The sequence below is a fragment of the Gastrolobium bilobum genome, unplaced genomic scaffold, assembly GCF_033153095.1.
Source record: "Gastrolobium bilobum isolate Gb01-03AN ecotype WA unplaced genomic scaffold, APGP_CSIRO_Gbil_v1 utg4377, whole genome shotgun sequence".
In the NCBI taxonomy this organism is placed as follows: Eukaryota; Viridiplantae; Streptophyta; class Magnoliopsida; order Fabales; family Fabaceae; genus Gastrolobium; species Gastrolobium bilobum.
The window spans coordinates 1,235,497-1,307,585 of NW_026895684.1; the positions used below are offsets into that span (position 1 = coordinate 1,235,497).

Sequence of the window (72,089 nt, forward strand, 5' to 3'; positions counted from 1 at the left end):
GCTACAGCCTAGAGGGGGATTGCCTAACATAACTGTATAACAATCTTGGAATAGAGACGAATTAGCTAATCAATCTACGACAACATTGCCTTCCCTATGAACATGGGAGGTCCTAATAATCCAAGACAAGAGCGTCTGGCAATAGATTGGATTCTATTCACCAGATTGAAACAGAGTTTTGGAGTTCACACTTGTTTAGTAGCAGGTTAACCAACGTGGAAGAGTTAGCTTTAGGTCACAATTCTATATCTCTGCTTCCAGGCCATATCAAGGCTGATAACTGCTCCCCAGAGCTCAGCCACCAGGGAATTTCCTTTGCCTAGATACTTGGAGAACCACAACAGCCATCTCCCATTACAATCTCTTAGCACGCCCCTCTTTTGATTCACTAGCCTAAGGCTTAGCCAAGACTGAATCCTTCTATGCAAAGAGATATCCCCGAGCAGAACCGGTCTTTGCAAGTAAATAATGTCCAATAGGGGTAGGGTCTTTGAAAGAAGTCGTCCTTCTTACAGACATGATTGTCACGTCGATCGACAGTTGAGAAATCCTATCTCCGGGCCTTGACTTTAGGGCTATCTTTCACCCTTGACAGACATGGTTCAAGGTGACAGGTAGGCTTCCTCAATCAATATCGTTGGTCTCAAGAGACTGAGTCTCTCTTACGCAATATCTTTATTTAAGTCGAATACTTACTATGGATTTCTGCTTGTAGCACCCAGATCTTTCTCTTCCTAACCTTTTAAAAAGTCAGGAGACCTAGAACTTTCAGAGACTGCTGTAAAGAGTTAAAAGTAAAGGCTTGAAACTGATTTACTTACTTTAATTAAAAAGTGAAAGACTAGACCTCGCCTTTTGCTCTAATAGTAAGCACAGGAAGAAGCTGGCAGAGTCCAAAGACGAAGGAAGTAGTTCAAGCTGGGTAACGAACAAGGGGGGGCCTAGGCCGTGAAGGTAAAGTAGGGCAAGGCTTTCATCCTTCCCTTAGCCGGGATGCTACATTTAGAGAATAAACTAATTGCCTTTCAATTAGAAAGATTCATAAAGAGGAGTAAAGTAAGCAATCGGCTACAGGTCATTAGATGTGGAAGTTCCAGTCTTTTCGCTTCACAGAGGAAGTTGCGAAATAAATGACTGAGGAGTGAAAGAAAAAGCCAGATCGATCTTCTCATTGGCAACTACAGTGATGGAAAGATTGTTGCTTCTTTGTTAGCAATGGGGGTTACACAGTGCACCATCGCTCATGCTCTTGATAAAACAAAGTACCAAGATTCTGACATCTACTGGAAAAGGTTGGAGGAGTTTTCCTGCCAATTAACTGCTGATCTCATTGCCATGAATCATACAGATTTCATCATCGCCAGCACCTTTCAGGAAATAGCTGGAAGCACGGACAAGACGAGAGTCACAATGCTTTCACTCTTACTGGGCTCTACCGAGTTGTTCATGGGATTGATGTTTTTGATCCCAAGTGAAACATTTTTTCACCTGGTGCTGATACGAGTCTTGACTTCCCCTACACAGAGGAGAACAGGAGGTTGACTTACTTCCATCCTTAGATTAAGGAGCTCCTTTACAGCCATGTTGAGAACAAAGAACACTGATGTGTGCTAAAGGACCGGAGCAAGCCGATCTTCTTCACAATGGCAAGGTTGGACCGTGTGAAGAACTTGACTGGACTCGTTGAATGGTATGGCAAGAATGCTCGTCTCCGGGAGCTGGTTCACCTTGTTGTGGTTGGTGGTGATCGGAGGAAGGAGTAGAAAGACTTGGAAGAGCAAGCAGAGATGAATAAGATGTAAGGCCTTATTGATAAAGACAACTTTCATGGTCAGTTCAGGTATCTTTCTTCTTTCAACTGCTATTGACTTCCCTTGCCCTTGGATGGTAGGCCAGGGAAGAAATGCCATCGGTCAGTCCGAGTGGGAGTCTTTTCCGATGTCAAAAATTCTCTGGAAACTTTGATTGGTAGGCGGGCCTTCCTTTCTGAACTTGCTGCTTGTTTCATTGATGAGCTTTGTTTCAGACTGACTGCTTCAGTAAATAAATAAGATTCATAATAAGACCTTAAGATATAGTAGGATATAAAGGAGATACCTTCCGATCAGGCCTCATCCCATGAGTCCTTCTCTAAGGACATAGAAGAAAGGAAGAAGGAATAAGGAAAAGACATAGCTAGACCTATTATTGCTTTCAGAGAGTTAAGGGATTCTGTTCGGGTACCTTCCCAAGGTTCCCTCACTCAAGATACTTAAGCTAACATCTTTTTCTTTGTTACTGACTTACTAGACCTACTTACTGACCTAGTATAATACCCTCCCTCCGGGTATATCACACTTCGGTTACATATCCCTTCTGAGGCTATAGAGGGAGTACGCTACGTTCAGGCCTCATCCCATGAGTCCTTCTCTCCACTCACTAACTAAGAAAGTGAAGTAAGCAAGTAAGAAAGATCTTTCCCAGTCTGCATCATGTGCCCACCAACACTGCTCCATCTTGCTGCTCTAATGGCTTTCAAAATAGAAACCATAGAATAAGTGGTAGCTAGCCTACAGGGAAAAAGAAGGAATTCAGGCTGGGTAGCTCCTAAATGAAAGGAAGTTCGCTTCTAGTAAGTTGAATATGTCTCGGTCCCTCAAATAGAAATATAAATACCTCGCCGGAAACTACTTCAAAGCAAGCCCTCAATGTCAAAATGACAAAACAGTAAAGGGCCGTCACGCACGATCATGACAAAGGGTCACTGACTATCATGCGATATCAATCAATACGGCCAAAAAAGAAGCTATGATGGAAGGAAGAAGTTGACCTTGACTATATGATAATCTGAATGAATCTCAAGTGTGACAGTAACTACTATCGAACCTCGAAGGGAGACATCGTAGACAAGAAGGAAAAGGATTCTATATAGCTATCGCCCCTCTAGGCTAGCGTGGTTACGCCTCACCACTTGGCGTTTTCTTTGCCAACATGTCCTGTAGGTTCACATGGGTAACCAAAGACTAAGAAGGATATACTAGAACTTTCCTAGCATCCCGATGTTTTGCTGATAACTCAGTCTCTGAAATAAGCACGCCCCTGAATACCTCATGAAACCGTGCACCAAGCTCAAACCAAGCCATCAACTAATCCGAACTCGAAAAACTGCTCTGTAGCTGCTGAACGTAGCCAACAAGTAGGACAAGTCTCAACTAGCCCACAAGAAGGTAGCCAACAACATAGATTTGGCACGGCCAAACCACCAAATGAGAATGAATCGGCAGCTTCCGATGTTAGAATCTCTATTGGTAGAAGGTAGGATCCACCTGGGGCAATAGACTAGAAATGCTCTTTACCTTTATTCGATATCTGTGGATAGCTAGTGCTTGGTAACCGCACTCTTTTTCCAAGAGTAGAGGCGGGGATGGAAAGACAGAACGACTCCAACCGCTCTGACCACCCGTCGGGGGTTGGCACTGAAACTTGGATTAGGGTTTAGGTTTGTCTTGCCATCTCTCTCGATTGGTTTATCGAGGAATCCATTACGCTACGTAATAAGGGAATCGGCCTCCCTAGAATATAGGTTTGCCAGAAAGACCGATTAGCCAAGAGTGCACCCCCTTGTCTTTTCTTTTCGGCGGATCAGCTACGAAACCATATTTGTTCCGGATAGGTCTTTCTTAGGCTGATTTCTGGTGAATGAGCCGGGTGATTCCCTTGCCCTTGACAAAAGCACAAGTTGTAACGAGTCTTTCAACTCATGATATGCTTTCTAATAGACGCTATTTTGAGTTGAGTGAAGGGCTTTGGTTGGGTCTAGAGAGAGTGAGTGTGATTTTCACACTGAATCATTCAATTCGAAAGGGGTTTACAGAGTTCCAACAAAAGAAATAGCGAAATAGAAGTTCCATTCCGCTCGTTGTGGCCTTGACACAGCGTTAAAGGGAAATACATGGGGTATAGAACCAGAATAAAGGACTGGAAGAAAGGCGTAATCCAATCCTCCTTAAATAGGAATTCGATGAACATCCCACACTCTTTCAGATGAATAAGATGCCAATGAAGCATCTGTAGAAGTATAAGGATAGTTTTGAAATCGATATACGAGTGGTTTTTTTACATAAGAAAATGAACATGATGATCAGTCCGTCCAACCTATTTACTTGGAAGTAGAACGAGATGATCCATTGAGGGGAGGGCGGTGGGAAGGAGGGAACAGTAGAGGCGCTACTTTGACAACGCTGTTTTCTTGCAGCATTTTCAATCGATGCCTACCTCTGGGCAGGAGGTGTCCTAATTTCCTTCGCTAGCTACTTGCTTTGCTACCGGGGAATCACTCACAAAGAATGTAAGCGTCCTACCGCTCCTCTGCTATTAGGCGTCGTTCGGTGGCCAACCTAAGGCCTGAAACAGAGGATTTTCAATGGCAAAGACCAGGGATTAAACCAGCAGCAGCTTCTCCACTGTCGGGAATGCCAACTATGCCTGATCGGATCACAAGAGTCATCCATCGTATATAATGTCGATGCCCCTACCTCCTCATCATCAGATTCACCCATCCGTAAAAGGAAGGAGGATTATTAGAGTCGTTCTGGCATTTCTCTTATCTATGTGAGATAATACTACAAAGTTCTTTTTGAAAGCCCTTTCTCTTTTACGTACCAATGGTTTCTTGGGGATCAAATGGAAGTCCCAGTCAAATTCTGTACAATTGTTGTATATTCCCCAGCCCCTCCAGCTTTACTCCTAGCTTGCCTGGGGAGGTCTAACTCTTCCCCATCTGGCCTAAGGCCTGACCTGACTAGCAGGGAGTTTCATAGGGCTAGGAATCCACTGAATAGCTAGTAACATAGATTGTGTCTAACAAGCTAAGAATCTCCAGGTCGTAAGCCTTTATACCCAGCTCTAGCTTTTTCTAATTCTATATTTCTTTACTTCATTATATCATTCTCAGTTTCATTTCCTTCGAAAGATATGGCTTCTGGTTGTTGTGTCCGATAATATTAATAGTATCCGCGAATATTAATGATTCTACAGTGGCATAGCTCCAGACATGGGCTTCTTCCCTTCAAACTATGGGTAGCCGGATGTTTAGCAATAGGATACCCTTACTTAAGTATCTCCGCACTTGGGCATAGTATAGGTTTGCCACTTAATCCACTATCAATGTATCAATGGTGGTGGTCCTTCTGTGTAAAGTTAGCTAGTGTGGATTCGCGTAAAGCTGCCAAACAACCTATTGACAAGAGCCTATTCATTTCATTCTTGCTATTTCCGCACCCCTGTCCGGTTTTTTGAGAAAGAAAGTCGAGACATTCAGAAAGAGAGTTATGGCATTTCTAGGATTAGAATACGGTCCTATTGATTCAATCTTTATGCTTGGCACGGAACTCTTGTTTCGAGTGAAAGGGAGAGCAGTGGCCCGCACCGCATTCACAGGTAAATTTCCCTCTACGGGGCGGGGTGTGGAAAGCACTATAAGTTAGTTGACTTCTCGACTTCTTACCTGTATTCCTTCTCTGACTAGCCTAGCTTGAATATTTCTTTATAAAAGACTAACGGCAAAGATTTTCTACCTCCTGTAAGCTCGTTACGCTTAACGCCCACTTACTTAAAGACTCGTTGGTTCACGACTCTATAAATGAAAATATGAATTTGAGTCGTTACCTACAGAAGCAGTTGCCCTTCTCCGGATTTACCCGGTGAGGGTGGCGCTTGTGAGTCAAAGTTGACACTTTCCATGTATGGATCATACCTTTGTTTGGCATCCTGGGACAGTAGCCCCAGGTACTGATGAAGTGACTCCCGGGTAGAGAAAGAAAGTGCTGGCAGAAAGGAACTCTCAAAGCATGGGGTTTCGCCGGGCGAAGCTCCTATCCCCAAACAAAGGCTGTTGTCGGCATTTCCGTTCTTTGCATTTTAGCACTTTTACCTGACCCTTCGTCACTACTTTCTGATCATGTGGATGCCGCTCTTAGAGAATCCGCGAAAGGAAAGGACACTGTGAGGGAGATGGGTCCTAGCTACTTCTTTCATACCAATAAAGAGAAGAAGGGATGCTTGCTATCATTCCAGTGCCACTGTCCAATCCGTGAGTCCTCTTTATTGAATCTAATTCCCAAGCAAAGGATTAGAAGGTAAGGTGCCAAGTTCAAGGCAAAGCTTAGTCGGATTCTTCCCCTAGGTTAACTACCTTTAGCTTTCGATAAGACAGTTCAAGCAGAAGACTAACTTGAGGATGTCACGTGGAAGCTTTCCTAAATCCATTTGACCGGAGCCGGGATCAAAACTACTTATATATGTAAGGATATACCACCAAACAAACCTGTGAGCCTTCCCAAATTCAACAGATTCCACTATAGCAACTAAACTCTTCAGATCAGGAATCGCCTTTCTTATCTATTTTCTTTCACGCCCTGAGCCTGAGCTAACTCATTTATCTTTCGGTCTAGTCCAGTTCGGCGTAGCTCCAAGCGAAAACATCAAAGAATTATCTGAGTAGATCCATGTACTGTCAAATCTCTTTCATTTGAGAAGCTTGCACTTAGGAATACAGGGCGAGGATTGTCAACAGTCCCGAGATCCATTTAAGTTAGCAAAAAGAGGAGCAACAACAGGTTTTATTAAAGGACAGCTCATGATCTTTATCTCTATATATTATGACCCTCTCCATATAGCATTGGGTAGACCTCATATCATAACTTTACTAGGTCTACCATATCTTTCTTTTGTTTTCTTTTCTTTATCCCTTCAATCAAATCGGGATTCCTAGAATGACATCGGCTTCGAACCATCTCCAGCGGCTTTTGACAAAGACTGAGAATGCGACTCTCCCTATATCCATATATGGGCTTACAACGCCTCTACCTTATTTGTGCAAGGCGGATTGCCTCTTCGCAACAGCAGCTTGTTCACCTGCCTTTCCTTCCTGCAGACAATATGGATCAAAGCCCTTCTCTTCCTCAACAGGGCATTCGTGCCGAACCCCTTCTTTCAATGTCTTGCCATTCTGAATGTGCAGCTCCTTCTGTCCATCTTCCTTCTACAATGGGATAATCGGCTTCAGAGTCCTCCTTCCTAGCTGCCTATTCTAGTGTCAAAAAGGCATTTGCAAGGTCTTTCCACTTACTAATTCCTAGCCCAGCTACAATTGCACAATTTATACAGAATGCTTTCATCTGTATTCAAAGCCATGAAGAAGATCTCCTGGATCTTGTGCCATTGAATGACGAAGTGGGGTTTAAGATTGTGGATGTTGGTCAAGTCAAGCTGAAGATAAAGGTCTTTGTGGTAACCTAAGCCAGGCTTCCAAACGTAAACCAGGTACAAAACAGGTTTCCAACTCTTTACCACCTTCTGAACCTCCTTATTAGGCTAACCAAGTCCAGTCAGAGGTACTGGATAACCAGTTAGTTGGGATTAATCGACGTTCTCATCAGGAAAATGAGAGTCAGAAGTCTAAGCACCCAGGTAAAAATGCTAGGAATTGCTCGGTGTTGAAAACCTCGAAAGCCTTAGGAGTCAGGCAACATAAAGATGCTAAACTATCACCTCTCTCTATGAAGAAAGCGGAAGCCCAGGTGATGAGGCTGTTGACGAAAACTCTAATTTCAGATACTGACATGGAGGTAAACGAAGCCCCGAGGGTTGAGTCTATGTAATGAAGATGTTTTTGTTATCTTGTTTCTTTTTGGGCGTGGAATGGAATTTTCGTGTTGGAACTATAAAGATGCTTTTAGACCTAAATTCCTGCTGGCTTGTCAAAACTTGAAAAGTCAAGTGGAATCCCCCCTTGTTGGCCCTTTTTGGGATGAGAATGGATTTGATCTCGTTAGGTGGACTTGGCCGCTGTTATACTATATATCGACCTTGTTCTAATAACGCCTTCCTCATAGGACTTGTTCTTTCTTTCTGGTCTGTTCTTCTCTCGTACTCTCCCCAACAATCTGTAGTGCGCAACCTCTTAATAGGGAATCACACGTTCCTTTCTCTTCTGACTTATCTTCGGTCATTGGCGACTGGTTTCTTAGTGTGGCATGGATCTTCCCTACTTTCGACGTTGACGTTTATAGAATGGAGTCTGTTGGGCCAGGGTAAGAGTAATCTCTGTCTAATCACCGAGTCTGCATTCCAATTCGGTCACTGTTCGGATGGTGTTCACCTGACCGTTTACATGCTATTGTAATCGGCATGCTCCTTTATCAACTTAGGTTAGTGATTTGCTCTACTTTAGATCTCTCTTGTAGATGCGCTCTTTTTAGCTGCTTTCTTTGATTGGAAAACTCATGCTAGGGATTGGCCTGCCTCTGTATCCGCCTTACCAGCTTATACGAAGGAAGTCACTGAGAGACCAGATTCATCTAGGTTGGCTACTTATTTTGATTTGTTTTCTGCTTTGCTTTGGCTATTCTTCGATCTCGAAAGAGTGAAAATCCCCGCTTCCCTTGAACTTTCTTCTTTAAAGCCACGAGCCGGGAACTCAATTAAATCATTTAGCCGGGCATGAGCTCCCTCCTTGCTTTCTTTGCTTTTGGTGAGTTATTTTATCCTTTAGTGGAGCAGAACAGACAGCGCTTACCCGGCGAAGACAGAGTAAGTAGCAGCAAAGCAAGCCGGATAGACAGTTCTTGTCTCAGAGCTGGAGTTAGCGTCTTCCCATTACCTATGTAAGCTGTTCTTTGAGTTTGATGCTTACTTTCCCTCATAGTATAGGAGAACGAATGTAGTTAAAGAAGCTACCGAGTGAAGGAGATTTTGACTTGACTACCGTACGAGCGCTAAAGCCCCCTTTTTTTTTCCCTGCATTTCGGAATACCTGAAGTCATTGAGCAAAAGAGAGCTATCTATCTTTTTCGAGACTAGCCTTAGCGCCCTGAAAGGAGTTCGTTAGAGGAATCCCTTGCTTGTTGTTTTCTTGCCGGAGCTCGCTGGGTAGTGAAGTGGTCCGTGAAGGTTAAATCACACTTGTGTTAAGCAAGCCGAGTAGTCAGACTTCACATTGATTGAAGCAGCTGTTGGAGAGAAGACACCAGTCAGACCTGCAAGCACCGGGTAGTACGCAGCGGCAGTTTTCAATCATACAATGTGTACTCGTAGTCTGACTTTTAGCGGTAGTCAGCTGTCCTCGTTCTCCTCTTTTCATTGCCCTATTGAGTAAGGGTCGGTGTTTGCAAAAATGTCGAGCCGACGGGGTCAGGTACCAGTAGTGACAATGGCAAAGGGGGGGAGCTGGACACTGCTGAACCGGAAGAGATTGCTCAGGATGAGTGTCTGGGTAACAAAGCCGAGAAGGGTGTAGTCAAGGTGCGAGTTTAACGAGCGAGGAGAGTGATTTGGCCCATAGAAGCGAGGATCTGGAAGAAAGGGTTGGTTGATACTGGGTCAACTATGGCAGTGACTGAGGGGGACTTGTTCTGTGATAAACAAATGACTCCAAACAAGAACCTCAGGGCAGCCAATCCTAAGAAAAGAGGTGAACCTGAAGCAGTAAGAGTAAGCGTTCAGGTGCTGGTGCTATGACCTTTTTTCCACCTTTTTCGAATCGAATGATTCAGCGCTCTCAGAAAGCGGATCAAAGGCTTCCTATTCAACGGATTCGGATTATTCATTCTACTTTAGATGCTTCGGATGCTTCCTCGGCCGCGCAGTACGTACTTCTGTTTGGAGAGTCTGTTCCTTACTTAGCTAGGACTTTGAGTGACTAGAGTAGCCCCTCTGTATCCGAAGGCGCCTTTTTGTTTATGCACCTGAAACGGCTTCCGATTTGACTTACTTATAGTAAAGTGGATCGACCCCGTTCAGTAGAATTACGAAGAAAGAAGGCTAGGCTTCTTGAACCAGAGCTAATTCGATCTTCCCCTTTCGACAATGTGTTTGAATAGCAAGCAAAAGTACCACGACCGAACAATTCAATTCGGTTAACAAACTACTTCTAGAATGAACTACATCCATCAACCGGCATACCTTTCTTCTCGTAACTACGATCTGTCTTCGGTGTTGATATGATCTTTCTATCAAGAGAAGATCGGGAATTGCCGCTAGGCTTTTCTTTTAGCTCTCACTCATCCCGGGCGATTCTTATTATTCTTGGCCACTAAGGAGTAGTTGTGGCTTTTGACCAAGAGAACGAGCTAGACAGAAAAGGTACCACCGAAAGAAGGTCGACCTCACCCCCTTTGGTAAACCGAAGCAGAGAAAGAGGAAGAAGCAAAGCTAGGCCATTCGATTAGGGATGTTATCACCTGTGCGTACTATCTTGAAGAAGGAATATAAAAAAGAACCTTCTTCTTTTTCGCATCTCCCAAGTTCGAATGCTTTTATGCTGTTAAAAGAAATCGAATACCATTCGTGACCCAATTCAAAAACGGAGTGACTGAAGACCTCCTCCCCCTTTCCCGCCTATCCCTCCCGCAAGAGAGGACTCGTTCTGGCTTTAAAGAGCCTCTTTTTTAGCAGTCTCGCCCATAAGATAAGAGAAGATTGACCATCTCTTCTTCCAAGCTTCTTTCTGCTTCTTCTCGGCGTAACGAAAGAACTAGATGAGGAGAGGCCTCCGGTTTCAAATCCCTACCCTACGCCTTACGAGGGCGCCCTAGCCAGATTCACTCCCAAGGGTCAATCAATCAAGCCTTTGAAACTAGTTCAAATAGTCGTCACAGTCTTCGTTCCTGCTTTCAACGAGACTTTATTAGCTGCATCAGCTTGTAAAACTCTCTCTCCTTCACCAGGAAAGGGAGAGCGGACAAAGTACCAGACGATTTGGGTTGGGTAAGAAGAGCGTACGATAAGAGTAAGCAGACGATGTCGATAGAAGACGATTCGTGGGATCTTCCTCAAAGTCAAAGAAAGAGAAAAATGAGCTAAAGAAGGTATGCCCAGCCCATGAAATTAGATGTCGAATGAGTACGATTTCGAGCATAAAGAGAGAAGAAAAAGGAACTATTTAGCAAGAATCTAGGTTTAGCAAGATAGCTGCCAGAAAGACTGAGCTTAGGTGCATAGCGCTTAAATAAGTGGTTGAAGAGTAGCTTTCCATCCCGACAATGACTACTGACTTTCCATTTTTGGGATTTCACTTAAAAGACTGGACTTCAAGCAGCAATGAGAGCAAAGGCAAGGAATTGATGCGCCTCGAAGAATGGGGCAAGGCAAATTTCCAGACAATGGCAAGTGCTTGAGAGGGAGCTGTGAAAGAAGGGGCTGCTAGATAATAGGGAGCTCTTGAAGAAGAAGGGATTGCGGGGTGAACGGCATTCTGTTGTACTACTAACACTAGCTGTACTAGAGTAGTTTAGTAGCGCCTTTTGAATCAAATAGGCGAACCCTTTCCGAATCCGAAAGGCGAACAGCCCGCATTGCAAGCAAATAGATAGCCCCCGCCCGTTTGAGTCGTTGCGAGCCGGAAAGCGTACCGGCAGTTTGAGTCACGAAAGGGCCGCTTGCTTAATCTTTATTTTATTATATATATATACAAATATATATAAAAACAAAGAAGAAAATCATTTTTTTATCCAATTGTTCATTCCTGGGAAGAGGAAGAAGCAGATAGAGCAAAGGCCTCCTCTTTCCGTCCACTCTTCCCGAAGTGAGCGAATTGCATGTAGAGATCCGTAGGGGCTTATAGTTTAATAGGTTGAAACGTACCGCTCATAACGGTAATATTGTAGGTTCGAGCCCTACTAAGCCTACCACCCCCTTCTCTTCACCCGATACAAGAAGGCAGTCGAAGTCCCCTCCACTCTTCATTTTATGGGAAGACATCGCGTTCCTATCTGTGTTGAGTTTGCTCTAGCCAACAAAGGGAAATTGCCACCTCATAAGAATTTCATGTTTCCAGCTTGATCTAGCTGTTACGCAGGAGAGGGCTCCATCAGCAACCAAAATATTATCCACAAAAGTCTTAGCCCGGGCAATTAGACTATCCTGAGATTTGTGGCAGCCTTTGCAGATTAAGCTATTATGCTCTTGCCAGATGAGCCAACAGCTAACCCCAAACAAGATGCTCCAGCAAGGATGTTGAGGGGATCATTCTTCCTATTTAAGTTGACACTTAACCAGTCCAGAAAGGGAGAATTGAAGAAGAGATGATGTTGGTCATGGTTGATTAACTTCAACCAGAATTCCTAGGTCCAATAACGGTCCCTAAAGATGTCTAACCAGTCTTTAGTATGATGGAAGCAACGCGGAAAAAGATTAAAATCCCCCAAGTGTCTTCTGCTCCTCCCAACATTTGTGTGGAGGTTTTCACCTAAGAGAAGCCAAATGAAAGTTCTAATCCTTTTAGGGCCCTCCCAATCGCAAGCCAGAGATCAACTGAACTGAAATAGGGGGAATTTGGGTGTGGGGGGGGGGGTTGGTTTCAAGAACTTATAGGCAGTATTGACAGAGAAGGTTCCATCACGAGACAAGTCCCATATAAATTTGTCCACTCCATTGTCAGTTGAAGGAGGAATTAAACTAGCAATGTTATAAAAACCGGACCGATCCGGCCGGGTCGACCTGGAAACCAGTGAACTGGTCATGTAACCGGTTCGGTTTTCATATTGGATCGGCCATGTTACAGAACCGGTGTGACCCGGTGCGACCCGGCCAGTTTTCGTAAAAACCGGCGACCCGGTCGGTTCAACTAGTGACCCGGCCCGGTATATAAAAAAAACTAATTTATTTTTATAAATTAATGTCTTCTTTTTTTACTCTCAAACACAAATGATTTGTTTTCTTTTGATATATTTGAGGGATTTGTAACTTATTAACTTATATAGATTATGTACTTACAACACTAATATTATCTTGATTATGCAATATGCATGGAATTTTGATTTGATTTATAGTTAGAGATGTCATTTACTGAACCTGAAACACTAGTATCACAAATATTATATGTTTGATTGACTTTTTGTTGGACAATGATGTGTAATTTGTTATTTTCATATTAAAATATCTGGAAGTAGTATATTTTTTTACAAGTATTTAAGTATATTTATAGTTTTTTTAATATAAATTGTAGGTTTACATATACTTACCGGGTCATGCGGTGGAACTAGTGACCCACTGGTTGAACCAGTGACCCAGTACCTCGACCGGGTCAATAACCAGGCCGGATTTAATAACATTGCTAGCAACCAAAGATATAGTGTTTGTGGGAAGAAACTAAGTCAAAAAATCCCAATTCCAAGAACCATCTTGGGAGACATACTCTTCAACTTTCCTGGAAATCTTAAAATCAGGGATCGTATTTATGATCACATTTACCTATTTCAGGAACCCAATTATCAAGCATTGGCCTCATCCTGTAACATGTAAGTATCATATAATAACTTCAGCTGATCTCTGCACCTCATGATTTTAAAAATCTTTTCTAAGGCTTGCAGCACTTGGCAACATCAATTGGATAATAAGTCCCCTTGAAAGTCGGAGGGTAATGCTTATAGAAAGCATTCAACTGTCTTTGCGTACTGGCATTCTCTGCATGGTGACTGATCCCAGCATTCAGGTGACAACACCTGTCATGTTTGTCCCACTGCTCAAGGCTGCAGCTTTCGAGGTTCCCTTCTGACCGGTGGATCTTCCTGCATTGGAATGCAAAACCGTGGACTGTACCTTCGAGCCATCAACCTGATTCTCCAACAAACTTTTCATGTTACGCCCTTTAGCTGCCTTTTGCATAACCATCCAACCATCAAAGGCATCTTCATCATGTTTAACATGAGGAATAGGTTGACTATAGCCCAGTGTTGTGAAAATTGGACCGGTCCGACCGGTTAGCCCGGAAATCGGCCTATCAACCGGTCCGATTCTTGCAATGGACCGGACAAGCAATCGACCCGGTATAGTCCCGGTGAACCGGTCAAGAACCCGGTTCAACTGGTATTAACCGGTGACCCGGTGGACCGGTTTTATAGCTCAACTCGGTTTTTGAAAAAATATTTTCAATGTTGCAGCTGCTGGGATTCGAACTTGAGTCTCATGATAATGCTCAACAACAACTTACCACTAGGCTGAGTTTCCTTGTTGGTTAATATGCACCATTTAATATATATATATATATATATATTATCATTTAATAAAATTATTTCAAAATAACATTTAGTGGGAATCGAACCTTTGTTATGAATTATGAATATATAAATTATAGTCTTTACCACTAAACTACATTTGGTTCTTAATCCACTTGCACCATTTAAAATATTTATTATATAGTTGAGTATAAAATATTAATTTATATATATATATATATATATCTAGTTCATGCGGTTGAACCAGTGACCCACTGACCCGGTACTCCGACCGGATCGATCACCGGTCCGGGTTTAATAACATTGCTATAGCCTTCCGCTCCTTCAAGACCATTGACAACCTCCCCTTCCTTACTCCTCTCTTGTTTGTTTCCACCATGGCAACTATCTTTTCGGTTACCATATTGACCATAGGCAACGCAAACCAGATGAAGACCTTCATACCCCACCGGAAAGACCTTGCGACCAATTCTGAATTTGGACACTAATATTTTCTGAAGATAAACCTCAACACATATCCTAGCAAATTTTACTTTGTCTGTTGTCTCATTATCCCTCCATCTGTTCTTCTAATGGAGTTTCGGTCAACTTTCAAGGTTATCCCAAAGAGATCACCTATTCTCTATAGATGGTGAGAACAATAAAACTCAGTGGGTAATTCAGGAGTACGAAGCCAGATTGTCAACTTCTTGACTGTCTAATCATAGGGATCAAATAGTTGTCTCCATGTTTGAACCATTACATAGTGTTCTGTGTAAGAACCCGCACCGTTAATTAAGGAAATTAATTAATTAAATGTGAAAATTAGGAAATAATTCCATAATTGACCCTAATAATTATTATGAGGCTCTTATAATTATAGTAAGTGATTAAGAATGCTGAAAGTCGCTTTTCGGAAAAAAAATGCAGATACCGGTTCTGCTAGTCGGTAGAAATGCGTACCGAAAAAGTATCCGGAAAATTATAATAAGTGCGTGATAATTCCTAGAATAATATATAGGACTTGTAAAACGAGTTTCAAGTTAAAATAATGAGAACTGGTAACTGATACTGGCTATGAAAAGCGCGTACCGGAAATGTGCTCCGAAAAATATAATAAAAATATGATAATTCTTGTAAAATTGAGTAGGTTAAGAATCCTGAGTTTGGGATTAAAATGTTAAGCGTAGATAATTAAGTTAATACTGTGTGTTTAATGCTTAAGTGGCCTATAAATACACTTATGAAGAGCACAAAACCCTAGAAAACAGACTTCTATGCGTGGATACCTTGGAGGCTGATCAGTTTGCGCTGTTTTGGTGCTCTCTTCCCTCTTGTATAAGCCTTGTGACCTTCTACTTTCTTGATACCTCTTCCTAAACACTTGGTCTTGAGGGTGTGAGCCTTGTGAGCAGAAAAGAGTCACCTTTCTGAGTTAGAGAACCTGTGTGAAGGGGGTTTGAGCTTCTGAGTTTTGGGTTTGAGTGGTGGGAGTCTTTATTTGGTGTTTTGAAGCTTCAAGGAGCTTCCTTGTTGAGTAAAAGAGCTACCTTGTGCACCATTTTCGTTTACCTTGGAAGTCAGAACTGTGGGAGCTTCAAGTGAGCTCCAAGAGCATCTCCCTTTGCTGTTTTGAGCTTGTGGTATGATCATCACACTTGAACTTGAGTTTTTATGCTTAAAAATGGAACCTTGATGCATGTAAAGGGCTTAAGATGATAACCTAACGTTGGGTAATGTCAAACACACCTAGAAATGCATGTTTAAGTGTCTTTATTCGGTAAAAACCCAACCTTGGAAGGATATCTTCACGAAATGCAGAAACTGCATTCTGTCTGAAATATCTGGATATCTGATCGTGAAATATCCGGATATTGGATATCCGGATATAGGGATCTGGATATCCGGATATTGATATCTGGATATGTACAGTGAGATATCCGGATATTGAATATCCGGATATGCCCCCGAGGAATATCCAGATATTCTGAGATTTCGTAGAACAGTAGCTGTGCTGTGTGTACAGTAGGCTATTGAGGGTTTGTGAACCCTAGATTGATGAAGTTGAACTTCTGTAATTAATGAACTAAGTCAGAATCATGTGATTAAGGGCTTATGGCTTTGTGTGAAGCCTTAAGAAGTAAAACGTAATGAGAAGGCGTGGTCTTAATATTATGCTTGTGGTGCACGTTCATTGATTTATTATTGGTCCATAACAGATCGTGATACGCTGTGTTTGGGCTTTGAGATTTTGTGGACTTTTGGCTTGGATAGCTAGCTTGCAAGGTAAGCTTTCGTGTCCTCGGTTTAACAATGTTGTGGTTCCACCATGTCTCATGGGGGTATGGTTATGTGCATGTTGTGTTACATGCTTTTGATGTTTTGGAAATGCTATTGAGCTGTTATATGCTAGTGCCTTTATGATATGCATGTGGTGTTCCACCTATACGGTAAGCCTGAGTATGTGGTACATACAATATGGTGAGGTTGTGGGTGAGGTGCAAGCGGTGTTCCTTGTACTACATGTAGGTATAGACGTATTCCTGCATTTCGCTGGCCAGTAGAATAGTATTGACACACATGGCATGAATATCTGTTGCACTACATAGTTTTGGAACTGATATTGATACTTGCTTTTAGAACTTATATTGCATATGTAAGTGAGCTTGGGGTGGAAGATCCTTGAGGACCCCTTGTTTTACTGAGATTTCTGGTTTAGAGATCTCACCCCAAGTTTGGGGAATGCTTATTTCAGGTTCAGGTAATGCGGGGGTTGAGACCTCTAGTGGCAGGAGGCCAGAGCTTAGCTGATAGATGTTGCATGTTTATGCTGCTATGTTTGATGCTGGATCCTGTTTACTGTCTTATGCTTTTAGCTTCAGTTTATGGATTATTATGTTGAGACTTGGTTGCTTATGTCGTTGATTTGGTGAGCATGGGGATTGTCCATGCCACATAGACTTGTTTATGTCTTGTTTTAGTTGGAGTTGTATAATGTATCAGGATTATTGTCCGGACTACGGGTAGTAGATCCATGACTTAGATACTCACATTTATATCTATATATGGAGGTACTCCAGTTAGATGTTTATTGCAATTTACATACAGGCGGTATTTTATGAAATTGATTAAGTAATCAACTTGGTTAAGCATAATGACGTCATAATTGAAAAGAAAAAGATATTCCGCATTTTTAATTAAGCGCAGCTTAATACGATAGTATGATAACATTACCAGGTATACACGAGGTGTTACATTCTGCCATTATCCAGGGACCTCATGGAGTACATGATTATAATAATGCTGGTCATGGAACTTGCGAAGGATATACCTGTTTTCTAAGTCAATAGCTTCATAGAAGCTCACGATATTCCATATTTTGAATAAATGAGTCAGTAGAAATCTGGGGCCCATTTTCTTTTCTAACAATTTTATTATAAGGGTTGTTTTCCATTTTTTGTAGTCTTCTTTATGATCCTGTTTTGAGAAGTGGTAGGATGGGCACAAGGGGTCTTCCTCCTCCACTGCGATAGTCCCTTCATCTGCTACAACTTCATCTTCCTCTTCTTTTCGTTGGAATGCAATACTAGGGGTGAAACTGGGTTGGGCCGGCCTATGGCTTGGCCTACATCAGGCCATACCTGATCTAGTATATTTTGTAAAATAGGTCGGGCTTGGGCCTTGAAAAAGCTTGTTTAATAAAAAGGGCGTAGGCCCACTTTCACAAGGCTTGGCCTATAAGCCGGCCTATATTGTACTATTTATTTTAAATAAAATAAAATAGAATAAGTATGCCTTGAAGAAAAAACAAAAGATATAAATTTAATCAATTGCAATTATTTATAACTTAATTATATTCGATTATATTTTAATAGAAATATGACTTTATTTCTTATGTAGGAGGAACCGACATCTCAACATGTTAGATTGTGTATATGAATATATTAAAAAGTTTTTGGGAGATGTTATATTTACTACAAGTATCACGATGTGTTTGTTAGATTCATGTAATTATTTTAATTTACGTAGTATGAATTTGTTTGTTGGATCTGATGAAATATATGTTATTTAGTTTGAGCATTTTGCTTTAAAGTGACTTAAATACAGATTGTATGAGTTTTGTTGTCATTCATGATTCTGTTTGGACATTGAAATTATGATTTTTGGTTTAGCAATAGAATTTGAGTATTTTGTAAAGTTGATTTATGGTTCTGCTTTGGGGAACAGAATTAAAAAGAATAGAGCTAGAATGTGATTCTAGCCAAGCCATCCAGATGTTAAAGGAGCAGCATGAAGATCCTAGGGACTCTCAAGTCACTAGCAGATTGAGATTATGGTTAAAAGCAGATTGGACTATTCATCTTGTTCATACCAAGAGAGAAAACAACAAATGTGCTCATTGGTTAGCTAAAGCTGGGCAGACTAATAATCTTCATTTCAAGATTTTTAAATATCCTCCTCCTCAGTTGATGGAACTTATAATTGCTGATGCTAGAAATATGTCTAGCTTGTTAGTTTCTGATTTGTAATTTCTTTCTGTTTCTGGGGCTTAGCCCCTCTTTATTTACAAAAAAAAAAAAAAATTAACAGGCTAACGGGTCAGGCCAGGCCATTTGTTTTTTTTTTTTTTTCATAAACGGGTCATGTCAGGCTAACAGTTAGACTCGTACTAGGCTTGAGCCAGACCAAATTAAAATGTTTTGGCGTAGGCTTCGACTTTTCGGGGCAAAGCTTGGCCCAGTCCAGCTCACTTTCACCCCTATGCAATACAATCCTCTTTCTCACTATCAGTTATTTCCATCTCCATTAAGAACAAGAAGTGTATATCTATAAGACACTGCCTTTCTCCCATTGCCTACAACCTATGAAGCACCGACACTTCAAAAATCCTAACGTGTCGTGTCCGACACTTCTCGACACTCACCGACACTTTCCGACACTCCAATACTCGTTGCAAAGACTCAAAAAAGATTCAAAGGTTACGTTCATTGCATTTTGAGTTCCAACTATTAGATTTGTTAGATTACGATTACGATTTTATTGAGTTTAATATAAACATTTGGAATATCTTATGTTTCTTTGCAAAATTAATAGATATTATAATTTTAGCTTTATTTTTTTGTTAAATTATTGAATACTAAATATTATATACACTACATAAATTAAAAATATTATATAATATCAAAACGTGTCTTAACGTGTCGAAATTTAATATTTTTTAGAATTAACGTGTCGGAGTATCGTGTCGTGTCGTATCTCGTGTCGGTGTCGGTACAACATAGCCTGCAACTACACCGTTAAAATCCAACTTAGGCTGTTGAGTTTTAGGCATAACCTCCTCAATCTCGGGTTCCTCCTCCTGCATTTTATCATCCATGTTTGCATATTCTAGGGACACCTTTTTTGGTTTTTAATACTATGTTCACGGAGATCTTCTTCAGCAGAGGGACCATCGCCTTCACTGTACCTTTCCCTTATCTCTTTCTCCATCCAAACGACCCCAAATTTGAACTTTACCAAAACATTTGACCTTTTCCAGACTTAATTTCTTAGCTCACATACTCTGGCTTTTTGACCCTTATGCCCCTTAATTAATAATTAATTATCAAATTGCCCTTCATTCAAAACTATTTCGAAAATTTACCCTCCCAACAAACATAACACCAATCTGCCCCTGTTTGACCGTTGACCACGAAGCCTACCCGGGTACACCATTACCTACCCGGGTAAATTTTGAAACTTTTTATCTACCCGAGTATGTAGGGGTGTACCCGGGTAGAGTTCTTGAATCTGAGAAAATGTTTGAATTATTTACCCGGGTAAGGAGCAGTGTACCCGGGTAAACATCGACAGTAGGGTTTTAAAATACCCCAGCAGCCCCATTTCGAAAACCCACAAAAGGGGTACCCGAGTAGAGCTGCTGGAGGAGTGTCTTCTTGAGCGATTTCAGGCATAATCTTGCACCAATTCGTCTTGTTTCTGATCATCATTCGCGGACCTTGCAACCTCTCTGCCTTCTACCGATTGAAATCGATCAAAGGTGCATTTTTTTTTCAGTTTTTTCAATTATGTTATGATTTCTGTTTTGATTCATTGTATTTTCGTTTATATCATTTGATTCTGTCCGAATTATTTTATCAATTTGTATGTCATACGCTTACCCTAACCCTAACCCTAACCCTGAATCTAACCCTAACCCTAACCCTAACATGTATCTAATTTCTGATTTTGGTTATTTTTTCAGTTTAATAGTGTGACACAATGACCTCTCGACGCGTTTCAAAGCTGCCAGTGACCCATTCCGAGAGAAGAACCAAGAGTCGTCACGATGGGTCGTCATCCTCTCAGCCCCAGGCTGCTTCGAGTCAGGCTCCAGACTTGACGTTCGGATATTTGTTTGAGGATGACATACCTTCACACGAGAAGTTCGTGAAGTTTTTCATGACCCGGAAGATCTGCGAACCGAAATCACTGGATTCGGCATTCTTCAACCTAGAGCGTTTTGACATTGTGCCACTTCTTGAGCAGACACATTTACTTCACCTGGCGGAGATGCGGTGCCCATACTCGGAGGTTATGGTAAGAGCCTTCTACCAGAACCTTGGCTACTCGCAAGGCGAGTTGACTTCCCGTGTCTGCGGGATTGATATCATCATGACTGCTCCTATCTGGACGGAGCTACTGGGGTTCGATTTTGATGGTGTCACAGGAGCAGCACTATATGATGGAGACAGCCATCATATATTTGGTGATTATAACCGGGAGACCATTGTTACAGAGACTAGGAGGGCAGACGCTGAGCCCGGTCATTTTGCTCATTATCCTGTTAGCAACTTGTCAGTTTCTGCTCGCATTCTTCATTATGTGGTGACACATATTATTTTCCAGCACCCGCATAATCACTCAAAGGTGCTGGAAGGGGACTTTGTCATCCTGTGGGCCCTCCTTCACAGTCAGCAGGTGAACTGGAGGCATTACATATGCATACTGATGTGGAAGGCAGCCAAGTCAAAGAAGGCTGAATTGCCTTTTGCATTTCTGGTGCAGAAGATTCTGCATAGATTTGGAGTGCCTATGGCAACAGAGACCTTGAAGACCGCCAGAGGCTGGAGTGCTATATTTGGTGAGAGGCTCCTGAAGCAGTGTGGGATCCTACCGAACAGAGCGGGTATCTGGACGTGGAAGAAGGCACCAGAACCACCTGAGATCCCATTCCACCACGATGCTGAGATGGAGGATGCACCTGCAGGTGATGTGTTGGTCTTTATGAGTTTATGCAATTTTGTGTTGTTTAATTTTTAATGTGGTATTGAAGTTTGTTTTTCATGGTTTATGATGTAGGCCTTGATGATGATGACGATGATGATGGCGTTGCTGAGGTTGATGTCAGACCGACACGTCCCACCCGCAGTCGGCGACCACCAGCTCCTCCTGAGGGTGGATGGACACTTGATCATGTCATGGCATCCATATATGATCTGACTACTGACTTTAGAGGATATAGACAGAGCACGAGCAAGTGGCGAAACCAGATGGACACAAGGGTTGCACGGTTGGACACAAGGGTTTCACGCTTGGAGGGTTTAATTGGCGAGGGTGCCCATACTCAGGAGGAGGAGGAGGAGGATGATGACAATGAGGATGACACACAATGGGATGAAGAGAATGGGGAGGACACGCCATCGGATTAGTGTGTCCATAGGGTTTCATATCATTGATTTAGTTTGATGTAATGTAGTCATTTTGGTACATTTAGGAACTTTACCTACATTGCATGGATGTTTTTGTACTGGATGTTCAAAATTTGAATGAATGAAATTTTCGTTTTGCGCACGTTCAGACTTGTTGGTTCTATGCATTAGTATGGGACCTTGCATTAATATTGTCATAATTAATTTGGAAATCAATTCAACCCAAAGTACTTTAATATTCATGTTCAACTTTCATTGGCGCACATCTTGATTACTGCATCCTATTTCTACGAAATCAATCCACCCCCAAGTCATACCGTATGTAGGTATTGCACAACAATTACCAAAATGCAAAAAAAATTGCCAAAACAGCATCTGCAACAGCATCTGCAACTGGTCTACCCGGGTACCACGAACTGGTCTACCCGGGTAGGATGTACTCGGGTATATCATTACGAGTTACCCGGGTAGACCAGTTGCAGATGCAGCAGCAGGTGCTGTTCAATCCATTTTGTTTGCATCTTGGTAATTGATGTGTAATACAATAACCTTAACTGACTCGGGGAAGGGGTAAATGGGTATGGTAGACATTCGGATTGCACAATACGGAACGAGTGACTCGCTAAACTTAACGGATACATTTCAACAATACATTTCAACAACACAAGAATACAGTTCAACAATACATTTCAACAACACAATACATAACTAATACAAGATAAAGTTTAGGGTACAAGGAAACAAAACAATACGTAAAGTGATTGTCATTACAAAACAAAGTACTACACAAAAACAAAAGGGAATGCGTACGATTTCTCCCAGTCACCAAACAACTTAACGATGGCCTTCATTTTTGCCTTCCAGGCCTTCCTGTACGTTATGTTGTATCCATATGTTCCCTGTATCCTCTCCTGTATCAGAGCTGGTCTTGTGGATGGATCTTCTTTTAACATATCTGGAAAAAAAAATAACTTTACCATATTCTCAATTAATCTGAATCATTAAATACACAGTAGAATACATACTCATTATAGCCGCACAAATGACATTTGAATCCAACTGTCTATGATCCTGTGCTACGCCTTGATTTAGGCATGTGTGACCTTGACCCCATTTACGGACCACCCAATTAGCTCCCTTCTTCGGCTTAATTGCCCTCATATACCAGGGACAACCGTCAGCATGGTTTTTACACTTCATAACAAATCTTGACTCGTCGCTTTTTTCAACTATGGCTGTCCTGCGCCCCTTCATACAATGTATCTTCACAGCATGTTGCAATTCTGGTTTGGACCCAAATTCTTGTTGCACAAATAACAGATCTCCTAACTTCCAACCTCCGTGCAAGTCATCATCGCCATATAGGATCTCCAACTCGTCATTAGGGTGCGCCCAGTTAATGAATGAATAATGTTGGCTTTCATTCCAGAATGGCTCCTCAGACCCTGCATCTAAAGATCAACTCTCATTTGTCTGAATGAATACCACCACAGATAATAAATTGTCTAAAGCAAATGTTCAAATTTAATAACTTACCACTACTGACTGGGTCGACATGAAGTGGTGACAAGGCTGGGGTACCGAGACTTACGGCGCTCATGTCAGCCTCAAAATTACCGTCCACGTCAGTGTCTGACGAATCACCTTCTGGAATAGCACTTTCAGGTTCTCCCTCATCTTCGCTGTCCACATAGTCCTCGTCTTCATCCTCTTCATCCTCATCCAATGCTACCTGAGGAGGTGCAGAAGATCGTACAACTGTATCTTCTTGACCGGTACAGTGTGCAGTAGTGGTTGTATGCACCGGTAAAGATGAAGATTGTCCAACATCAACTTCAACATATATCTCAATATATTTTAATACTTTCCATTCAACAAACGCATCTGTTACGAACTCCACATCTTCATCATCATTTATATCGTTTCCAATGTAGTATATTGTATCCATATCCACTACAGTCTCTAACCTGGCTATCATGCGGTGGATGGAATGTATGCCTTCTGACCCCATTTTTTGAAGAATTCTCTCCTTCAGTTCATTGCATGTAGTGCCCACTTTGATTTTCATCGTTTTTGTTTTTCCTTCAAATCGGACACCGTTCGGACCTTCAAAATGCCTCCCATTGTAGTAAATAACTATAGGAACCATGTTTGGACTTGAACTCATCTTTCACACAAAAATTAGATCTAGGTTTTGGGTTTGGAGGTTGGTTCGGATTTTTTAGCACAAAATGAGAGTGTGGAGATGTAATCTCAATGTCCCACCAAGATTCAGCTTTCTGAAATGATGAGATGAAATATGTGTGATGTTTCGGATTAGAGAGGGTAAGAGAGAAAGATTTGGGGTTTCAAAAACCCTATACCTCGCAACAATGGCCGAAACCCATACATATTGGGGTTTCTGGACGCGATTTACCCGGGTACACTGCTCCTTACCCGGGTAAATAATTCAAACATTTTCCCAGATTCAAGAACTCTACCCGGGTACACCCCTACATACTCGGGTAGATAAAAAGTTTCAAAATTTACCCGGGTAGGTAATGGTGTACCCGGGTAGGCTTCGTGGTCAACGGTCAAACAGGGGCAGATTGGTGTTATGTTTGTTGGGGAGGGTAAATTTTCGAAATAGTTTTGAATGAAGGGCAATTTGGTAATTAATTATTAATTAAGGGGCATAAGGGTCAAAAAGCCCACATACTCTAGTTTGGATTTTATTGATTGAATTCCCCCCACCTCCCTCCCTCCCAAAATGCGGATATGGTCGGTATTTGATAATTGATACATTTTGGTGTCCTTTTTTATTTTATTTTTAATATTATCCTTTTTAGTCATTTTCTCTTATATTTTCCTATATTTCTCTATATACCTCTATTTTTTTTTTCCCTTTCTCGTTTCCTTTATTTAAATTTCTTTCCTCTTTCTTTATTTTCTCTTATTAATTTATTTGTTTTTGTATTTATTTTTACTTTTATCTCTCTTTCTTTAAAAAAAATTAACTTTCTTCTTCTTCTCTTACATTATTTTCTCTTATGCATTTTTATTTTATTTTATTCTTTTTCTGAATTGTTTATTGTTATGTTTACCCAGTGTTTTAAAACTCGGACCGGTCATCGAATCGGTCGAGGTACTGGGTCATTGGTTCAACCGGGTTCAACCGGGTTGAACCGGTTTTACTGTTCACATATTAAAAATATAAAAAGTTACTTATATTAATAAAAATTCACATAAGAAAACTATCTATGAGCTTCAAAAAATAAATTGGTTTTCAATGATAGCAAATATTATATACTTCTAAGTTTCTAGCTCTAGACCGTTGAGATGAGATCATAAGACCATAAGTGTTTATCACCACTTAACTTCATGAGATCATTATAAGATGCAACTAAATTACATAAACGAACTACATTAATCTAAAATACCTTATTATTTTCACCTTACTTTTAATCATATTCATCATAAAATATGAATATGATTTAATTCAAGAGTTCTTTATCAACAAAAAAAAATTTACCAAAAAAAAAAAGAAGAAGGAAAAACCGGTTTAACCCGAGTTGCCGGGTCGCCGGGTTTCGGCCGGGTCAACCGGTCCAATCCGGGCTGACTGCATAACCGGTCTAACTACCTGCGCAGACCGGGGAACCCATCGGGTCGACCCGGCCGGTCCGAGCCGGATTTTAAAACACTGTGTTTACCTTTCTAATATTTTTATAATTCTTTTAATTTTATATTTGTCTTTTTTCTCTCGTTAATTTATTTGTATTTTTCATTTGAATTTATTTGTCACCGACCCCAACCAATTTGATAAAAGTGATGTTATTGTTTTACTAATATCCTTCTAGTTACGTTTATGTGACATCTATTTTTAGTTAAATTCTTTGTTAAAAAAAAGTTCTCTCGACGTCTAATACGGGGATGCATTTTCTACGTTCAGGACTCGCATGAAATGCATCCAAAGGAAAAATAGACAAAAAAAGGTCTGGGAGTTTGCGAGAATTTTTTGTGTAAATAACAACTGATATGCCAATAAAAACTACAGTACCATAGTGATTCTCTGTAGCAAACCCAACAAAGCATTGACCTTTACGCAAAGCCATGAAATAGAGTGGGCTGCAACTGTAGGCCCCGTAGTCCTTCAGTCTTCTTTTTGGAACCGTTGTTTTTGGCAAGCCTGTACTTCTAAAAAATGGGCCAATTTTTTAATTTTTGTAGGGTCCAATAATCAAATATCAGTTCGACCCTCAACAAGCTATTGGCAAAGCAACACCAGATGGAAGCCATTAGGACTGGGCTGTTAGTGAACTGTTCGAGTTATTTGCTGATTGATTAAAGTAAATTTAAACGTTTTTACTATTACTTGAAAAAAAAACGAGGGATGCCGGCCATAGCTGGTAGGCGGGTTGGGTCCAATGCAAGGATTGCTTTTGAAAGGTCTTTTGGTTCGATTTTTAGACAAAGTAATCTCGGGCCAATGACAAAAACATTTGCGCTCTACGCACGAGATTAATCTCATCTAAATAGGTGAGAACACACTTGAAAAAGAAAATAATAATACAAGATGCCGTGATCATTAGCATTCTCTCATTTTATATAAACAATTAAGAAGGAGTGAAGTTATACTTATAACTTTTTATAATTATTTTTTATTATCACTAAATTAAAATTAAATTAACGATCACAAAATGGTATCAAAGAAGAGTCATTGGTTTGATTTTAAGTAATTATAAGGAAAAATATATTACAAGTATAACCCATCTCATAAAAGATACTAACATTTGACTTTACGAATTATTATTATATATAACTTATCTAAAATGCACGTTAATATTTTATAATGAGAGTTATATATTGAAAGAACAATTTATGCAAATGATTATACAATGCAGTATTTAAACCCCACATGTCCGTACATGTATTAGAACATGCCTCATAATTGAACTAGCACAACGTCAAGAAAATATAAAAATCATGCATAAGCAATGTTTATCTCGGATTAGTTTAGGTAGAGATGACTTTGTCTCGGTGTGCCGGAGACACTGCTCCATCCTAAACAATGTGATTACTTTTCATTTCATTACGAGTCATTCTCTTTCAATCTCTTTGAAACTTCCAAACATATCCTTGTTTCGACTAATGCAGAGCTTATGATCATTTGCGTGGACCAGGATTTTTTTATTTTTTATTTTTTGAGAAAAAAGAAGGTAATGATTAGCACTTATTTTTTGAGGGCACGTATTTCATAGTTCAGATAGCTAACACCGGTTAGCCTTGAACATTCCATAAAGCATTATTGGAATACTATTTATAAGAGATCCACGACACAAACATACCATACCATGCCATACTTATAATAAAAAAATGGGATTTGCTCTCGTCATTTAATATCATCATAAAAAGCTTCTTACACATATAATATTTTGTGAGACCCACATGTTTTGGAAAAAAAAAAGAGCTACGGCACGCAAAATAAATCTCTATAACATAACACAATCATTTTTCCTACAACATAACTCTTATAAAACCCTAAAAAAATATATATTATAAGTATAAACCTATATCATAAAATGCACGGTCTCTGAAATTCAACATACAATCAACGAGGTGAATGAATCACAAAACCAAATACAGATTACACGAATTAAAAACAATGCACATTGATTCAAAATTAGGAGAAAGGAAAGGGTGAATTGAGTAAGGCGATACCAGAGACACACGAATGAAGGGAAAGTGACTGACTATACATAATCATGATTCCTGACCTTAAATAGAACAGAGAACAGTGTTAACTAAAATTTACAATAAAAAAAGAAAAAGAGAGATAATTCTTCTGCACAGTCCCATTTCCTCTAAAATTGAGAAGGACAACAAAATCAAAGAATTGATGATTTTATCCTGTTCAAAAACTAGGGACAATGATCAAATTGTCACTATTTATATAATTTATTACCAGAATGTTACGCTTCTGAAATTTTTTACCGAAGTGCCAACGAGATTCTGCCACGTGGCAAAATGTAAAACGCCATGCAATCCAACGAGATTGCTGACATGGCACTTCGGTAAAAATTTTCATGGGCGTGGCATTCTAATAATAAATTGTATAAATAGTGGCGATTTGGTTGTTGTCCTCAAAAACTATGCACACTCCCTTGTAGCTTGTTCTCTCTATTTTCTTACAAATAGTCCATTCATCCCAATATTTTTTAGTTTTAATTAAAAATTTAGGTAGAATTAAATACATATATCCTATCAGAATCATGATAAACTCCCCAATCTTTTTGAGTGTTTTAGGAAGGGATTTCAAATCACTCAATAACGAGATCCTCACATCGGACAGCAAGAGTGGCAGAGCAAGGCACCAACTGATTTTCAAAAAGTTGGTATGTTTTCTTTCAAAATTATTGTGAAGCCTTGACACTAGTTAAATTTTCAAAAATGGTACAGCTTTGATACTTGATTGGTTTTTTGGCATTGGTTGAGTTTATTTCCTGGCTCATCACTAGCCAATGAGATTTGAACTCGTGCTTTTATGGAATATAGTATAAGCCTAATCCGTAATCAACTTTACCCATCACTTTCTGATTAATAGTTCTTATGCCATCCCAAATTTCTTTGAGGAAAAGCAGGTTTCATGCTTTGCTTGAAATAATAGTTCTTCACGCTCAAAATGACTAATTTAATAGTTCATAATTAATAGTTCTTCACGCTCAAAATGGCTATATATGGGAATATTAACTTCACATGTATGATATAAAATTTTGAATGATATTTCCACCCAAAAATAGATTTTTAAAATTAAATTTTGCCATATATTTTTAAGAGACTTTCATTACTGCGAGTGGAGGTGCGTTTGCTCTATAAGAGAATACTTTTGACATTTGAAATGTCCAAAATATATACACATTTATTATCATTAACCAACCATTATTGAATATTGTCAGCGATGATTAGAGACCATTATCTACTATTGTTTGCTGGTTACTGGTACAAGATGCCGAAATCCAACCACACCCTCTGCTATCAGCAATTTCAACCACCATTGAAGGTGGCCAACGCTATTGATCATCAAAATCCAGTTTCACCTTTGTTGGCTATAAATTTAACGTGTAACTTTGGCTATTCGGCCTCCGTTGCTGGTCATGAAGCATCATAATTCAATCTCTTATTGTCACTGTCGATGATCATAGTCATTCTCAACAATGTTTTAGTTAACTAGACATGACAACTAAAATTTTCAGTGATACCCTTCTTAAGCATGTTATTTTGAAAATATTTTTTCAAAACTTGAATTAGATCTCCTCTAAATTAAAAAAGTACCATTTCAAAGTCATTGTCTTACAAGTTAATATTACTAAAATTAGACATCTATATCTTATTTTAAAAATATTCTCCTAATTAACATAGTTTTTTTAATTGTTTTATTATAAATTTTGTTTAAATATATAATCAATATAAAAAGTTAACTTTAATATTTTTATAGTGAATTTCACTCGCAAAACAACATTGTTTTAGATTGAAAAATTAAAAAATTATAATGAGAAAAATTATTATAATTCTGAAATAAATTATAATTACAAAAATACTTTGATTTCCGCTTCAAAATAACGTCATTTTGAACTTAATGTAAATAACTTATTTACATTGACGGTAGAAAAAATAAACTCTACAAAGCTTCATATTGTTATCTAATAATATATTATTAAACTTTTTGATAAATTTAATAATATATTATGATATTATGATTGCATTCAAGGCTATAATTAGTTGAGCGTTCCAAATATATATTATTTTTTCTCCATAATAAAAAACAATTTTTGTCGTGCGTGTACTAGATCACTTTGCATCTTTTTCAAATTATATATGAGCTTTTTTTTTTCATTTAGTAGTCTAGCTTATTAAAAGGAAATGTCATAGTCAGGTCTGCGAAATTGTGGTAGACGACGCACATGATAACGAAAAGGTGTTATGAACTGGTAAAGAAGGGAGTTGGAGATTAGAATTTGGGAAAATTATAATATTACAGGAAAACAAAAGCCATCTACCAGACTACCACTGACTCAGAGAAAAATATGCTGGCTTTTTTCATTAAAATGGTGGGCCATAAGATATTGTGTGCGTAAGAAACACCTCTTCTCTTCCGCAAAATAACCGATGGAAATCCCTAGTTTTATTTTATTGATTAAACATATTTTTTTTGAATGATTTTGTTTTATATTATGCTGTTTAGATATACATTGTATTTATGAATATTTATGAAATTACAATTGCTGTTGATTGTATATTCTGTTTCGATAAATTTTTGTTATCTTATTTGTTTTAAACAGGCTAAATCATGCTTTTATTTTTTATAAATAAATCAAGTCATAGGCTGATAATTATATTTATAATAAGTAACAGATTTGATCGGACACATTTAAATATAAATTTAATTTTTTAAGATCAAAATTGAACTCAACTCGACTCGTTAACACTCTAGTTATAACTCTGAAGCACGGACTCGTTGATTATTTGAAAATGTGCATGTCGGACACATGTCCGACACGGACACGCTCCGACACGCGTCCGACACGCGGTTAATATTTTGAGACACGTGATCAACTCTCCGACACGCAGTCGATTTTTTCGACACGTGATCAACGCTCGGACACGTTTTTTTAGTCTTAATTTTATTTTATTAACTAAAAATAAAAAAATTATTTATAAATCAATTTTTTTCTGTTATGAAATTTGACTTGAAAAATTAACTAAGGTACGGAAAATTATTTTTGTTTATATTTATGTTATGAAATTTGAATATTTGATTGGTTATATGACTTATTATGGACTGTTATATCTTTTAAATATAAATTATATTATATATATTAAAAATATTATTTAATATCAAAACGTGTCCTAAAATGTCAAAATATGTAATTTTTTAAAATTAATGTGTCGGCGTGTCGGGTCATATCCCGTGTCCCGCTTCAGTGTACGTGCATCATAGATTCATAGGTTATATGGGTGCTAAACGAGCTAGGGGCCTTTGGTTCGGCTCGTGAAGGCCTGAGCTTACATGTTTAAAATTGATTGTCGGAACCAGGCTCGGACTTGTATAAAAGCTCGTTTAATAAAAAGGCCTCAGGCTCCAATTCAAAAGCTCGGCCTTAAAGCCTCTCAGGCTGGCCTAATATATTAATTTTTATTTTTATTTTATATTTTTTATACTACTTGTGATAGACCTCTCTCTCTCATCAATTCATTTCATTCCATTTTATTAATTAAACAGACTTTTTGAATGATTTTGGTTTATATTATGCTATTTGGATATACATTAAATTTTAGAATATTTATGGAATTACTAGTGCTGTTGATTATATTTTGTTTGGATAAATTTTTGTTGTCTTATTTTTTTTTAAACAGGCTAAACAAAGGCTTTTATTTTTTATAAATAAGACAGGTTACAGGCTGAAATTATATTCATAACAAATAACAGACTTGATCAAACTGATACATTTAAACACAGACTTAATCTTTTAAGATCAAAGTTCGGCTCGGCTCGATTAACACCCGTAATAAGTTATAACTACACAACAAAACAACCAAGTCGTATGTTTAGTCGTCGCAGCAGTTGCTGCGATGCGAGAGAGAGAGAGTTGCTTGAAAGTGACTTCCACGTAGGAATCGACGTGTGAGCGCGTCAAAGAAGGTCCCACATTAAATGGAGCAGGCCCCACTTAAACGTTGTAATAGAATCACGATTCTCTGGCTAGCTTGTGAATTTTTGTAAGTTCAATTCATAATTATTCGTCAATTCAAATATTGATATATTTTAGAGTAAACATCTTTTTTGGTCCCTGGCAATATTTATGAAATCTTTTTTAGTCCCTGAAAATAAAAAAGGACCAAATTGGTCCCTAAAATTATGAAAAAAGGGTTACGTTAGTCCTTATGTCAACTCCTCTGTCACTAACGTGGCCCTTTTTACATACTGTTAGGGACCAATTTGTTCCTTTTTTATTGTCAGGGACTAAAAAAGATTTCGTAGATATTGTCAGGAACCAAAAAAGGTGTTTACTCTATATTTTATTGTTTGAATAATTTAGAGTAAAATATTTTTTTATCCTCAACAAAAATTATAAAATTTATTTTAATCTCTTAAAAAAAATTGACTTATGATTCTTTTAAAATTTAAAATAGATTCACTTAGTCAAAATAATAATCCTTTTAAAATTCAAAAAAGACTCATATTAATCCCTTAAACGAATTAATATGAATCTATTTTAAATTTTAGAAGAAATACAAGTAAACTTTTTTCGTTCAAGGAATTAAATTGGATCATGGAATATTTGTTGAGGATAAAAAAATACTTTAATCAATTATGTATTCCACTAAATAACGTCAGTTGTTATTTTGAACTGCTTGCCTTTAGTCATAATTTTTTTTATCTATTTTATCACCATAATAAATCTAATTTGTATTTCATTCTTTTAACTCTTTATTTTAAGTTTTTTCTTTTAATATTATAACGCTACTCATAAAATTACTTTTTAAATAAAAAAAAATTAAAATGCCGACTGGTCACAGAAGTGCCAGTAAATACTCTTATTCATAACAGGATTTGAATAGTTAAAAAAAAAAAATCATGAGTTGCCGTACGAGAGCTAAACAGGTGAGGGTGAGAGTATGTGTTCGAATATCTCCAGTATCATCTTTGAGAGGATTTAAAGTCTTAATCTTGAACTCATCTCAAATCGGATTAGTTGCGAAGCAATGAACCGATTGAAATATTTTTTTTAAAAAAAAATAATTAAAATTATAAAAGGGAAAAGATCCCTTTACAAAATTTTTGCACAAATTTTTACAAATTACACTATCTTCTCCCGAGAGAAGATAGTGTAACTAGTGTTCTCCCGAGAGAAGATAATGTAGTCTGTAAGAATTTATAAACAAATTTTTTTATAAATATAACATGTCCCATTATAAAATAAGATATAAGTGTATAATGAATTAATGATATATAAAAAATACAATTGCGCAACTTGGGCGCCACGCATGTCAGCGTTTTGACTACAAATAATATTTTTTATAGGGTTTGCATTTGTCATTTAACATGACACAACAAACTTTTCTAACTCACAATATTTTGGGGGGTCCACACTTTTTGAAGAAAAAAGAAAAAAGAAATTATGGCACGCAAAACGAATCTCTATAACATTACACAATCACTTTTTCTACAACATAACTCTTATAAAACCCATTTTTATAGCCATTATTTCCTTAGTTTGTCCGATGTTTTAAAATTAAATTAGTAGTTGAATTAATAAAACTATTAGTTTATATTTTTCTAGATTTAATTATAGTCGTGTGATGATAATTAACGATATATTTAACTCAATTTACTTTAATTTTAAATTTATTGCTATCTCTCTTCTTTTTTTTCTAAGGTATTCTTCCGTCGAAGGTCGAAGACTAATCCTTTCGAGGCGGAAGATCACATTAAGTGGGTAAACCTCTCTCAACAAAATCTTTTCCATATGCACGGCCAGGGATCGAGGCGGAAGATCACATTAAGTGGGTAAACCTCTCCCAACAAAGCCTCCTCTTCCAATAAAATTTTTTCCATACGCACGGACAGGGATCGAACTCCTGTCAGCATGTTTAAGGAATCCAGCTATCTATTAACTGTGCTAGGCTTTGTTGATTTCTTTTATTTTGATTACATGTAATTATTAAAGAAGATATAATAAAAAAACTACACATGCATTTAATGGTTTATCACCATGCCAATTTTTTTTAATTTGAGTAATTTAAAATTATATTATACAAAAGCTTATATAACCAAATTAATTAATTACAAAAAAAAGTTAAATTAATGTAAAAAATTTATCTTAAAAAAATAAAAATTCAAAGTTGGGCAAACTTCGCTTATGAATTTACGGATGAGGAAGAGTCCACATTGACCTTTGGCGAACCCAAAAGGAATAGGATCCAAAAGTCGTTTGCTCTCTGCGAACCTTTTACAATTTGTATGGGACAGGGGACTTGTGATTTGCCATCATTGTGGCGCCTCCATTGATGGCAGCTTCTCCCTCTCTTGTCTCTACTACACTGTGGCATCATCATTTTCTCGAATACTTATCTAGATTTTCTCCGTACAAATTAGGTAAATAAAATGTAAAGAATAATTTAAATTCAAAAGTTTAAATTGATGGAGAGAAATTATGTTAATGAGTTTATATTTCTCTAATACGGTCTCTCATATGAAACTTTATTGGACTTGAAGGATGCATTAAGAAACTTCACAAGATTAAATTAATTATTAATTAAATTGAGACGATGAGGAATATATTTGTGACACCAAGACTCTTATATTTACATGGTACCAGAGCTTCACACGAGTTCGATATTTATTGATCCCACTTTCTAATGGAATTAAATAAACAGAAAGTAAATCAAAAATTTGATCTGTGTAATATTTATGCTTAAAGTTTAAAAGGCTCTTACGTGAGGGATTGTTCGAGAATAATATCAACTATTAATGGGCTCTTAAATTTTTTTTGGTTAAGTTAATTCTTTACACGATCAATAATAAATAAATTATCCCATCCACAAAAGGAAAAAACTATTCTTATGCCATAGGAGATAGGTTTATTTTCCTATAGAGACATCGATCCTTGAGCTTTTTTATTTTTTATTTTTTTATTTTATAACTATGCGGGTCCCACCACATGATTGTGAGAGTGGTAGGAGATACTTCTCTCCTATTGATGGAGATTAATAAAGCCCTCCACAAAATTATCACGAGTTTGCATCCTTTCACGGAGAGATCTTTTATTCAGTGCCACTTGGATTAATTTTTTTTTTGCTCTTACTTCCGAACACACGTCATAGTTATTGATGAATTTTAATTGTTGTGTCATTAAGTCGCACCGAAGCATTGTTGTAAAACTCGGCCCGATCCAAAATTCGGTGAATCGGTCATTGAACTGATTCGGGTTAAGCATTGAAACGGTCATGCATCGATCCGGTCAAAACCAGTGACCCGTGACCCGATCGGGTCATGCATTTAAAAAAAAAACCAAAATTATTTCATCTTGTCAGAAAAATGTAGAACTCATTTTAATTTTTTTTTTGTTATTTTATTTGCTAGTATACTCTTTGATCTCAAATTTTAGCTTCCAACACTGAAGCAATTTGTTGAATAATAATTTAAAAGAATGTGACATATGTCATTTTAATATAGTTGAATTTGAAAAATATGAGTTCAATGTTTATTGAGAAGTATGTTTATGGGGATACTGAGTTGCAATTTAAATTGACATATTAATAGCGTGTATTTTTATTTATTTATGCTTCATGTTTTTTAGTGAACTTTGTTTACTTCATTTTAAATATGGAGAATATAATTGAATTTATATGTTCATATTTATATATATATATTTATATATATCCGGGTCAATCGGTTCGACTAGTGACCTAGTACCTCAACTGGGTCGATTCCCGAGTCGAATTTAATAACAGTGACCGAAGTAATTCGGCCTTCCACGATATTGGGGCTCAACTAAGATGAACAATTTCAAGAATTTTGTTAACTTAGTATTCAAGGCACAAGTTAAAAAATATAATATATAAATAAATAGAAATATAATATTAAATTTTAAAATATAAATATTTTAAAATTTAATATTTCTAAAAAATTGGAATAAGTAATATTTAAAATTTTAAATTATATCATAAGAATACATCTAATCAATTTTAAATTTAACATTTTTTTATGTATACAAAATATTTAAAAATTTTGAAATTCCATCTCAATAGTTTTTAATCATTAAATAAAAATATAATAATTTTCATATTTTAAAATGTTGACTATAATTACTTTTTTTTTAGTATTTTTATTGAATAATAAAAATCATGTGAAATATATTATAAAAAAATATAATGAATCCCAACTAAAATTCAGAGTAAGCTAATCTCTTACAACTATACAAAAGGAAAACCATCCTTTGGAAACTTTGTTCTTGTGTTGCTCTCTCTTTCAATATTCACTTTGTATTCACACTTAAACCATTTAAAATGTTTTTTTTTTAGTAACTTTTTCAAAATTCAAAATTTAAGTTCATATAGGTGGGAAAATAGTTCAACATTAATTGGTGGCAAATATGTGTATTAATATACCACTATTTTTTTAAAATTCAAATTTTAAACATATAGGTGAAAAAAGAGTTCAACATTATTTGATGACAGACAACTGTATTAATGCCCCACTACTTTTTATATGGGAATGAGAAATGTTAAGTATATTTAATCGAAAGTGTTATTTGTAATTGTAATAATAATAATTATTATTATTAATATGTTATTTGGTCTTAATTGTTTCGGTCAATTAAAAAATGCATCAAATTAAAAATTAAAAATACGTTTAAATACAAGAAAAATCAGTTGGAAAAACATTTTTGGTTCGTGTATAAATAAGATGCATGCTGCTGCATATTTTCATTTGTTGCTTTTGCAAATTGGTTATGTATGCCTATCTTCTTCGTATTCTCATCTATTCTTCTGTATTATCTAATACAACATTTGTTTTGCACTCAAAATACGATTTTATAAAGGATCTTAATACTACCAAAGAGAAATGGAGGATTAAAGTTAGGGTGGTTAGGATTTGAAAAGTTCCTAATTTTCATCGTAAATATTTTGACGATAATATGGAGATGGTTCTATTAGATGAACATGTAATATTTTTTCGCTTTTTCCTGTTTGCGGCTCTATTGTGATATTATTTGGTTTTCATTACTATACTAATGTGTGCATTATTGTAGAGTGGAAGGAACCATGCTACTGTCAAATGTTCTTTACAGGTTCGGAAAAAACTTGTGAAGGTTGTCTATTTTATCAAAAAAAATTGGAGTTGGATTAAATAGTGATAATTTCAGGCCAACCAGACATGATTATCTTCTATCTTTCAACTTGAGAACGGATGTTAAATCAACTGTTGATGTTAATACTTCTACAATAGATTCAATTTTGTTGATTTTGACATCATTGAGAAAGAATCACCTAATTGTCCTTATTCAATAGGTAATATATTTTGTCTCTGAGATTAATCAAAATGTTATTTTGATTATTATATTATCATATATCCAACTTCTTTATTTTGTAGATGTCATCAGTTTACTGTCAGGAATTGGGAAAGTTTGTGAGCATATTATTTTCGGTAGGAAGACAAAAATGGTTGTGGTGGAGCTTGACAACCTCATGTATTTATATAAAGTCAAAATAAAATATATATTGATTCTTGGTTAAATGTTACACTTAATACATAACATGATTCTTACAACCACTGCAAAAATAGGGGTCACAAGCTTGAGTGCACTTTATTGGAGCATTATATAGATGAAGTGCAAACTTTCTTGGCAATTTATTAGTCTCCTCAAAATGTGATAATAGCTCAACTTGCAAGGATAAAGGTTTTTAGGGGTACTTTTCTGCATATCTCATTTAATGTTTCATTTCTTGACTCCGTTATACTCGTTTTTTTTTTTTTTCTGTATATCCCTCTATTATGTTTTCTTAATTGTATAGGTAAAATAGGAATAACGAATACAAAATATACGACAAGGATTGTTTAGGATTCAAATGTACAGGGGATTATGGACTTTAAAAAAATGTGGTATATATTTTTCTCCTTATGAAGCATTTTTTTTAGTATACCTTTTGATTGTATTCTATATATTTACGTTATAGGCTTTCGTCTGAGGCGATAGAAAGCAGTCTGAGGTTGACTTAGTTGTCCAGTCAATCCTCATATTCTTTTGAAAATAATTTTTTGAAAGAGACGGAAAGGAAGTCTATCAGTGATATCAAGAATTATTGTGGTACATTTTCACAACTAATGCTTTCCAAAACTCTTTCGCAAAAGAGAAGAAACATAAGTTGTTTTAATAATATCTTATGTAATTCCTACGCTACCTATTGTGATGCATCCTTTCCATTGACTGGTACGACCCAATTATTATCCTTGAAAGTTGTTTCGTATTAATATGTTCATATCTAATTCACTTTATCAATATTCTGTGTAAAATATGTTTTCGTTTTCTGCCTCCCCGTTGTCAAGTAAGTTTTCCTCGTCATTTATCTCATTTCCCACAATGAGATAATTATTCATTTGTACGCGATTGAGTCCGGTTTATTATTATTTTTTATTTTTGATTTTTAAACATACAACCTTTCTGAAATAAGCAATATATAGAATGAGTTGAGCTGCAATAGACAACTGTTACATGATATTACTAACGGTCGTAACTCTATTCTTCTAGTTCAAATTTTTTTTTGTCATTAACTTTTACAAAACAAACAAACCAATTTTTTTCTCCGTGCATCGCATGGGTAATACACTAGTGATTCAAGTGACAAAACAACGCATGCAGTGCAAGCATTTTAATAATTTTTTATGATAATTATTATATTTTTGACTTTATTTATAATATCAATTAGATAAACACTTTAAAATATTATTATAATGTAATTGTTGGTTTAATAAATGATATATATATATATATATATATATATATATATATTACTTATTTATAAAAGAAGTTATCTTTTCATCTTATTCTTATGAGTTTCAATAAAAACAACTTAAAAATATTAATTTAATTTAAATTTTCTATTTTTGTTGGTAATATATTTTGATTATATTTATATTAATAATGTCAGCATAACGTACGTTAACTTTTTTATAAATATATATCGGATAACAAGTTAATTAAAAATTTTACATAATATATGATGAGATAAATTCATTTTTATGTTTTTAATAAATGTTGAATTATTTCATTGTATAGAATCATAAGTTTTTTAACGAAACAACTAAAAAATAGTGAAGTTTGATGCTAAAAATAAAGATGTTTAAGTTTACTTGGACATCAAAATTTAAAAGCGATTATTTGTCGAATTTTGCTTATGACATAAATAAGTCAAATTGATTGTGAAATAATAATTACCAAATTAATTGTAAAATTATGTTGGGAAAAAAGTACTTCAGAATCAATGAATTATTAACTATGAACATTCTATTAAATAATTGATTAAAAGCATATTTTCATCTCTCTAATTTTGAATTATGAAATTTATCTTTTCATTTTTTATGCATCCAAAAAATTCGTAATTTATTAAATTAATACAATGTTTTCTTAAAAGCTACTTCCTTTAACACTCTCTTGAATTATTTCTACATAACTACTTCTACATTATACCAATGAAGTTTTGCCATTTGAGGTAATGACGCTAGCAGAGGTAGCTTTCGAAAGGACGTGCGAAGTTAGTTTTCAAGAAAAACTTATAATTTAATAACGCAGATAATCAATTTGGAATAAATATTAATTAAAGGATGAATTTGCAAACTAGAAAATAAAATCATAAGGCAAAGCTATATTATTTTATCTAATAAATTTGTTTAAATCTTTAAGAGAAAAAGTATAAAAAATAATTGAGACCTTGTCAAATAAATTATGGAAAAATATTTTCTCATGTTGCATGAAAATTCAATTCTTATGTTGTGACTCTTCGATTTACGAGTAAATCTTTTTTTTTTAAATGTGAAATCCACCACTAGTTGAGTCACAGCAAAAAAGAAGAAGAAGAAGAAACTTCGAGCGCAACTAGGCTTGGCAAAAATGAGCCAACCCATCGGGTTGGCTCGTAACCCGGCTAAAATGGGCCGAGTTGGGTTAGAGAAAATGAGTTAGTAACTCGAGTCAGCCCGACTCGTTTCAGTTCGAAAAAAATCGAGCCAACTCACGGGTCAAATAGGTTGGCTCGCGGGTTATGGTTTTTTTGTTAATATAAAAGTATAAAAATTAATTAAGGTAAAGTGGAAAGCTAAAACCTAAAATCCAAATTTCAAAGACCCAAACAAAAATACTCTGCAGCTGCCAATAAGTCCAAAATCGTGCATTAAGGACATTTTCTATAGTATGTGTGACAGTGTGAATGTGGTGCCAACTGCCAATAAGTCCAAGTCCAAATGCAAAATTTTCTATGGTTTATCTGTATAATGTCTTTGTATTGAATGAATTAATAATTTAGGAAAAAAATTTAGAAGTTATAGCATCAATGAAATTTTATTTTATTTTCTATTTTTTCGAGCTAACCCGCGAGCCAACCCTAACCCAACTCGGGTCGGGTTGGGTTGAGTTTTCTGTCTCGTTTATTTTTCGAGCAAACCCTAACCCGACTCATTTTTTTCGAGTTGAACGCGAGTTGAGTCGGGTTGGCCTGTTTTGCCAACCCTAAGCACAACACGCGTATACAATCATGAAAGGTTCACCATGAGAATGCAAAAGTGAAGCTCCCAAAGTGAGGCCACTCAAAAACAAAAGTGAGATAACAAAGCTCTCTATCTTCCCCCCTCTCTCTCTCCAAATAATATGTATTATTATTTGTTAGAAAATAAAATAATAATTTCTTATTTTTGAACTATTATACTTTAATTTAATATATTAGGATGAATTCAAAAACTATGGTTAGAATTTTTATTTTTTTTGGTAAACAAATCTTTTTTATATTTATATTAAAACCTTAAATCCTAAAAAAATTAATAAAATATATTTATAGTTTTTAATATTTTTCTTTAAATTATTAAAAGAGTTGGACAATAAAAACATGATACCATACGATATGTTGAATCGAAAATAATTTAAAAATCAATAATTAAATAAATGCTAAAGTATAACTTTTAAATATATTATATACCACCATATATTGCATGCTCATCTCCAAGTTTTCACTATATAAATCAAGAATAAAAACAAAAAAACAAAAAATATTAAAATTCATAACTATAATTTCTTTTTGTTCTATTTTTTATTTTATTTTAATTTTAATTTTTTCTTTTATCTTAATAGTGATTCAAAACAATAGTACAGGATTTTTTTGAACCTTTCCCTATAAACAATTCACCCAATAAAGTACATAATAATGAATATGGAAGATCAACAAACATGAAGTAGAAAATAAATGTATAAATAATGGGTAAAATTATATAGAAGAACAATTTAAGAAGATGAAGAAGATAAACAGACAGAAACAAAAAAAAAAAATGTGCACAGAAGCTTATTACAATGGAAAATGTACAGTAACACATCCTATTTATACACTAACTAATAAGGTTTTTTAACTTAATTTTTGTATTAAAACTTATTTTTTAAAGCTTCTAACAAAATAATCTTTGGTTCATTTGTAGATCCAAAAAATTAATTAATCCTAATAGATATAATAATAAATATTATTAATAAATTTAATAATTATCCATATAAAAAATAATGAGATATTACATTGTTTACTACCAAAGAATGTTGAATTATCTTCTCACCTATCAAATTTAAAATTCGAATTTAAAAAATTACTAAAATATTATAACAAATGAGTTTCCTATCAAAAGCAGAAAACTTGAAGCCTTTACCTTTAGCCTCCTTCTTTTTCCTTAGAGCTTGAAGGTGCAACCTTTTATGGCCACTTAATGCATTTCCTGAGTTGAACTCCCTCCAACAGAATTCACACTTGTGGATTTCATGAACTGGTTTCTAATTTGTCCCTTCATCACCCTTTGGTTTATCACCAACTTCACAAGACTCAGAAGCTGAACTTTTCATCTTCTCTCTCTTCCATTGAATTCTCAACAACATCTGACCCTTCCTCCTTATCTTCATCCTTTTGAATAAATAAATAATAAATAAATAACTGATCGAGCTACTGCTGAGAAAAGAACAATGGTAAAGAATGTAGAAAATACCTTATATAACCTATCATCGAACTTGTTTTGTTGATCACAATCCATCTGAGTAAAAAAAAAAAGCAACCAAAAGAGAGAGTTACAAGATAGGCTTTAAAAGTGGACATGGATAAGAACGAGTACAGAAAGAGAGAGAGAGGATATGAGAAAAAGAAGAAACTAACCATAAGAAGAGGGAGTTGAGAGGCAAGTAATTAAGAAGAAGAGAGGATATGATATTGCGAAATTTCTCAGATATCATGTATGTCTCTAGCTTAAGCACTTGGATGAAGAAGATCGTCAGTGCTAGCTGCTGCCAGTACTTATATTTAAAAGTGCCAAACTAAATAAATAAATAATAGACCAGCAATTAAGTCTGTATTCAATTTTCATAAATAGCTTATCATTTTTTATTACTGCCAATATTTTTCTGGGATGTGAATTCCTTGTGACAAATATAACAAATGAGTTTCTTATCAAAAGCATAAAACTTGATGCCTTTACCTTTATCCTTCTTCTTTTTCCTTAGAGCTTGAAGGTGCAACCTTTTATGGCCACCTAATGCATTTCCTGAGTTGAACTCCCTCCCAAAGAATTCACACTTGTGGATTTCTTGAACTGGCTTTTGATTTGTCCCTTCATCACCCTTTGGTTCATCTCCAACTTCACAAGACTCAGAAGTTGAACTTTTCATCTTCTCTCTCTTCCATTGAATTCTTAACAACATCTGACCTTTCCTCCTTATCTTCATCCTTTTGAATAAATAAATAATAAATAAATAATTGATCGAGCTACTGCTGAGAAAAGAACAATGGTAAAGAATGTATAAAATACTTTATATAACCCATCATCGAACTTGTTTTGTTGATCATAATAATCTGAGTAAAAAAAAGCAACCAAAAGAGAGAGATACAAGCTAGGCTTTAAAAGTGGACATGGATAAGAACTAGTGCAAAAAAAGAGAGAGAGAGAGGGGGTATGAGAAAAAGAAGAAACTAATCGTAATAAGAAGGAGTTGAGAGGCAAGTAATTAAGAAGAAGAGAGGATATGATATTGCGAAATTTCTCAGATATCATGTATGTCTCTAGCTCCAGCACTTGGATGAAGAAGATTGTTAGTGCTAGCTGTAACACCCTGTGTTAACCCAGTTTTTTATCATGTCATTGTATTAAGCCACGCCTAATTTAAAAATACGGAATATCTTTTTCTATTCAATTATGACGTCATTATACTTAGCCAAGTTGATTACTTAATCATTTTCATAAAAACATCGCCTGTATGTAATTGCAATTCAACAATAACTAGAATACCTCATATATAAATAACTGTGAGTATCTAAAATCACGGAACTACAACACGTAGTCCGGACATAATCCTGATACATTCTTAATACACCAAGCTAAACTAAGATATAGTCAATCAACGTGGCGTGGACAATCCCCATGCTCACCAAATAAGGCAACAAAGCCCAACAGCAGTCTCAACTCAATATCATGATAAAGAACAAGAAACATAAGTAGCATCCAATATCCAGTCATGTCAGCATACAACAAGTATATAGTCAACTAAGCTCCGGCCTCTTGCCGCTAGAGGAATCAACCCCAGAGTTACCTGAACCTGAAATATGTGCCCCAAACGTGGGGTGAGATCTTTAACAAGAAATCTCAGTAAGAAAAGGGGTCCTCAAAGATTTTTCACCCCAAGCTCACTTACATGTGCAATATAAGTTCTAAAAGCAGTAATTCAATATCAGATCCAAAATCAGTGCAATGCAACAGATATTCATGTCATGTGTGTTATAACTATTCTACTGATCAGAGAAATGCAGGAATACTTCTATTACCCACATAATACCAGCCCATGTTGTACCCGCCCACAGGACCCCCCATGGCTTCTTGTTTAGACAGAACACCACATACATATCATATAGCATTTGCACTTAACAGTTCAATAGCATTTCAACAAAACAATACATGAAAACACATCATGCATATAACCATCCCCCCATGGGACATGGTGGAACAGACAATGGCTAAACCGAGTACACGAAAGCTTACCTTGTAAGCTAGCTATCCAAACCAAGAGTCCACACACCGCTCAAGGCCCACAAACAGCACAATCACAATCTATTTGTACACTAATTCATCATCAATAATCATAGCACATAAGCTTATACATAAAGACAACGCTTCTCCTTTACGTTTTACGTCTTAATGCTTCTCACAAAGCTACAAGCCCTTAATCACTTAGATTCAGACTTAGTTAAGTTATTACAGAAGTTCAACTTCATTAACTTAGGGTCCACAAACCCATAACTCAGATCTGTATGAACAGTACCTTCACTGTTCACGAAAATCCAGATATTTGTCGGGGGTATATCCGGATATCATAAACGGATATGCATATCCGAATATCATATCCGGATATCCATATTCGGATATCAGAAGACCCCATATTCGGATATCATATCCGGATATTTCACGATAGAATGCAGTTCTGCATTTCGCGAGGTATCCTTCCTAAAGGTGGCTCATTTCATGATTCCAGAAGCTTAAATGCATTTAATGGTGTGTTTAACATTACCCAACGTTAAGTTATCAACTTTAATCCATACATGCATCAAGGTTCCATTTTTAATCAAGAAAACTCAAGTTCGAGGATGGTAAGGCTTACCCAATCTTAAAACATAAACAAATGGTGCTCTTGGAGCTCACAAGTCAGCTCGAAGGTACTGACTTCAAGGGTGCACACAAATAGCACTCAAGCAAGGATCTTTCTTCACAAAGTTTGCTTCTTGGAGCTCCAACAACCAAGGGAAGCACTCCCACACCAACCAACTCAGAAACAACCCTCACCACTCAGAAACAGCCCCTTCCCAACACTCACACAACCCTCACCACTCAGAAAAAGGCACCCTTTACACTCTCCAGAGCTCACACCCAAGTGTTTACTTAATCAAGAGGAGAAACAATGATCAAATGTGGTGTCTTTGGTGAGAAAATGAAGAAGAAAGGGAGTAGCAAGGTGGCTGGTCATAAGCCTCAGCAAAAACTCACGTAGAGGTGCACAAGTCTGACCTAGGATCATGTGCCATGGCCTTATATAGGCTGCTTAAGTTTTAATCGCACAGTATTAGCATTAATAACTACGCTTAGTATTTTAAACCCAAACTTTTGAATCTGAACCTACTCATTTTTCTAAGATTTTTCATATTTTTATTTTAATTTTTGCAACACCTTTCCGGTACGCGCTTTTCCATAACTAGTATCAGTTCTGGCATCAGTTCTTATTATTTTGACCCGAAACTTGTTTTCCTAGTCCTATATAATATTCTAGGAATATACATGCGCTTATTATAATTTTATGGGATACTTTTTTGGTACGCATTTATACCGAGTAGCAGAATCGGTATCTGCACTTTTCGTCCAAAAAGCGACTTTCAGCATTATTAACCACTCTCTATATTTATTTAAGCCTCATAATAATTATTAGGGTCAATTATGAAATTATTTCCTAATTTTACATAATTAATTAATTAACTTACTTAATTAACGGTGCGAGTTTTTACATTAGCTGCTGCAGTACTTATATTTCAAAGTGCCAAAATAAATAAATAAATAATAGACCAGCAATTAAGTCTGTATTCAATTTTCATAAATAACTTATCATTTTTTATTACTGCTAATATTTTTCTGGGATGTAAATTCCTTGTGACAAATATAACAAACGAGTTTCCTATCAGAAGCAGAAAACTTGATGCCTTTACCTTTAGCCTCCTTCTTTTTCCTTAGAGCTTGAAGATGCAACCTTTTATGGCCACCTAATGCATTTCCTGTGTTGAACTCCCTCCAACCGAAATCACACTTGTGGATTTCTTTAACTGGTTTCTGATTTGTCCCTTCATCACCCTTTGGTTCATCACCAACTTCACAAGACTCAAAAGCTGAACTTTTCATCTTCTCTCTCTCTTCCATTGAATTCTCAACAACATTTGACCCTTTCTCCTTATCTTAATCCTTTTGAAAAAATAAATAATAAATAAAAAAATAATTGATCGAGCTACTGCTGAGAAAAGAACAATGGTAAAGAATGTATAAAATACCTTATATAACCCATCTTCAAAGATTTTTTGTTGATCACAATCCATTTGAGTAAAAAAAAAAAAGCAACCAAAAGTGAGAGTTACAAGCTAGGCTTTAAAAGTGGACATGGATAAGAACGAGTACAGAAAGAGAGAGAGAGGGGGTATGAGAAAAAGAAGAAACTACCCGTAAGAAAAGGGAGATGAGCGGCAAATAATTAAGAATTAGAGAGGATACGATATTGCAAAATTTCTCAGATATCATGTATGTCTCTAGCTCCAGCACTTTGATGAAGAAGATTGTTAGTGCTAGCTGCTGCCAGTACTTATATTTAAAAGTGCCAAAATAAATAAATAAATAATAGACCAGAAATTAAGTCTGCATTCAATTTTTATAATTAACTTATCATTTTTTATTACTGCCAATATTTTTCTGGGATGTGAATTCCTTGTGACAAATATAACAAATGAGTTTCCTATCAGAAGCAGAAAACTTGATGCCTTTACCTTTAGCCTACTTCTTTTTCCTTAGAGCTTGAAGGTGCAACCTTTTATGGCCACCTATTGCATTTCCTGAGTAGAACTCCCTCCAACAGAATTCACACATGTGGATTTCTTGAACTGGTTTCTGATTTGTCCCTTCATCATCCTTTGGTTCATCATCAACTTCACAAGACTCAAAAGCTGAACATTTCATCTTCTCTCTCTTCCAATGAATTCTCAACAACATCTGACCCTTCATCCTTATCTTCATCCTTTTGAATAAATAATAAATAAATAAATAAATAATTGATCGAGCTACTGCTGAGAAAAGAAAAATGGTAAAGAATATATAAAATACCTTATATAACCCATCTTCAAAGTTGTTTTGTTGATCACAATCCATTTGAGTAAAAAAAAAAAGCAACCAAAAGAGAGAGTTACAAGCTAGGCTTTAAAAGTGGACATGGATAAGAACGAGAACAGAAAGAGAGAGAGATAGGGTATGAGAAAAAGAAGAAACTAACCATAAGAAGAGGGAGTTGAGAGGCAAGTAATTAAGAAGAAGAAAGGTTATGATATTGCGAAATTTCTCAGATATCATGTAAGTCTCTAGCTCCAGCACTTGGATGAAGAAAATTGTTAGTGCTAGCTACTGCCAGTACTTATATGTCAAAGTTCCAAAAAAATAAAATAAATAATAGACCAGCAATTAAGTCTGTATTCAATTTTCATAAATAACTTATCATTTTTTATAACTGCTAATATTTTTCTGGGATGTAAATTCCTTGTGACAAATATAACAAATGATTTTCGTATCAGAAACAGAAAACTTGATGCCTTTACCTTTAGCCTCCTTCTTTTTCCTTAGAGCTTGAAGGTGAAACCTTTTATGGCCACCTAATGCATTTCCTGAGTTGAACTCCCTCCAACCGAAATCACACTTGTGGATTTTTTTTAACTGGTTTCTGATTTGTCCCTTCATCACCCTTTGGTTCATCACCAACTTCACAAGACTCAAAAGCTGAACTTTTCATCTTCTCTCTCTTCCATTGAATTCTCAACAACATTTGACACTTCCTCCTTATCTTAATCCTTTTGAATAAATAAATAATAAATAAATAAATAATTGATCGAGCTACTGCTGAGAAAAGAACAATGGTAAAGAATATATAAAATACCTTATATAACCCATCTTCAAAGATTTTTTGTTGATCACAATCCATCTAAGTAAAAAAAAAAAAAGCAACCAAAAGAGAGAGTTACAAGCTAGGCTTTAAAAGTGGACATGGATAAGAACGAGTACAGAAAGAGAGAGAGAGAGAAAAGGTATGAGAAAAAGAAGAAACTAACCGTAAGAAGAGGGAGATGAGCGGCAAGTAATTAAGAATTAGAGAGGATACGATATTGCGAAATTTCTCAGATATCATGTATGTCTCTAGCTCCAGCACTTTGATGAAGAAGATTGTTAGTGCTAGCTGCTGCCAGTACGTATATTTAAAAGTGCCAAAATAAATAAATAAATAATAGACCAGAAATTAAGTCTGTATTCAATTTTTATAATTAACTTATCATTTTTTATTACTGCGAATATTTTTCTGGGATGTGAATTCCTTGTGACAAATATAACAAATGAGTTTCCTATCAAAAGCAGAAAACTTGATGCCTTTACCTTTAGCCTCATTCTTTCTCCTTAGAGCTTGAAGGTGCAACCTTTTATGGCCACCTAATGCATTTCCTGAGTTGAACTCCCTCCCACAGAATTCACACTCTTGGATTTTTTGAACTGGTTTCTTATTTGTCCCTTCATCACCAACTTCACAAGACTCAGAAGCTGAACTTTTCATATTCTCTCTCTCTTCCATTGAATTCTCAACAACATCTGACCTTTACTCCTTATCTTCATCCTTTTGAATAAATAAATAATTGATCGAGCTACTGCTGAGAAAAGAACAGTGGTAAAGAATGTATAAAATACCTTATATAACCCATCATCGAAGTTGTTTTGTTGATCACAATCCATCTTAGTAAAAAAAAAAGCATCCAAAAGAGAGAGTTACAAGCTAGACTTTAAAAGTCGACATGGATAAGAACGAGTACAGAAAGAGAGAGAGAGGGTATAAGAAAAAGAAGAAACAAACCGTAAGAAGAAGGAGTTGAGAGGCAAGTAATTAAGAAGAAGAAAGGATATCATATTGTGAAATTTCTCAGATATCATGTATGTCTCTAGCTCCAGCACTTGGATGAAGAAGATTGTTAGTGCTAGCTGCTGCCTGTACTTATATTTCAAAGTGCCAAAATAAATAAATAAATAATAGACCTGTAATTAAGTCTGTATTCAATTTTCATAAATAACTTATCATTTTTTATTACTGCCAATGTTTTTCTGGGAAGTGAATTCCTTTTGGCAAATATAACAAATGAGTTTCCTATCAGAAGCAGAAAACTTGATGTCTTTACCTTTAGCCTCCTTCTTTTTCCTTAGAGCTTGAAGGTGCAACCTTTTATGGCCACCTAATGCATTTCTTGAGTTGAACTCACTCCAACAGAATTCACACTTGTGGATTTCTTGAACTTGTTTCTAATTTGTCCCTTCATCACCCTTTGGTTCATCACCAACTTCACAAGACTCAAAAGCTGAACTTTTCATCTTCTCTCTCTCTTCCATTAAATTCTCAACAACATCTGACCCTTCCTCCTTATCTTCATCCTTTTGAATAAATAATAAATAAATAAATAATTGATCGAGCTACTGCTGAGAAAAGAACAATGGTAAAGAATGTACAAAATACCTTATATAACCCATCATCGAAGTTGTTTTGTTGATCACAATCCATCTGAGTAAAAAAAAAAGCAACCAAAAGAGAGAGTTACAAGCTAAGCTTTAAAAGTGGACATGGATAAGAACGAGAACAGAAAGAGAAAGAGATAGGGTATGAGAAAAAGAAGAAACTAACCATAAGAAGAGGGAGTTGAGAGGCAAGTAATTAAGAAGAAGAAAGGATATGATATTACGAAATTTCTGAGATATCATGTAAGTCTCTAGCTCCAGCACTTGGATGAAGAAGATTGTTAGTGCTAGCTGCTGCCAGTACTTATATTTCAAAGTGCCAAAATAAATAAATAAATAATAGACCAGTAATTATGTATGTATTCAATTTTCATAAATAACTTGTCATTTTTTATTACTGCCAATGTTTTTCTGGGATGTGAATTCCTTGTGGCAAATATAACAAATGAGTTTCCTATCAGAAGCAGAAAACTTGATGCCTTTACCTTTAGCCTCCATCTTTTTCCTTTGAGGAGATTGAATTCTTCGTTCATCATTAAGGTTTGTTTTAATCTCCTCGCTCAACCGGATGCTTTGTGTGCCAAGGTCCTAAGATCAAAATATAAGGTGGAATCTGTTATGATCCAAAACATAAACGCTCCAATCGGAAGCTCACAATTGTGGAAAGGGATTAAAAGGCACTGGAATGTCATTCTTGATCATAGTCGTGTTCTATTAGGCACTGGGAGTGGTCCACTTTTATCTCATGCAGTCTCTCATATCTTGGACGAGGACAAGCTTCTTCAGGTGTCAGAATATGTGGATGCTTCTGGTTGTTGGAAATGGGATACCATTCAGCAAATGCTTCCTGATTACATTATTGATCGTATCATGAACACAGTTCCTCCTTTTGATCATGATGGTAGGGACCGCATCATATGGAATGTGACGACAGATGGAGTTTTCTCCCTGAAGTCAACTTACACTATCTTGGATAACGGTGACAATCTGATTCAGACATGGGATTGGAAGCATATTTGGAAATGGGTGGGACCAGAAAGAGTGTGTATGTTTCTTTGGTTAATGGTGGGTGAAAAGCTTCTGACTAATAAACGAAGGCTGCAGAGACGCATGACTCCTTCGAATATGTGCCCAAGATGTAACTATCACAGCGAAACAGTCCTCCACGCCATTCGTGATTGTCCGAAATCAAAAGAGACTTGGTGCTTGGTTGTGAAAAGCACAAACTGGCAATATTTTTTTGCACTAAATCTTCAAGACTGGGTGATGTTCAATCTGGACAATAGTTGTGGTTGGGGATTGGAGGAGAATTGGCCTCTCCTGTTTGGAATTCTTTCATGGATTATCTGGAAATGTAGGAATGCTTGGGTCTTTGAAGAGAAGTATCAGAATGCTTATGCTATTAGTCGATCAGCCTTAGCCTTTAAGAACATCGTGGAACTAGCTGCAGCTTTGTTGAATGGATTACATCCACATATGAGAAGTCCCGCAGATAGGCTGATAATGTGGTCTCACCCTCAAGAGGAATGGGTCAAGCTTAATGTTGATGGGTCTAGCTTGGATAATGGCCTCAAGACAGATTGCGGTGGAGTTCTGCGTGATGCTTCAGGGCATGGATCGTGGGGTTTTGCAGGAACTTAGGTTCAGGAATGGCTCTAGAAGCTGAGTTGTGGGCTTGCTTGGAAGGTCTTTAGTTGGCTTGGAATAAAGGTTTTAGAAAAGTTTGGTTGGAAGGGGATTCACTCTCAGCACAACATCTGATAACTAATGGGTGTCTTCAAAATCACCCATCTGCAACATTGGTTCATCGTATCATTTGTATGCTGCATCTTAGTTGGCAGGTCCATATTTCACACATTCATCGTGAAGGAAATGCGGTGGCGGACTGGCTAGCTTCTCACGCGTATGGATTCGCCTGGACAATTCAAATTTTTGAAGAGCCTCCTCACGGTTGCTTAGAAAGATTGTACAGCGACACCATTGGTGTTTGCTGGTCAAGGCGGAATGCCTAGTTGTTTTTCTTGTTATCTGTTCTTTTGTTTTTAATTTCTTGTTATTGTCCAAAAAAAAAATTGATTCAAGCCTGAACACAAAAAAATAAATATTAAAGGAGATAATTACGCATAAGCAAACTTTCCGTTTACGATAGATGTCTCGGGTGGGATGTCTGTCATTTATGATAAAGGTATTGCGTAGGTGTCATTTTTTAATAGGATAGCCATCAAAGAATAAAGGTATTCTTCAAGTTGACGAGGCAAGTGATTCACCAAGGAAGAAAGAACGGCACCAGATCAACAAACTTCGAGCGCAACACGCGTATATAAATCAAGAAAGGTTCACCATGAGAATGCAAAGAGTGAAGCTCCCAAAGTGAGGCCACTCAAAATCAAAAGTGAGATAACAAAGCTCTCTCTCTCTCTCTCTTAAATACACCGTTTCCTTGGCCCCTCTCTGTAGTCCTCTGTCTTGGAAAAATTTAATCACAGTTTTTTTGTGAAAAACAAAACAAACCCAGGTTCTAATTTTATAAAGTCAGGCGATTCAGGACGAAATCCAGGTTTTTAAGTTTTTATTTTAACTTGGTGAAAGTCTCGTTTTTAATTAAAAAAATAAGAAGAAGAAGAAGAAACAATTACAGTCATTACTTGCAGTTTTGTTTCTACCTGTTCTCTGATTTTGGAATTGAGACAGGTTCTAATTTTAAACCTGTAACTTTGTCAGTCTTTTTTTTTTTAATTACCTTCTCTTGTTTTTACTTAATTTCTTCTTGTGTTGTAAAGCATGGCAACAGCTATAGATATCTACAATAGCAACATGACACCGGAATTCTTAGATCCTTATAGTGAAGAGCTGATGAAAGCACTAAAGCCTTTTATGAAAAGTGATTCATCTACCTCTTCTTCCACCTCGAAATCACAACCTTCCAGCATCTCTTGTTCTCCATTTTCATCCAATTCTCTCCCCAATTTGTATCCCAACCTCTCCAGCACTTCCCACTTGTTTTCCCAAAGCCAAACCAGTTCCCTTGGGCTCAACCAACTCACCCCATCACAAATTCTTCAGATTCAAGCCCAAATCTACATTCTTCAACAACATCAACAACAGCAGCACGTGGCTGACGTAGCCACAGCTTCTCTCCAACGCAAAAAGTCAACCCAGTTGCAGCACCAAAACGAACACGCCCTTAGCTTCCTCACACCAAAACCCGTTCCTATGAAGCACGTTGGCACTACACTGAAACCAACAAAACTGTACCGTGGGGTGAGACAGAGGCATTGGGGAAAATGGGTCGCTGAGATCAGACTCCCCAAGAACCGCACTCGTCTCTGGCTTGGCACATTTGATACCGCAGAGGAAGCAGCGTTGGCTTATGATAACGCAGCATATAAGCTTAGGGGTGAGTTTGCACGACTAAATTTCCCTCATCTTCGCCACCATGGAGCCCACGTTTTCGGTGAGTTTGGAGATTACAAGCCTCTCCCTTCCTCGGTCGATACCAAGCTCCAAGCTATTTGTGAAAGCTTAGCCATTTCACATAAACATGGAAACAACGTAGAAAAGCCCTGCACCTCTGTTGAAGATAGAAAGCCTATTATGATGATACATGACAGAGAATTGGTTTTTCCTGAGTTCGAGGATGTTAAGTTCGAGAACCCAAAGTTGTGGCCCATGTCTGATGAATCTTTTTCACCCTGTTGTTCTTCGCCTGAATCCGGTGTTACTTTCTTGGATTTCTCGGATTCTAATCGGTGGGATGAGACAGAGAATTTTGGGTTGGAGAAGTACCCTTCTTTGGAGATTGATTGGGCAGCTATATGAGTCATGTTGAACTATTTAGCTTTATTATGTTTTCGGTTTGGGTATATGTATTTGTACCTTGTCATTTAGGTTATGTTTTGCTGTCTTCGGCAGCATCTGCAATGAAATTTTTGACATTTGCAGATGTTATGATGAAACAGCTTGCATATTTTAGGGTACTAAATTAGAGTCATGGTGGTTATGGTCTAATGGTTTCTTGGTCTGCTGGTGTTTTTTATTCCTTGCATGACTATAGGAGCTTCTACTTGTGTCTTGGCTACTTGTTCAAAAGTAATTAAAGTGCCTTTCCAATATATGGTTTTTGGGTTTTATTAGTGTTACTTATATCTTACATGATTTAAGTGTTGTTTCCAATACACACAAAAATGGAGAGAGAAGGTGGAATGATGAAAGAGAAAGAAAAACATGTGTACCCCACCTCTTTAATGTGTGTGTAAGAAAGTGATGTTATATCATGTTACACGATAAACATAAAACTCATGGTTTTTTCTGCTTTTCTTCTTTTGAAGTTTTTGTAAAGCAGTGAGCACGAAATGGTGTTGAACATTTTCTTTTATTATGTAATTATAGTATGAAAATTTGCTATCGATAGCCCACTTTTACTGACTTATAAATGGAGTTTGATTAAATCAAGGACTATTGTGATTTGAGTGGTGTCAATTGTTCTGTCAAGCTTTGTTTCTCATCCATCCATCAAGAGGTCTATTCTTGTATTTTTCATTTCTATATTTTTGAGTTCGAACTCGAATTTGAAAGGAGAAACGCTTGTTGCCAAATGAGTGTAATCAGGAGAAGGCCAAACCAATGGCTTCATGGCAGGTTTTTGCATACAAATCTCCTAAAATCACAAATTCATGCAGTCAAATGGGGAAAAAAAGGGTCTGACTAAGTAAATATTCGAAGATTCATTTCATTCACGCAGCAAAAGGAAAAAAAATAATCTTACCAATGAAAATTGTTGATGTCAACGGTTTTATTCCCAAGTAAAACCATTCGATTCAACAGTTGGGATTCCCAGCATACACGTTGCATGCGACAAAAAATAAAAAATAAAATCCAGAATGGTATAACGACTCAATAGATATCTAGAACTTAATATAGATAGAGCAGGATAATCAATCTTCAATAAGTTCATCTATTGTTGAAGGAACGTTAATAGATTAAGCAAAAGATTTTTTAGCAGCATTCCTCTAAACAGTGATGAATCCAAGCAACTGCGTTAGGAGGCCAAAATTTTATATTATTTAAACAATTGTTTTATAAGATTTAAGAAAATATTAATTTATTTATTCATTTTTAAAAAAATCCTAACGTTTTTTTCTGGTAATGTAAATGTTTAGCTCAATATATATATATATATATATATATATATATATATATATATATATATTTAAAGATGAGAGAAATGATTCGTTTACAAATTTTTTATAAATTTTTAAAAATTACTCTATGTACTCCCGGAAGTATATAGTGTAACCTAATGTACTTCCGGGCATAGTTATTAAAACTGAACCGACCCGGCCGGGTCGACCCAGGAACCGGTAAACCGGTCATATAACCGGTCCGGTTGAAGCAACGGACCGGTCATGCATTAGAACCGGTGCGACCCGATCTGACCCGGCCGGTTTTCATAAAAAACCGGTGACCCGGCCCGGTCCAAAAAAAAAATTCTAAATTTTGTTTTTTTTCAAAAAAAATCATAATAGCCATATTTTAATATTTTTTTGCTAATTGACTTACATAAGTTATGTACCTACAACACTAATATTATCTCAATTATGTACTATGTATAAAATTTTGAATTAATTTATAGTTAGAGATGTCATTTTTTGAACCTAAAGCCGCGTATCACGATCATTATATTTTTGTTTGATTTTTTATTTGATAATAATACGTGATTTATTATTTTTTGTATTAAAATATTTGAATTTTTTTTATCATTTTTTTAGATATTTGAGTATGTTTATAATTTTTTAATATAAATTATAAAATTACATATAATTACCGGGTCATGGGATTGAACCAGTGACCCACTGGTTGAACCAGTGACCCGGTACCTCGACCGGGTCAATGACCGGGCCGGTTTTAATAATATTGCTTCCGGGAATACATAATGTAATTTGTAAATAAAAAATTTATAAATATAATCCCCTAAAAGATATACGTAAACAATATGAAATTTTTATAGCAACTAACATTACATCAATAAAAATTAAGATTTTTTTTTTGTCGAAATAAAATTAAGATTATATACTTAAAAGATTGCAAGATCGTATCAAATAAATTATCCTTTTGTTATGGACTTTACAATAAAATTAATCTTGCACTTGTTAAGTATTAGAGATTTCCCCTTGTGAACCTTGTGCTTTAGATAATCTATTTTGAATATACATAAAACTATAATATACTATATATAACTTCATTGGATCAAATTGAAGTCAAACATTTTCAATTTTTAAATGTTTATTGAAATGATGATATTTCTCAAATATTAAAGGGCGAAATATAACTCATAAATTTGATATTTTTGAATAAAAACAAACTTGAAATAAAAGGAAGAAAAACTATATTAATTTTTTTGGTATTTTCTCGTTCACATCAAAAAGTTATTTACCATATATTTGTTTGGGAATACGTTATTCTACCTAATTTTTTTTTGCCTACATTTAGCTATCATTCTCCAACACACTATATTGTATCATAATCTCAGCTACCTTTATTATTTCTACTCTCTCCTTTTGAGATTTTGATCGAATAGTGTTAGAGAATGGTAAACAAAAAATAGACAGAAAAAGAAATGGGTAAAATAACCTGTCCAATTTGAATCAAAAGTTTAAGGAATAAAATAAAAATATAACAAAACTAGGGGCATGTTATATTTACAAATTTTTTTGTTTACAAACTCTTACAAACTACACTATCTTCTTCCGGGAGAACACTTGTTACACTACGTTCTCCCGGGAGAACATAGTATAATTTGTAAAAAATTTCAAAAAAAATTTGTAAACGGATCCTTCCCCGTAAAACTAATTCTAAATTAAACAAAAATTTGTATACACGACTTATGTAAGTAAGGAGACACTATCCCCCTCCCAACTAGATCCGGCCCTTCCTACACATTGAAGCATTCCCTAAAAGCATGCCAGAGAGTAAAACACTTGATTTGGGATTTAACAATGCAACATATCCAAAATCTAGCTCCAATTCTCATATATAATAATAAGAAACGGTATTAAGCCAAACAAATTGAGAAGTAGGAGTGTGCACGATTCAGTTCGAATCGATTTTTATATCAAACCGAATTATAAAAGTGGTTTAATTCGAGCGAATTGAACTGATTTTAAATGGTGTTTCAGTTTTTTAATTAGTTTGTGGAGGAGATGGTTAAATTTTTAAACTCATTTAGAAAAATATGATACGTTTCGATTTCGTTTGCGGTTTAGTTCGATTGATTTTATTTTGTAACAATATTAAAAAATATATATAATTCTAATTTTAGTCCGAATTGAACCAAATTAATAAAACAGTTTGATTCTTGAACCCAACAGTTGAAAAAAATATAATTCTGTTGGTATATAATTTAAATCAATTTATTATTTGATTTTTTTTACTCCTCGATTAAGAAGAGTTGTGAAGCTTTTGAAACAATTTAAAAAAAAAAAATTAGCCAATCAAATATGCGGTCTACAATGTATGAGAGGCCGCATGCTTTTGTTATGAAATGTATCCTTCCACACGTTATTTTTATTAAATGATTTTTTGCACGTTCTCTTCCTAAACAACAGGAAGACTTAAGGGGCGGAATGGTTGGAGTTTGGACTTTCCAGATCGAGCTCGGAGAAGGGCAAATGTCTGAAAGAAAAAGAGAAGATGGAGTCTTCGATTGAGCTTCGGACCTATCAGAATTGACAATCTGAGTATGTGACACACATGTGTACTGATTTATTTTTGTGTAAGACGAGTATTTCAATTGAAGTGAATGTTTGTGCAAGAATTGCATTAACTTAAATTTTATATAATATTTAAAAGAACTACATGAATTAATGGGAGAGTATCCCAATTAGTAGGTATATTCTCATATATTTTTTTACCCGATCATGTAATATGAATTATTATTTTTTTGTCTGTTTTACATGTTTTGTCATTAAAATTTGGAAGCAGCTTAATGACAAGTGGGGAAACCTAATGCATAAAAACAAATATGGAAGCAGCTCTTTCTTATCGCGTGGGGTTGAGATAAGGAATTTGGAAGGCCGTCCCTTCTCCATCTAAAAGGTGCAAACATTAAGAAATAAAAGAATAGGAAGAAGAATAAAAAGATCAATCAAAATCAAATCAATATTCTTATTCTTCATTCCTAGCACGCGAAGACAAAGTTAACTCTGCCAAACAGGATGCAGGGTGAAAAGAAAGGCCCACAAAATAAAAATAAATATCCCTGATTGGGGGCCATATATGACCACGCACCATCACCATAAGGAATCCTTCCAGAGCCTAATCAGTCACCGCTCAACATTTCTCTATCTCTCGCCTCGCCCTGTCCTCAAAATTATACCTTTTTTAAATTCCTCACTTTACCTCAAATTCCGTCTTTTTGAATAACGTTAATGTGAACGGGACCAGAATCTTGCGATGCATCTCCAAGTTGGTAAAAGAATTCCGTGAAGAGGGGATAAAGGCATAAAGCTCATCTTCCTAGCCGGTTATTCACTCTTTACAGTCTTTAATGATGTGGCTTTGCATGCGTCCTTGCATTTATCATATATATATATATATATATATATATATATATATATACGAGGTAGATCTTTTGATATTAGTGTCAAATTTGAAATTTGACATCTCATTTAAGAGCCGTTAGATCAGAAAAGATCAATGGTGTCACATGCTTACAAATTTACAAATTAGAGTCATTGATCTTTTTTGATCTAACGGATTTCAGATAAGGTATCAAATTTCTAATTTGACACCGGTGTCAAATGATACTACCTCTATATATATATATATGTGTGTGTCAAATTAAGAATCTCCTTTTTCCTTAGCAGATTAGCAATTAACGTTTTTGGCTTCAAAAGTCTTTCCTATTAACAGTGAGAGGTTTAATTTAGGTTCCCTCTCTCTCCTCCTACATGTTACCAAAAAGAAACGATGCATCGGCATATATAAAATAAATAAAAGAGGTGATTTATCATTTATGCATACTTTTTTTGACGAAAGGGATGCGGTGTGTGCTGTGGGCTCCCTGTGATGTGGACAACAAGTGTCATGACAATAATTAATGTTAAATATCATCAACCAACCACTTCATTTGCCTGCATTAAAATATTATTTGACAGTTCTGGAAGTTGAGATTCAGCTAACAGTTGCGGATGATCTGAAGTTTGAATTACTTTCGTTTTATTCAGTGATTTTATGAACTATTCAAATAAGAAATCTGACTTACGTATTCACGTATATTATGCACAATTCTGGAGTATCTCATACATTTTTGGTAATTAGGAGAGTGGTGTATCAGTTAAGGCTTGCTAGTGTTAATACCGAAGTAAATAGGTGATACATTGCGGTAACTTTTGATAGACTTGTTAAAATAAAATAAAATGTATAAATTATAATTCATATTTAGTGTATTTTAAAAACAAAACAAAACAAAGCCATTAGTATTGATCTAATAGCGACAAATTTAGGTAATTTGTATAAGAACTTAGGTACGAACTTCATTATATTAAAAACAAAACAAATATAGAACTAAAACGTATTACATTAACCTCTAAGGATAACTGAGGGGGCTAGAGGACATGCCTCTCTTATCGAAGAGAGATTAGTCTCATCCTTCCTCTGGTAGCGGAGCTCAATACATCTGCTGTTTCAATGAGTTATACGAAAAACAATCAAATAAAAAAAAACAATAAAACCATTTCAATTCGTTCTTTTTCACTTGATCCGCACACCAAGAGCCATCCAAATGAGACGGATGAATTAAATTGCTATCTAGAATCAAATTAAAGTGACGTAATAAACTTTATATTGTAATTTTCACTTAATGCAAATAACGAGTTTTATTTACTTTTGTTTTAATGTTACTTTACATTTAAGTAAATCAATATTTGTGTGTGTATATATATATAGGGGCAAGATCCTTTGACACCGGTGTAAAATTTTGAAATTTGATATCAAATCCTAACCGTTGATTTTCGTCAATCAACGGTAATCATTTATTGAGAATTTATAATAATTAATAAGTTTGATTCCCAATAAATGATAACTGTTGATAGGCAAAAATCAAAGATAAGGATTTGATGTCAAATTTCAAATTAAAGTTTGACATCGGTGTCAGAATATCCTAACTATATATATGAAAAATAATTATCTCATGTTGCATGAGATAATGCAACAGAGACAAAGTAGTGGGGTCCATTATTTTTCTTAAGTTATGGACCCCACTATATTGTCTCTGTTGCATGAGATAATTATCTCATGCAACATGAGATAAATGGATCCCTATATATATATATATATAGGAAAAAACTTTGTTCCATGAGATAAATAGATCCCTATATATATATATATTTGGAAAAAAAAATTCTACAGCCATTTTAGATAACATTATCTATAGCTACTTTTTTTTAACTAAGTCTCACCAGTAAGACATAGTTATAACAATAAAGCTGTTCTTTTCTCTTTTCTTAGACATTGTTGGCTGACGCGACGGAGAGAGAAAATACAATTTGTATGTCTTACTGGTCAGACTTAATTAAAAAAGGTAGCTCTAGACAACCTTATATAAAGTGGCTGTAAAAATGCTTAACCCTATATATATATATAGTGGCAGATCCAGAAAATTAATGAAGGGTGGGCACTCAATAAGGTCTGGTCTAAAATGCGACTTGCGAGCAACCGCCGGCTGGCTGAGTCTGGTTTAGATCTAGATATGTACGGATTGCGACTCAACTGGACCGATGATGGAGGAAGAAGCAAATGTTCCAACTCTCAATAATGGAGATTGAGGTTTAAGAGGAGATGAATCAATATGTAGATGCAAACAATGGGTGTCGAATAAAGCTCTATGCTGTTAGGTTTGGATAATGAAGATGGAGGAGAAAAAAAAACTCACGAGAAAATAAAATAGAATGAGGAAAATTAAAGCTCGTAACAACCAATTAGGGTTACTACCAATCAATTTCACTGTTAGATCAATTATGTTGATACAACAGTTATATTTATTTCTATCTTTGTATGGTTATGATCCCCATATTTAATGTAAAAGTATTAAATATGAAAAATCATAACCATACAAAGATAGAAATAAATATAAGGTATTAAATATGGAGAATCATAACCATACAAAGATGAAAATAAATATAACCGTTGGATCAACATAATCAATCTAACGGTGAAATTGATTGGGATGAAAATAAATATAACCGTTGGATCAACATAATCAATCTAAGAGTGAAATTGATTGGTAGTAACATTGATAGTAACCCTAATTAGTTGTTACAATATTCTACTCCGAAATTAAATTAGAAAAACTTGAATTTTAAGAGAAGAGTATTTTTGTATTTTTGCATCATAATTTAAGTGTGGGCACTTGCCCCCCTTCTCTTCAACCTACATCTGCCTCTGTATATATATACATATAGAGTTTAGTGAGTGTACAGTGACTGAATGTAAAATTCGGTCCAGTGTACTATGTTCTCCCACGAGAACACAGTTATAGTAAAAATTATACTATGTTCTCCCGGGAGAACAATATTGTAAGATTTATTACACTATGTTCTCGCGGGAGAACATAGTGCACTGGACCGAATTTTACATCCAGTCACTTTATTTTCATTTTTTCCATATATATATATATATATATATATATGGGAAGAATATTTCTCAAGCTGCTTGATATAAGTTTATCCCCGGCCACCCCAAAACTACGTCATTTTGATTATTTATTTTTTATATTTATTGATTCACCTTTGAATGACTATGATTCCCTTTTTATCTCTTCTTTTATAACCATTGATTTGAGAAATGATAAGCCATATATATATATATGGTAAAATTATTTCTGCAGCCGCTTTACGTACAACAATGACAGGTGTATGGTTATGATTCTCCACATTTAATTCTTTCATTATTTGTATGGTTATGATTCCCCGCATTTAATGCTTTCAAGTATATATAAAGGGAAAAATGTTTGTCCTTTTAAATGACACAACTTACATCATTTCACTCTCACAAAGAGGTGGGACCTACACCTTTATTTTTTTGTCCACTCTCTCTCTTCCTTTATCTATCTCTTTCTCTCACTTAAAATGACACAACTTTACATTCTTTAAAATGACACACACTTTATCATATATAAATGGCAAGTATTTGATTGTTACACGTACAGCAGCTGTAGAAATGTAAACTTCTATATATATATAGGGCTTATCATTTCTCAAGCTGCTTGAGATAATGTTATCTCTGACTACTAAATCATAACCATACAAAGATGGATCAATGATGATAAAGGAAGAGAGAGAAAAAGTGAATTATAACCATTCAAAGGTGAATCAATTAATATAATAAAATAAATAAACAAAACGACGTAGTTTAGGGGTGGCCGAAGATAACATTGTCTCAAGCAACTTGAGAAATGTTTTTCCCATATATATACAGGGATAAATTATTCTACCTACCTTTGCCTACCACCCTCCAGCACCGTTAGATCAGAATCTTAAGAAAAGAGAGAAATATAAATATTAGTTAAGATTCTATTCTAATGGTATTTTAGAGTGGTAGGCAAAGGTAGGTAGAAAAAATGGTAGGTAGAATAACTTATCCTATATATATAGGTAAAATCATTTCTGCAGCAGCTTTACGTATAACAACGACATGTGTATGGTTAAAATTTCCCACATTTAATGCCTTCATCCTTTGTATGGTTATGATTCTCCGCATTTAATGCTTTCAAGCATATATATGGCAAGTATTTGATTGTTGCACGTATAACAACTGCAGAAATATAAACCCTACCTATATATATATATATATATATATATATATATATATATATGGCTTATCGTTTCTCAAGCTGCAGGAGATAATTTTATCTCCGGCTAATAAATCATAATCTTATAAAGATGGATCAATGGTAATGAAGGAAGAGAGAGAAAAAGAGAATCATAACCATTGAAACGTAAATCAATTAATATAAGGACATAAATAAACAAAACGACGTAGTTTTAGGGTGGCCGAAAATAAACTTATCTCAAGTTGCCGGAATTTTTTCCCCCCATATATATATATATATATATATATATATATATATATATATATATATATATATATATATATATAAGATTTAGTAATTTTGGTATTTCTTAACCCAATGGGTGCAACTCAGTTGGTAACTTGGCGCTGAGTTAGTGGGGTTAGATATGTGTTCGATTCCCGCTGAATGCATTCTTGGGGAGGGGGCTGAACCTTTAGCCATCACTGTTCCCCCGCACTCCGGATTAGTCTCATAGCCGGCTCAAAGAGTCGAAGCTCGTGGGGATACCGGAGGGAGCCAACTCGTCTCAAAAAGATAATTAGGGTTTGGTAACTCCAAAAAAAAAGAAGAGCAATTACCTAACTATTCCATTGTAAGTTAGAGTGATTGTTAGTCATTAATTTCTTTTGTTAAATTTAGAATGTTAAATTATGTAAATATTATGAAACATTAAATGGAAAACATGATTTGAAAATAGAAATAATTTTTTTTAAAAACTATTTTCTTTTCAACGAAATAATATTGTAAGATATCATGAAAGATTTTTTATTCCTTTATGAATTTACTTGACACAGTTAGTATTACAAAAGATTATACTTATATTTAATAACATTGTAATATCTAAAAAAACAGTTAAAAAAAATAGAATAGTTGTATATATAAAAAAAAACTTTAGATTCTTAGTTGTATTTTACATGTATATGAAAAAATTATAGTTGAAAAGGGTTTTTACCTTCGATATCCTTGATTGATTGTATTTCAAAAGAGTAGTCTCTCAACTAACGGGTAGCACTCACTCTGGGATTGAAAAAAAAAAAAAAATCATCAAAATTGCATTCAAGATACAACTATATTCAACTTCAAATGTTAAAAATTTGTTCCAAATCCAATTGAGTATTCACAGTTCTACCATGAACCTGAATGTAATAAGTCATGGACCCCTTTTGGTCTAGCGAAGTCATGTATAGGTTTGGGTTTCTTTCGAAGTTATGGGAAGCGAGAGAGTTATTGGGTGATGGGTATCCATCACTATCAGAGCCGAACAAGAGGGTTTGTAATCAGGTTGTGCTCGTTGGGTTGTTGTCTCACACTGATAGCCATCGTATCCATATGATGCAGGCCCACGCAAATGGAAAAGATACCAAATCTCCATTTAACCGCTCCCCATATAAAGGGTGGAAAAATGAAAAATGAAAAATGCAAACATAATCATGTTTTTATTGGCTTTTTGATCCTTTTGCCCCTCATTAATTAATTAATAACCAATTTGCTCCTGATCCAGAACTATCCACCAACCTGTCCCCTTTTAGTCGACTACCTTGCTTTTTTAGTCGAGCAAATGGTCAAACTTCATGGACTACCACATATTTAGTCGACTAGAAAAGCATCTTAATCGACTACATTTTTGGGATATGTAGTCGACTAAGTAACGATATTTAGTCGACTAAATGTCGACTGATTTGTTTTTTTAAAAACCCCCCATTCGGCAGAGGGGGAGTAGCAAACCTAATCGACTAAGGATGCGACCCAAACCCCAAATCCGCAGGAGCAGCTGAAGAACGCCCCAAACCCTTCCCTCAGGCGTGTGGATTGCCCCCAAATACGGTCTGGAATTGGGCAATGACAATGATTTCACAATATTAGGTCTGTAGAGATGGTGGGATGAAATACAATCGGATTGAGAGGATTACACATGAACAAATGGAGCTATTTAGGTTTACACAACAACAACAATCGAAATGAGACCGAAAACATGGAAAATATAGGGTTTCAGTCGATATTTAGTCGACTAAATATCGTTACTTAGTCGACTACATATCCCAAAAATGTAGTCGATTAAGATGCTTTTCTAGTTGACTAAATATGCAGTAGTCCACTTTCTGAAGTTTGACCATTTGCTCGACTAAAAAAGCAAGGTAGTCGACTAAAAGGGGGCATGTTGGTGGATAGTTCTGGATCAGGGGCAAATTGGTTATTAATTAATTAATGAGGGGCAAAAGGGTCAAAAAACCTGTTTTTATTAGCCAAAAAAGAACAGTTAGTAAATAAAATAAATTCCGTTTCTGTACTGAAAAAAAATTTCGTTAACATTAAACTAGAAAAAAGAAATCATAAAAGTAGCTTTTTTTATATTTGGGTAATGTAATTGTCGAGGAAGAAATTTTTTTCATCCAGACTCATCATTTTTTGCCCTGCCATTTTTGTTTTTGTTTTTATCTCTTATAGTGGGATTCACTTTGACTGTGTGAGCAAGAAAAAGTTTTCTTGTTTCCTGCAACATCACAGTCGATTCTCTTTATATATTTTGAGAGAATGAAGATGCTTAAACTTGAAACTGTATTAATGAAGCCCCAAAACTAAATTTATGTTTTTCACTAGTTCCAATACTATACATTTTAAATTTTAATATTAATAATCTGTCACCTTTTTTCTACTATTGTATATATAAGTTCTCTGGGTTATGCATAAGCAAAGGTGTAAATGGGTTAAATTGCTTAATAGTGATCTATGACCCAACCTATATAAGGTCAAACTCGGCTTGTTATATATAGTCAAATAAAAGACTCAGACTTTTAAAAAAGTCTATTTAAAAAGCAGGTCATAGGTTTTCTTTTACAGGCCGGCTTATATCATATTATTTATTTTAAATAAAATTAGTATTATAATGATTTCGAATAATAAAATAATATTATTTTAATTATTTTTTTAATTATTGAATGTCTAATACACTTAAACAGGCTAATAGACCTAAGCCAAGACTTTCGTTTTTTAAATATAGGCCAGATCGGACATATGATTTGGGCCTACGCAAGACTAACAGATCAGATCAGACCAAAAATATTTTACACAAACATGACCTATTTAAGCCTAAGCCCAGTCTAGTCAAACTTATTTAAACCCCTATGCACGTGCAACCAATGGTCCTAAGTACCATGCAAATGGATGATTGTAGTAGAGACTTTTTTTTATATGACTAAGTATATTTATGGGTTTAATATTTTTCATATTGTAGGAGAATTTATCTCGCTCCTACATATAAATAAAAGTGCGTGGGTCCCACCATATGGGGAGAAGAGAGAGAAAGAGAAGACATGAGTTTCATACACTTTTATATGTATATATATAAGTTCTGATTAGTTATGCACGTGCAACTAGTGGTCCTAAGTTCCATGCAAATGGATGATTGTAGGAGTAGATGCTTTCTTTTTTATAAGACTGAGTATATTTAAGGGTTTAATATTTCTCATATTGTAGGAGATAAATTTATCTTCTAAACACATATAAAAGTTTGTGGAGTCCACCATGTGAAGAGAATAGTAAGAAAGAGAAAATATGAATCACATATATTTTTTGAGATTTATTTTTCTCATGTTGCATGAGAAAACAAACGCTTCTTACACACCATAAAAAAATGTGCCGTTCATTTTTTTGTTTTGTTTTTTTTAAATAGGTGGGTCTCACACTTGATGTATCTATGACATAAGATTAGAATTCTCCTATAACATAAGATTTATTTTTTTTCATACTTTAATTTTATATATGTATAGAAGATAAATTTATCTCCTACAATATAAAAAACACTAAATCCTATATTTATAACCAATACAAGAAACTAAATATATTGGAGAGAATTAAGAAAATCAATTGCGATTAAATCAAGAATTACAAATAGCATTATAGGCTCAATAATTGCCAATAAAGAGAAGCTTCGATTTACTCATGCCCCCTTTTCCTTCTTTATTTTTTTTAAATAAAAAATTAAATCAGCTGATAGGATTGTCAACATTCATGGCTTTTTGACCCTTATAATCTTTTATTAATAATTAATTATCAAATTGACCCTCATTATAAACTATTTCAAAAATTTAACCTCCCCAACAAACATAACACTGATCTGCCCATGTTTGACCGTTGACCACCAAGTCTACCCGGGTACACCCCTCCCTACCCGGGTATTTTTTGAAATTTTATGCCTACCCGAGTAGGAAGGGGTGTACCCGAGTAGAGTTCTTGAATTTGAAAAAATAGTTGAATTATTTACCCGGGTACACAGGGGAGTACCCGGGTAAATCTCCACCGAAATCAGGATAATTGCATGAGACAATTTTATCTGAATAACAGAAAACAAGTAAGGTCTTCTTTATTCATGATTACGATAGATAGAGAGTGAGGTAAGGCGTAAGAGAGTTGGTTCAAAATGTCATAATTAAAAAAGTTCAAATTCGATATTCCATTTCTTGAATATTACTATCTTCTGGAAATCTGAATGCAGAATCAATAAATATATCTATCCTAAGTTGAGTCATCACATGTAAAAGTTATTCAATTAACAAGAATAATTTCTTCGATTTTCCAGATGGCAGAATGAAAACAAGACCATATAATTGGATTCATTTTAACACCCAATTCCACAATTAAAAAAAAAAAGCATAAAACCTTGTCAAATGCAAAGGTTCTATCGATCTGCTTGTTGGCTATATTATTCTGGACAGCTAAAACTTCCCTCAGTCCCTCGTTACACGAAATCACAACAGGCGTATGTACCCTCATTTCATCTTCAAATGAGGTTTAGTGTGTTCTGTTGGAACGGAATTCCACGTGAGAAATCGTCAAGTCAAAGACTACACTACACTGCACAACCAAATGAGGTTCTAGTGTGTTCTGTGCCGGCCTTCACGGTTTCTAGTGTGTTTTGACAGAGATTTACCCGGGTACACCCCTACCTACCCGGGTAAATAATTCAAACATTTTCTCAGATTGAAGAACTCTACCTGGGTACACCCCTTCTTACCCGGGTAGGCATAAAATTTCAAAAAATACCCGGGTAGGGAGGGGTGTACCTGGGTAAGCTTGGTGGTCAACGGTCAAAAAGGGGAAGATCGGTGTCATGTTTGTTGGGGAGGTTAAATTTTTGAAATAATTTATAATAAGGGTCAATTTGGTAATTAATTATTAATAAAAGGTTATAAGGGTCAAAAAGCCCAACATTCATAGGTAACTAACTTAGACAATAAACATCTTTTTTTTTTTAAATTTATCATTTACTGATTATTACATAATGCTTTTAATCAATACAATTAATAGGAACAATGATCAAAATGCCACTGTTCACTAACTTTTTTATTTAAATGTCACGCGAACAGTGTTATTTTCCAATCTGTCACGGGGGCAAGTTCACTACCCGGTGTAGCGAACTCAGTTTGCTGACGTGTCACGTTTCTACCTTCATTTTTTATTATTATTATTATTTTTTTAAAATTTGATACTTGTTATCCATTAAAAATGTGACACGTCAGCAAACCGAGTTCGCTACACAGGGTAGCGAACTTGCCCCCGTGGCATATTGAGAAATAACACTGTTCGCGTGACATTTAGGTAAAAAAGTTGGTGAACAGTGACATTTTGATCAGTGTTCCCAATTAATACAAGTATCAATCAAATACTACAATTATTATGATTATTACAAGGGTTTTATAAGAGTTATGTTGTAGGAAAAGTGATTGTATAATGTTATAGAGATTCGTTTTGCGTGCCATAATTTTTTCTTTTTCTTTTTTCTTCAAAAAATATGAGCCCCACAAAATATTATATGTATAAAAAAATTTATTGTATCATATTAAATGATAAATGCAAACACCTTCTTACAATTACAAAGATCATTACCCGCACTCAGAATAGAATGTCTAGCGCTTCACGCTCTTCGAGATCTGTTATATCTATCGGATTTTATGCCCGAATGAGAAAATTTTTGGTACATCCGCGGTGTACCTTCATCTTTTTTAAATGATGAAATTTTTTGGGATTTAGAAAAAAAAAATAAAGAAAAAAAATGTAAATGAATTTTTTTTTCTTCATTTAAAAAAAAATTAGTCACTTCGCTGCACTCAAAAACTTTCTCTCAAGAATCAAGATTCCCTTTAATTATTAAAAGAAGAAGAAGAATATATCACTGTTGAAAGATTTATGCACTACATTCTTCAAGATAATTTCCCACGAGAATGTGGAGATACCCCTCCAGTATTTCTACTTTTCAAGTCGATCTCTCTAATATGCCATTTTTTTTTTGGATACAATCCCTCTAATATGCCATGAATCATGATATCGACAAATATTTTAGTTACTATATATGTCCATCATAGGTCAAATCGATTCAATTATACTTTAGAATGCATATCGTGGATTATATATTTAATAATATACACACAAAATATTTAATCCTTTTGAAACACTGATTTGAAATTATTGGCATAAGATATTTAACAAGCTTGCATTATTTATGAATCTTTCTTGTAGCAGGGTGTGGAATGTTTTGTGTGGGGGAGTGGAGAGAGAATCGGAAGAGAGAGAGAAATCATAAGCTTGAGGGTCCAAGATGCGTATATGTGGTCAACATGAATTTGGTTACGCTGCTCAACACGCATGTGGGTCTGTAGTTCTTTCATTCTCATATCATAACTCTCTCTTTGGTGAAACATCATAACTTGTTCAAATAGGATTCGATGCATGAATGCTGATTTTATATACATTCATTCAGTCAATGAAATGATCTCGTTTAAAAGTTGAAGCATAGTGTGCTATGTTGTTATATTTTCTTCGAGGGCAAGACGATAGAGCAAACGGGATAGTGATATCTTCTTGTCAAACGGAAAATGTGATAGATGCTGGTTCTTGATTAGGACAGCTTCCCATTTTATATGATATAGTAGTCGCTTAAGTAAAGCCCAAACTAGGCATAATTTGGGAATTGGGACCATAAATTGCCATTTATAAGCTATTATTATTGGTCTTTGGGTTTGTAATTGAATCGCAGTTTGGTACGATTCAAAGTCACACTTTATTTAAAAGAACACAAAGTTATGACCAAGGACCACCAATCAATTACCCATACGGGTTTGGTTAACCTTTCGAAGTTCAATGTTCAAACCGACGTTAAATAGAGGATCGCATGTTCCACGTTTTTTAAAGTTGGCTCTGAATGATAAAACATAATGGGCATTTGGTTCCCGAGTTCGATTTTCATTCTTGAGAACCACACGCTTAGGAATGGCATTCCAAACAAAGATTTTCTTAGAAAATTGTCAAACCCACCATGTTTAGTTAATTTTTATCATTACCGGGAATGTTTTCTAGGATTATTATATTCCTGTATTTTTATTTTTTTTTGTAAATAAAGAGGGGCTAAGTCCCAGAAACAGAAAGAAATTACAAATCAGAAACTAACAAGCTAGACATATTTCTAGCATCAGCAACTATAAGTTCCATCAACTGAGGAGGAGGATCTTTAAAAATCTTGAAATAGAGATTATTAGTCTGCCCAGCTTTAGCTAACCAATGAGCACATTTGTTGTTTTCTCTCTTGGTATGAACAAGATGAATAGTCCAATCTGCTTTTAACCATAATCTCAATCTGCTAGTGACTTGAGAGTCCCTAGGATCTTCATGCTGCTCCTTTAACATCTGGATGGCTTGGCTAGAATCACATTCTAGCTCTATTCTTTTTAATCCTGTTCCCCAAAGCAGTTCCAAACCTTTCAGTAATCCCCATAATTCTGCATCAAGAGGATTGCAAGAACCTAAATTACAATAGAAGCTTCCCAAAAAGGATCCATTGTGATCTCTTAATATACCACCACAACTAGCTTTTTTCATGCCACTAGAAGAAGCTCCATCACAATTCAACTTAACCCACCCTTGCTTGGGGGCTGTCCAAACGCTATTGTTGGAATTACCACGGCGCTGATAAATTCGGGCTTACAGAATCTGTTGGACAAACATCCAAATTGAAGCCTGCGATTGCTCATCATGACAGAAATGATCTTCATGGATCTCCAAATTTCTCCATTTCCACAAAAACCAACAACTGTATTTGGCTTGAAGAAAGTATTCCCAAGAATATTTGGTAATTAATATTTCATAAACATTAATCCCAATAACTAGCAGATCCAAAATCAAATGTTCTTCACTTATAGAATAAAGGCAGGATATAGCTCAGCATGCAAATGTAAACTGTTAAACATTACGGGGGTCAACAAGATAAAGGAAAGGAAGAATGCATTATGCTTTGACCCAAAACAAAACGAACACCATCCCTTTCCCTTTTATTTGTTTTTTTTTTCTTTGTTAATTCAATACATTATTTTCCAGATTTGAATAAACTGTTTTATGGTCTCCATCACGAAGATGACTGGGTCATTTGGTTTTTCTGGATGTTGTCGTTGTCGTTAACTGGGACTGGGGAAGAAGGGCCATTGTCGTTGTCTGACATTGCTTATGCAGCATCAATAACTAGAGGACGAAGATGACGGCGATGGGTAGAAGACAGGGACCAGGACGATGGAGAAGGTTATAGAAGAAGAAGGGGAAGATCCCAAAGCAGAAGATTAAGGTCAAACAACATGATCCTAGGCAAATTAAACAATTAAATTAGGAGTAGGATTTTCCTCTATCTCTCGGTTAATAGATGTTGATGGGGCAAGTTATGGAACAAAATTTATTAATTTTAATCTCCTTTTCTTTATGAGCTATGAGGTAGGTATACTATTATTACTCACACTAATCGGTCTTATTATAGATGTCCCAATACAAACAAATGAATCACTTAATCGGATCTATATAATATATCCCAAATGGATCATGAATTAGTCTGTTTCTATTAAAATAAGAAAAAAAGAATAAAATTGATTACAGCCATAATAATTACACCCCTATCTTCTTCCTTTGCCATCTTCCCAAATCTTTCACTTCCGCTTTTGGAAATGATTACATGGAATTAAAAACAATGTGAATCTATGAGTAGCTCACTTGACAAGGAGCTTGGGTAGTTGTGTCCCTTGATCAGAATCTCGTGTTCAAGCCCTAGGAATAAAAAATATAGTCTGAGGAGAGCTGTCTCCTCTTTAGGGTTTTACAGTATTCGAATTGGACTAATTTGAAAGATGAACTGATTTAGGAGACTAAAAAAAGAAGAAGTAGATTTTGTCAAAAGGATAGGTTTGAATCTTTAATGACCTTTGGGGTCAGAATTGAAAAATTGATATGCCGTATGATTTTGGATTAGTCACATACTTATGCATATTCATTTTTCTGACCGATTCATGAGATATTGGGACCTGACTTGCCTAAAAGAAAACCTGTATTTTTTTATTATTAATAATAAGCTAAGTCAACCTTATTTTAAAATAAAAAAAAATTACACAGTCAATTAAATCCTGTAACTTTAATTGTAATTTTTTTCTTTTAATATCTTAAAACCATGACTAGAGTGATAAATAGTTAAATCAAAGCATCTAAGAGGGGAGAGGTGACTTAGTTGTTTCATAGAACTCTTATTTTAGGGGTGAAGATCGAGTGAAATACCTATCGCGAAATACCAAAAATCTGAGTGCATTTAATATATATATATATATATATATATATATATATATATATATATATATATATATTAAAAAGTTTAATATTCAAATTGCGGGAAGAAGGAAGTAAGGCCTACTCCCTTTCTAACATTTTCATTTTCTGCCACCTTAGAGAGCAGCAAATTAAAGGACTAATATAAGTTTGTCATAATATTCACCTTTGAATTTTGTTTAAAAATAGTTTACATGTTCAGATATATTTTATTTTCTTGAGAACAAACACAAACATCTAAATTTGTGGAAGCTTGATAACTCTACGAATTGTCATCATTTTACATGAAAAAGGAGGATACAAATTTCTAAATTTTTTATAAAGATCATGGTTCACCCAAATAATTAATTGATTAATTAATTTATTAGAGTCTTTTTATTTTCATGCTTTTTTTTTTAAGAAATTTAATTAATATCTTTTTTATTTCATATTTTCAGGAAAAATTGTAAGATTTAATTTCCTCTCGTTAAAATCGGCGCCTGAATGCTGATCACGTGCCAAAGCACCGCAGTAGGGAGCGCCAAAGCCCCAAGTAGATGTGATCGCATCCTCTAGAGTCTAGATACCAAGCAGTCAAGCACCAAAATGGCAATAGGTCAGCACCATAGCATTGGTGATGGTTAACATGAGTCTAAAAAGGTTAACAAATTTAAAAGGGATATTTTCTACCCCTGGAAAAAAGAAAATTTCTTTGTGGCAGCCAATGACCTAGGTAAAGTTTAGAAGCATCAAGATTAATCCCTGTTCCTAATCTTTATTCATGGAGCTTTTCTTTAATTTTTGTTTTGTCCTTCTTTTGCCCATAAGCTTCTAATTTTTTTGGAAAGGAGTAAATGGAACCCAACCAAATT

The 72,089-nt window shown here is 35.5% G+C and overlaps 2 protein-coding genes and 1 pseudogene across 3 annotated transcripts; 2 read left to right on the forward strand and 1 right to left on the reverse strand.

The window, feature by feature from the left end:
- Positions 1 to 1,082: 1,082 nt before the first annotated feature.
- On the forward strand, positions 1,083 to 1,868 carry LOC133290030 (sucrose synthase-like; annotated as a pseudogene).
- Positions 1,869 to 13,467: 11,599 nt separating this feature from the next.
- LOC133290039 (uncharacterized) lies at positions 13,468 to 47,838 on the reverse strand. The gene is made up of 4 exons (XM_061488089.1): positions 47,646 to 47,838; positions 45,141 to 45,421; positions 41,916 to 42,156; positions 13,468 to 13,667 (listed from the first exon to the last, which is right to left on the reverse strand). The coding sequence occupies exons 1-4, from the start codon at positions 47,836 to 47,838 to the stop codon at positions 13,468 to 13,470; spliced, it is 915 nt and encodes a 304-aa protein (XP_061344073.1).
- Positions 47,839 to 51,065: 3,227 nt separating this feature from the next.
- Positions 51,066 to 53,104, forward strand: LOC133290237 (ethylene-responsive transcription factor ERF060-like). Of its 2 annotated transcripts, XM_061488314.1 has the most exons (3): positions 51,066 to 51,676; positions 51,755 to 51,845; positions 51,933 to 53,104. In XM_061488314.1, the coding sequence occupies exons 1-3, from the start codon at positions 51,546 to 51,548 to the stop codon at positions 52,581 to 52,583; spliced, it is 873 nt and encodes a 290-aa protein (XP_061344298.1). In that variant the 5' UTR covers positions 51,066 to 51,545; the 3' UTR covers positions 52,584 to 53,104. The 2 variants fall into 2 exon arrangements, with proteins under 2 accessions (XP_061344298.1, XP_061344292.1); XM_061488308.1 differs by having other exon boundaries at positions 51,068 to 53,093.
- Positions 53,105 to 72,089: the final 18,985 nt, after the last annotated feature.

Bases quoted from the DNA above. Each gene is read 5' to 3' on its own strand.
- LOC133290039 (XM_061488089.1), bottom strand. From the start codon at position 47,838: ATGGAAGAGAGAGAGAATATGAAAAGTTCAGCTTCTGAGTCTTGTGAA. The intron at 45,422-47,645 runs GTAAAGGCATCA...AAAAGGATTAAG, and splicing joins GAGAAAGAATGAGGCTAAAG to ATAAGGAGAAAGGGTCAAAT. The intron at 42,157-45,140 runs GTTTGTTATATT...AAAAGGATGAAG, and splicing joins CTGCTTCTGATAGGAAACTC to ATAAGGAGGAAAGGTCAGAT.
- LOC133290237 (XM_061488308.1), top strand. From the start codon at position 51,546: ATGGCAACAGCTATAGATATCTACAATAGCAACATGACACCGGAATTC.